Genomic DNA, 71,159 nt, shown 5'->3' on the forward strand with positions numbered 1-71,159 from the left:
TTGGCATCTCCAAGCACCTGGGGGTCAAGTGGGGGCTCCCCAAGAGATGGGAGGAAGATGCTGTGCTCAATCCTGACACAACCCTGCATCTTTTTGGCACTCCCCATTTCCTGCCCAGCTCTGCAAGGTACTGCTTCGTCCCACACAAACACAGAGAAAATCACTAGTTATATGATATGGGAATTTTAAAAAAATCTGTTTGCTTCTAAGCATAAACCTATGACTGAGGCAATAGTTTGCAAACATGGAATTATGGCCCCAAGTCAACTTTTTTCCCCCTCAGTTTTGGGTACAGTCACGAGCCTGGCAGGAATATGTGTCAGCTAAAATGCATGGCAGCAACTGGCGTCTCCTGGAGTTTGGAGCTGAGTGGGGTCACAACAGGATGGAGTTTGGGAAGGCAGCACTGCAGGGTTAGGAGTAAACATCTCCCTGGGGCAGACTTTCCATAATTGGCCATGACAAGGCCTCTTTCTCCAGAGAGCTGGAGCTGGTCTGTGAGGAAACAGGATGAATCACTGCTCCAGCTCAATTTGGCAAATGCCATGATTTCGTTCTGCTCTGCACAGGGAGGAGATGATGATATAGACTGAAAGACAAGAAGAGAAATCTAGCCAAAGGCTTCTGAGCTGGGAGAGGAGTTTGAGTTCCCACTCATTTTTCACAGGTTTATTCAGGCCCTTAGAAGGAAACCCTGGCAATACCCACTGGTGCAAAAACAATTCCCTTTATCAACAAAGAGAGGGAACAATGGGGACTCCTGAACACAAAGCTCATGCAAATAATAATAGCCCTTTTATTTTTCATTGTTAAACCAGCAGTTGATACTAAATACTTCCTTCCAGCCCCCTACTTTGTTAACTATTTCTGTCACTATTCTGCTCAATTTATGGGAGGGGATCTTAGTGTCTGGAGCTGGTTTTCTGCAACGTGGTGGTGACCACATGGCTGTGCAGCCTTTTGTGAAGAGGAAGGTTGAGCATGGTTTCCCTCATGCCATCCTGTAGCCTTTGAAAAGTTCCACTTTTTTTACAAATATGAAGAAAAAGGGGTGTTGTTTCTGCCAGCCTTTCTCTGGATAGTGGTCATCTGTAAAGCTCCTTGCTATCTCAGCAATCTTACCAAGCCTGGTGACCTAACAGCAGTTCACAGCCTGTTCAGTGTCTGATGATTAATCCCCTCCCTTTCAAAGTATGCACTTAGTGGCAGAACCCCATGAAAATATTGGTGGAGCAGAGCTGTTTTGCCAAGTGGCAGATTTAGACTTGCTCTTCTTGGAAAGCTGGCTTCCTGTCACTGGCTTGGTCTCATGGGCTTTTTTCCAGTGGTTTGGAGAGAAGAGAAAGGGAAAAAGGAATTGTTCCTCCCAAATACCTCTTCTCTTTTACATCCCCTTTCCTCTATGTGTCCTCTCTGCTATTCTATGTTTCAGGAACTCCATCAGCCAAAGTCATCCTAACTCCACTGCTACTCCTCATGCCAAAGGAGAAGAAAGTTCCCTGCAAAATAAGATCCCTTGAAAAAGAAGGTGCAGACAATTTTAATTTCTATCCCGTCTTCTCCTGATTCTTCAGAGGCCAGGCAGATGGAACAAAATTCTTCCCTGCACTGTGGAAGAGTGCTAGCTCAGAAAAGTCAAATCTGTTTCTTGTTGCAATATGAGAGTTCAGATCAAAGCATCAGTCTTCTGCCAATTTCTAATTAGCTGATAGGAACATTAAAATTTTATTTCTTATGAGCTGACTACCACAGCAAACTCAGGCATCTGCTCCTGGGCTGGCTACAAGACTGCAGCTTGGGGCTTCCTATTCTAAACACTGCCACCACTGGAAAGCAAAGCTTGGTCAGCAATGAGCAGCACAGGGCTGTGGCAGGCAGCTGAGTTTGCATGACAGCAAAGATCTTACTTTCCCTGGAGATAGCAGCATCCCCCTTCACTTCTGAAGCCCATACAAGGACAAATCCAACACTGGGTTCTTAGCCAATATCTTTCTCGTATTTCCTCTTGAGATGCTGGGTAAGGCCTCCAGACTGGACTCAGCAGCACCACATGCAATATCAGCCGGGTGAACACAGTGTGAGCAAAGCTCATGGCCTTTCTGGCACAGGGTCTGGGAGGACTAACGCCACTGGTGCCTTCAAGGTCAGGACTTTTGTGACCCTATGAAGATTCCCCATGTGCTCTCTGCAGAGTGAGGTGGGTTCTTTCTGGGAAGAAAAGCACAAAATATCAAGGAAGTACCAAGAGTTGTTTAGAGAAGGTTAGAACAGGGGACACACTGGAGTGTCAGGCACCCATGGTCAAAGAGTTTGTGCGGCAGTTTTCCCTTTGGTGTCCATGTGTCAGTCTCTGGATCATAGCAGTCCAAGGAATCCAGGTCCTTGATAGCATTGTCTGAGGTGAGACATCGTCCTCCTGTGACATACAGCTTGTTCCTGATGACAGTGGCCCCATGATGCATTCGTCTGTCCTTCATGTCTGCACATTTAACAAACTTGTTGCCTTTTGTATCATAAGCAATTATTCTCCGGGTGTACCCTGAATGCAAAGCCAGAGGTGGAAGAGACAGATGGGAATTAAGCACTTATGGCCAGAAGAAGGAACAATAATGATATATTTCATGCTGGTCTTCAATAAAACATATTATAGTAGTACATAATTTGGCAGAATTAAGATATCTAAACTAAGAAGTGATGATGTGTCCCAGGAATGCCTGGCTATCTTCCTTTTCTGTCTGTCCTCATCCTGTCTCGTAGCACCTTGGCAGACAAGGCTTGATGAGCACCATAAAGCCCATCCATCAGGTAACCAATTTGTCAAACACAGTTGGGGCTTGCAGTTACCTGCACATGCCTTCAAACATCTGAAAATATTTCTTTTTACCAAATAGACTCTTAGAGCTTCACTTGGAAATACAGAAACCAGTGGCACATGGGATGAGCCTTGTTGTGTTGGAGTTGTAGCTGTCTGCTGACTGGAGCTGGGTATGCAACAGCATGGTGCTACCAGTGCTCACTCCACCCCTGATGCCCTCAGCACCACATCTGTGCTGCCACCATGCCAGTGACCCACTGGACAGCTCTTCCTCTGAGGGGTGATATAACCTCATATCAGCTGAGAGGCCCGTGCTGGTAAGAGGGCCACTGCCCTGGAGCAGTGGAGGTGTGGAAGCCTGGTACCCAGCAGGACCTTGCCCATGTAGAAAAACATGAGTGTGGTCTGAGGTGAGGGCAATCTGCCTTATAGGATCCTGGTAGTCTTGGGCCTTTGGACTCAGCCCTCCCCTCTTCTCACTGCAAAGGACAGCAGTGGCCTCTCCCTGAGGAGTGACACCACCTTGAAGTCCTGGGCAGTTTGGGTTCAATCCTCTGCTTTGCTAAAGATATTGAAATGAGATATACTCTCATTTTTCCTTAAATAATTCAACACATGCTTTGTCCTGGCAGTCTGTGGTCAGGGAAGAGGCATTAAGGACTGTAGAGGGCCCAGTTATCAATGACATGATACACCTGACTGCCACAGGTAGAGGCTGGTCCTCAGGTTGAAAAATTCACAGAGAAGTTTCCTCTTTCCAAGTGTTTCACAATCCTTTCGGGATATTTCACAATTACCCTCAGGAGGCAGCTAAAAGACCAACCAACACCTCATAGACCTACAGCCCACCCATCCTGACAAGCCATCCATGGCCTTGTGGTAACCCTGCTTTCCATTCTTCCAAGTGGAGCAGACAGGGAGGACCAGGCTGTGATTCAGGAGGGGAGGGTGAGCACCCCCATGCTCCTGGCTTCCTCCCAAGAGCAGTAACTTCCATTGGCTTTTCCTCAGTTTTCTCCACCCAGATACTGTTGCTTGGGGTAAGAAAGTGCCTCATGGAGAACTTATCTCCATTTCAATTGCCATGAGGCTCCAGAAGAGAAGTGTTTGAAGGGTGGGCACACTCCTCCTTTCCTTCCCAAAATCCGAGTGCTTTTTGAGGGAGCACCTCAAACAGGAAGGCTGCAAAAACCCACAGGATCTGGGCAGGGGGAGGGAGAGGGAAGGTGAAACAGAGCCCTTACCACCTACGATGATAATCTGGTCTCCAATCACAACAGCTGGTGCACAGACATTCTTCACTACTCTGGTCTCCATACGAAACCATGTATTCCTGGAGACATGGTAAACCTGGCAAAAAAATAAAGATATTCACACAGCTGTTTATGTTTCATTTTAACTAACATCTGTAATGACAGAGGAATTTCTGGGTTGTATTTTGCTCTAATAAATACAATCCTCTGGCTCAAACTGCTGGAAATCTGAGAATGTACCCACTTTTTTTCCTAATATGTCCCCTTGGAAACCATTCTGGATCCCCAAGATTGTCTGCTGAGGAGATGCTAGCACATGCACTGAAGCAGTGTATCTGCCATATGAAAGCTTCTTGCATGGCTGTTAAATCACTGTAACTAGTTCTCCCAAAGGGCAAGCTGATTCATTTCATTTTCCAGTTATCCTGTGTATTCCTTATTAGCCTTAGCAATTTCCTGGGCAAACAAACCTCAGCTTCAGCTAGCTCTGCTGGCAGCCACTGTGTTTGCCCAGTTGCTATATATATGCTAGTGACTGGTATGCACTGAGACTGGCAAAGGGACTTAGAGTGGTATCTAAGTCATTGATTTGTGTGAGAAAAACAGCTGTTGCCAGATGATGATCATTCAATCATCTGCATCTGGGCAACACAAACTTTTATATAGTGTTATCTGCTTCTTAATATAGCAAATATCACCAGGGCATCTCCCCACTAACTGATAAATACATTTCCTTCCCTCTGATAATGAGGTACTGTTATAAAGCATTACTCATGCCCTTGTTGCCATCTTAGCTTAATGATCCTTCTTAGTTAAAGCACCTTGAACAGTGAGAAACACTCATGGGAAAGAAACATTTCAATGTAGCTAAAGCTTCAAATCAGATAAGTAAAAATGTAATGTATTTTTTTCTCCTGATAGAGTGTAACGGCTGCAAGCAGGCAGAGAGCCAGCAACATGTGGCAGGAGCCCCATTTTTAACACAGCTGTTTATCCCAAATGACTGTCAGTTTAAGTTTTGGCCCTTTGATGAGTGAGTATCTAATCGCTCTAACGATGGCGAGTGTTTGCGTTTGCTGCGAGAGCAGGTGCAGGCTGAGACCCCGCTCAGTGCCAAGTGAAAGCACTGATTTTGGTGAGATTGGCATGGAGCCAGGCAGGGGGAGCTGCTGCTGCCTGCCATGGCATCACCTGGGGCAGCCCTGGCCCTGGGGCCCACCAATGGCAAGGCTGACTGACACCCAAAGCAGCACCTCTGGGGATGCTGCCGGGAAAACTTTCAGAAGGGGAAAATGGAAGAGCTGCAATGCTCCTTGAGGCCATGGATCAACCCATCCTGCCTCTTCCTGCAACACACAGTGACGTGTTTTGAGTGCTTTGATTTCCTCATGAAGGTGATGGACTGCTGAATACCTTAGAAGAAGTTGCCTACAACAAGCAGGACTGACCATTACCTGGATAAGCCGAACAGGGTTTTGCATTATATCTTCTCCCCCAAAGAGGTAAACCCTCTGATCTTTGGCAGCAACAGCAGGGTGAAGGACGGCAACAGGCATGTTTGCCATGCTCTCACAGGTGTTGTAGACACTATCATATCTTTCCACAGAATTCAGGATTTCCTGGTTTTCACCAATTCCACCGAATGATAAAATGTAATTTTTATATGCCAGGCTTCTGTGGGAGTAACGTGGAACTAGCATGTGCTCGATCAACCTCCACTGATTGAGTTTGAGGGAGTAAATGTAAATATTGCCACTGACCAGACTTTTCTTATTGCTAACAGGCATCCCTCCGAGCACAAAAACATTGCTGTGTAAACTCACTGCAGAGGCTTTGTAGAGGCGTATGGGAAGTTTGGCCAGGCTCAGCCATTGGTTTGTCTTGTCATCATACAGCAGGACATCCCTCGTTGTCTGCTGGCTGTCCTTCCTGCCACCGATGATGATGAGGAACTCCTGATTGGAGTACCTGCGAGGAACATGCACCATGGGTTTGATGTCAGGCATGCTGGTGCTGTACAAGGAGAACATCTGTCTCCGGGCTGACTCCAGGATGCTCCTGCAAGTGGGTGAGGCCTGAACGAGGGAGTCGTTAGCAATGAAATGGAAGAGGAAGGTTGGATGGACGTACTGAAGTCGGACCTTCTTGAACAACTCTTGGATGTAGCCTTGTCGTGCCTGGAGGTCGTGCCGGATCCAGACCATCAGTGCCTCAAAGACCTGCTCCTCCTCCCCACAGAGTTCATCATCCCCAAGGTAATCAATGAGCTCCGTGGGACAGAGGTCCTTCAGGTCCTCAGAAGAGGCCACCAGAGGAAAACATTTCAAAGCCATAGCCTTGGCTTTCTTATTCAGGCTTTGGCAGTTCAAGATTTTTGCCAGTCTGATCATGCTCAGACAGTTGTCAGGGGTCAGCTTGTCTTGGAGGTAGGTGGAGCAGGCCTCAAACAGCTTAGTGTACTGCAGCATGGATGCAGTCTCCAAGAGGCACAAGACATTCTCAGTGGATATGAGAATCTCCCCAGTGTAAACATAAAGGATAATCTGATCCAAAATATCAGCGTCGATGCCCTTTAGAATTACTTTAGGCTGGTGACTCTCCCTGAAGTTGTTACAGAACATTGCCTTGAAGTATGGGCTGCTGGAAGCCAGCACATTTCGGTGACAGGGGATTTCAAAGGCCCCGGAGCAGAGGGTAACATCGGTCAGCATCCTGCTCTGCCGCAGAACATTCAGCTGCCTCAGCAGTTCAGAGGAGAAGTCCTGGTCTTTGAAGAGAAACCCTTCAGTGGATCCCTCTTCCATACCAAAATATGAGAGAGATGAATTCTGGACTCGGCAGAAAAAAACCCCAAATTCTTAGCAGCTTTTATTGAAAAATCCAGCTGCAAGGGAACAAATCAGGACTTTGATGTTGCTGTAAATATCCGTTCACTACTACACATAAAAATGGAACATGGTTTAAGCACAGTGGGAAAATAATAAAGAAGCCAAAATGTCGCTAAGACCCTTTAAAACTTTCATAAAGTTATCAGATAGGTTGCAAGTCTGAGGTCAGCACTGCCTGTGTCGTTGGCAAGAAGCAAAAGCACTGAAGTTATCTCACTGATTTTGGATTAAAGCTGGAGGGCTGAAGCAATTGGTTTGTCCATTTCCATCATGTTGAATAAACGCACTTAGACATTTATTCACGATTTTAAAGTATTAGCAGTTTAGTAGCTTGTGCCTCTTTCCTCTAGAGTTAGTCACTCCCAAAGAATGCAAATCTGGCAGAGCTGAACTCTGCAGCAGGACGAACAGAACCCTAGAGGCTGGGAATCTGCATTAAAAGTTATTTATTAACTCTGCTTAGCTGTGGTTTTTTTATATGTTAATCAGACACACAATGACTAAATTAAGTGCCAGGCAGAACAATATGATGAGTATCTACGGTCATGGCTTAACTGCTCAACCTGCAGTGGAACCGAAGGGTAGAAACGTTTACCTTCTGCTGTCCTTCACTGCATGCACTTACTCTCTGTAGTTTATTCTCTGCTGAGTTTTTCCACAGCTAGAGCCTGGGCAAAAGCCTACAAACCCACGGGAGGTTTCTTTCGGTAGGTAGGTGATTCATAGAGGGTGGTTTCTGGCCGTGTTTGTGCCGCTGCCGGTGCGCAGGAGCGGCGGGCGCGGGCATTGTGTACATTCCTGCGCTAAGAATAGCGCGCAGTGCTCCGCGCTCTTATCGCATGTGACGCCGCCGCTGCCTTTTGCAATGACCTGGCTGCTTCTGAGCATGCCCGGCTGGTGTTTTTCTGGCAAATGTTTACATATAATAAATAGACACGGAGAGGAAAGTTCACTTATAAAAGTCCTGGCTGTCCGTTTGGAAACAGTGGCAGGGCGCTGTCCTGAAGTGCCTGGGAACTGGAGAAGCCTGTAAACAGTCTGCAATGCCTCGCACTACGCTGTCACCGGCGTTCCACGGGGAAAGGCGGAGAGGGAAGGGCTTCCAGGGACTCCGTGGCATGGACCGTGTCTCCACCCTATGGAGAGATCTGGGGAGCATCAGCCTGTTGCAGTGTGGTGGGAGATGCTGATGCGCTGGGACCCCTGCATCCAGCACCGCTCCAAGGTGGGCAGGGGAGGCCCAACTACCTTCACCAAGTAGAAAGTGAAGTTCACTCTTGGAGAAGTTTATGATGCTGCTTGATATTTCATATAGAAAACACCAGGTTGTGGCCTTTTGTCTAAGGACTTCAGCTCTCTGGAACCCCTAGCAAAGAACTTCTCAATCAGATGGCTTGAGGAAGCTCAGTGTGACAGATGGGAGGACTGGAGCAGGTTGCTGCAGTGAGTAGCAAGCTGGAAACCAAGATTCCAGAGTGGCAATTCCCAGGGTGGCACAGGGCTCCCCAGGGCACACACCTTGACGGGGTCCCTCACTGCAGATGGCTGCACATGGACAAGCTAAGTTCCTTTTGCAGGCAGTGAGGTCTAGCCAATTCAACTGAGTCTGCCAAGTAATTCAGGTCACCAGTATGTGCAACCTGTACTTGGGCAGGGGAACAGCTCTCCAGGCACTGCTGGGTGTCCACAGGTGCTCAGCTGCCTCAGCCACATGTAGGTGCCCATATTTAACACTCCCATGGTAGGCATCTATGATGATGAGCCTAAATCCATCCTCAGGACTGGGATCATTCAAATGCCTTGTGCCAGGGGAGGATCCTCCAGAACCCCAGCTGGTGCCCTGTCAGGGTCTTCAGCAGGTCAAGTGTGATGTGTCCCAGCTCTATACCAAATTCCTGTGTGCTTCAGGAGAAATCAAATTGGCTGCCCTTGCCTAGGTAACTGAATTGGGCTCCTCATCTCTGCTGAGATTTCTCCCTTTGTTCTAGGGTGGGGTTGAATGCAAAATGCAGTTTCTAAGCATTCCTACAACAGGGAAACACAAGGTTAAAGCAAAAGTCCTTCTCATATTTTCAAGCTTACGGATGAGTCATGCCTGCATTTAGTCACAGCGAGGAAGATGAGCAAAAATCCTTGGGAGCCACAGTGCCCTCATGTCAACTCTTGTGCCAGGCTGGTGTTTGCAGTCCTCCACATATTTCTGCCCCTGTGTCCATGGTGCAGCAGATCACAGAGATGTGGGCAACCTCTTGCTCTAAAAATGGCAGCTTTGCATCATGGGTGTGCTGTACATGGCCCTTCTGACTGGTGAAATACCTGAGGGCAATCAAACCCCTGAAGGCCCAGCCCCATGTTAAAAGCAGGGTGGAGTCAGGCTGGTGTAGATTTTTGGAGGCTGCCCACATGGTCTGGGTGTGTGTTTGCAGAGAGGTGAGGGAGGGCAAGGAGCAGGAGCCACTGGACTTGACTCTTGCAGATGAGTCACTTTGAGGGTAAACATGGCAATCTACAGCCTTTTCCCTCTTCTCAAGTAAAGAAATGGCCCCAGAATGATGTTGGGGTGCTGGGGAAAATGTACCCTCCCTCCCTACTCCCTGCCGCCACTAACTCGCCAGCTGGATATGATCTTGCTATAAATATTTAGAGTGGCATTAAAAACCCAAAGGAGAATTTTTCTCTCTCCTTGTCCAGGGAACATTAGCTACCCAAACAAAACGCCCTCTCGCTTTCTTTCTTGCTCTGTATGCATTTGCTCTTGTTGCAGTCCATTCTGATGATTGATGTAGCTTTATATCTCTCTTCTGGCTCTAACTCCTTGCTGCCTGTTTAGTACTGCCTCTTCCTGGCAGTGGCTGTGGATTACTCTCTTAACCCTTTAAGAAAAAAATAATGCTCTCTGACTTCATTAATGACACTGGTTTATGGGGTTGGGGAAGGCTAGGTGGGATGTTCTTGTGCTTCAGACATTGATAAATGTGACATTTATTTAGAAGATCCCAGGCTCGATGGCTTTGCAGTTACGCAAACTCCTGCTAGCCCAGAGTACAGAGTGTGCTGTTTAAATAGATTATTGCTTTGGGGAGGGTGGTGATGCTCCTTGCTGAATCCCCACACAGGTCCCTGCCAATTTAGAGCCAGGGCTTCTGAGCAATAAAGCTCCTGCTGCCTGCCTTACAACTCTCTTCATTTTTTTTCCCCAGAGATTATGGCTTCAGACACATCTACAACCAAGTGGGCACATCAGCACTGCTTAGTTAGAGTTTTCTTATAAATACACTAGAAATCACTTTTCATGCCAAAGACAATATGTCTTGTATGCCCCCCATTCTATGGTGGGGTGGGAGGGGAGGTGGGTTATGAGCCCTGCTGAGAGGGTAGAGCTGTTTCTGCTGTGGGACAGTTTAAATTGTCAGATAAAATCAGTTTCTAAATGAGCTCTTGAGGCAAATTTTCTGGGCAGGTATGCTATTGAGTGAACCAGTGAGTGGTCTTTCTTTTGGGAAGACAAAATTAGTGCATTACCATGAGAGTGAGATCTTGCACAGATAATGGTCTTGTCTGAACACAAATGGGAAAGTGGCCTCATTCACAGGGTGTGTGACCCAGCAGCACCTTGAGATGTGATGCTTCAGATGCCCCATAGCCCTTGATGGGCTGGAGCTATTGGGGGCTGTTAAAACTGTGACCCTCTACAATTGCTGCTGTACAAACTCCATCTGTGGCCAATTTCTAGAAAATAGAAGTGTCTACCAAAGAACAAATATGTTGTAATGCTGTATACTCATCCTGCTTCTTCTGCTCTTTCTCCTTAAGTGTTTGGCATCATTCAGTTTTGGAATTGTGGTGATTGAACCTTTGATCTGACCCAGAGCATCTCTTCTTATGTTTTAATGCAATGGGATGATGAAATGTCATGCACTAAGCAACAGAGCGGAAAAAAAGGCTGTAATCTGACCAGCCAGCAGACAGGTGCACAGAGACTGGTGATGTCAGACAACTTCTAAAACTCATATACTGATCCTATTACAATTCAGGTGAAAATGAACAAATATGGATAAAGAAAAAGGACTGCTCAAGACAGAGACTTCACTGAGCTTATTCAGCATTATGTGCAGGGTCTCAATGACCACAGCCCTCACAGTAATCAAGAGACAGAGCATCCCTTTACCCAAATTTTCAGTCTAAACTGACAGGGGACAAGCAAAAATATTCCTTATTATGGTCTTAATAAAGCTGGGAGAGGGAAGAAAACCCAGGATTAACATTTCTCATTGTATAAAGAGACAATTACAGGGATCATAATTAATCAGATGCCATGGAGAGGATGGGAAGATACCTCAAGCAGCAGTGGTGGCTGGCTGGGGTGACAGCTCAGCCTAGACTGGGAGAATATCAGATTGCTCAGGGACTTGCTCAGATGAACTTTTGAAATCTTGAAGGATGCAAATTTCACAACCTCTCTGGACAACCTGCTTCCATATGTCTAATAGGAATTTCTTTTGCTGCAATTTCTTTTGCTTGCAATTTGCAATTTGCTGTCTCTTGCCCACAGAAAAATCTGCTAACTTTCTGCTGCTGCTGCTACTTGCCAGCTATCTAATCTTCTTCCTATTCTTTTAAGTCCAGATATCCTTATGGTCTTTCTCTCTTATTCTTCTGTAACTATTATGTGATTAATTTTCTATTTAGCAGCTCAGCAAACATGTTTTCCATGAGTCCTATTGCCACAGCTGCCATTCACATTGATATGATACTTAATGCTGAATTAAGGCTTATTTGAAGAATCTGGGCTTGGTTCTGATTTTGTAGGCAAGGGCAACAGGCTACATCTATAGATACTGGCCTTGAACCCCTGACCTAAACTTATAAAGGCATGGGGACAAGTTTTACAGCATTGGAGTCACAGAGCAACTTCCCAAGAGTCACTGTTTGCATTGTGTACAGATAGAGAGATACAGCATGTAATTCAATAATGACTTTGGCCCAGTATACGTGGGTGTAAAGATGTGTGGGCTCCTGGCTTGGTTTCAGGCCAATCTCTAATTAAAGAGTGAAAGATTAAGATGAAAGCAATTGCACTCTTCTTTAGTCAGAATGACCTACTAGTGTTAATTAAAACAGTCTTCAGGCAAAAATAAATTTGGCTGCCAAAGTTATGTGCTGCACATTAAATAAGGACGTAGCTGGTTTAAAGAGTGCTGAGCTTCTAGAGGTTTCACAGAAACCACTCACACAGCTTTGGGCACTTTTGTTGGAATATTTTAAAACAAATCCTTTGCCTAAACCAGCTACTTCATGTGTATTTCAGACACCCACTGGCTTTTTCTTCAAACTACATCATTTGAGAATGGGTACCTTATCTTGGTGTGAGCATACAGTGTTCTGGAGGATAAAATATCACCCTATCATTGGACACCAAAGTATCTTCATCTATCTTTTCTATAGTCTCTGGTTACAGACCCATGGCAACAGCAACAAGAAGATACTTAGATCCTACATTGCTCTGTTCTTGCTGGGTCTGAACATTAAAATGCCTGTGATAAAGGCATTCAGGTATTCAGGATCTGCCCTTGATATTTTTAGGTAGCTAGAAATGTTCCCAAAGAAGGATCAGGCCTTTAAAATGCCACAACATCCTATTACACCTGTGTGAGACACCAATCATTGTTCTTAAAAGCCACACATCTTTCCCATCTCATTTATACTGCCCCGTGTTATAACCAGATGGCCAGGTGCTGCTGCTGTGACATTGATCCAAGAGGGGAGAAACAGGCCCAGTGCTTCAGAAATACTGTTTTCAATGGGAATAGGATGGCAGCAGTCATCCCACCTCAGAGGGCCTGAAAGACCCTTCATCATGCAGAGTGGTGGTACACTTCAGAGGCAAAAGGGGCCAGACAAAGAGAAACACTCATGAACCCATCTCCTTGAACTAAATTCTTCACTCTCTTCTTCTGTTATATTTTTTTCATGTACATCTTCTCTCATATGATTATAAGATCTTAGGGTAATTCAGGGAGGAGGGGAACTCCAGTGGTCTCTAATTCAAGCTCTTGCTTAAAGCAGGGTGAGCCATGAGATCAGACCAGGAAATATCCCAGGATGAAGACCATGCAGCTGTCCAGAGGCCAATGTCTTCCTCTTTGGGAACAGCATTTCCTGCCTGACATCTACCTCACAAAGGACCCTCCTCTTCCCCTGTGATGCTCCTGCATCATATCCCAGGATGTGGTGCTGGTGAGGACTGTAAGCCTTTCTCTCCTTCATGGGATAATTTAGGGGGTGACTGCTGAGAGGGCAACTCAAAGATAGGGAAATCACTCTGGCCTTCCCTGTTGACAGCAGGACTTTAATCAGGGTCTGACTTAAATCATTAATTCACAGCCCTCCGGTTTTTTAAAGAGCTGTGATAATGAGCTGAGAAGAAATTACTATTCATTGTCTCTTGGCAGGACTGTAATGGCATGACATGACAGTCATTGAATTAGGAAAGGGCAGAGATAATCTTCAGAATGAGAGAAAATCTACCCAGAAGAAACAATGACAGGAGATTCCTCCACATATGCAAACACAAAGAGGTCAATTTATATCTAGTTTTTTCAACATGTCTTTATTGCTCAAGGGTATTTGGCAAGACAGCCATAACATAAACTTCACGTCCAACATTACTTGGCAACATATTTCCCAGCTGGGAAGAAAATAAATTGGATTTTTTTCTTTGTGCTAATGCCACATTTTTGGATGGTTTTTTGGAAGCTAATCAAGAGATGGCTGCTCAGCATGCCTCTTCATTCTTGATGGGCTTTTAGTGCAAAATTGCCAGCAGCAACTTTCTGAAGTCCCCAGAGGTGTCAGAGTGGACAGCTTCAGCTAACGGCTTCTTGTACATCTGCTGGAACTTCTCCTTTATTGCTGGCAGGTCGCTCTGAGGAGACACCAAAAGCCTCTTTAGAAGAGTGGTGAATGCTTTGAGTAACCTGCCCTGCCCCTGCCCCTGCCAGCACCCCTGGGGTCTGATTCAAGGCCCACCACACCGAGTGGGAGTAGGAGAGGAGAATGCAGGAGGTCTAAAACTCTTGGAGGACTTTGAGCTTAACATTTGAATTCGAGGTAAGTCCATGTCAGATGGTGGTGAGGGGATGCTAACTGTGAAGAAGGCCTGCATGGAAAGTTATGCCAAGGCTGGGACAATCTCTGCCCAATGGTGCTGTGCCAGCACAGCCTTGGTACTGGAGAAACTCACACAGGAATGATGTGAGCTCCTGAGGCCATCCCCTGGTGGCAAACAGGGAAAGAGGGATGTTCCAGGAGTATGGCTAAAAAAGAGTGTTGTTCCACCCAGAGAAGTAATTTTCTGGTTACTGCTGGGGGAGAAACAAACTCCTTATCTGGAGCTGTCCTGTAAAAAGGCACCTATTGCACAGGTCTGATCTTTATCGCAGTGGGTTTTAAATGTTATAATGACTGGACTGTGTCTTAATAGAGACAATATGCTGGAGCCTAATTTTTCTCACTGTGGATCATTGAGAAATATGCTTTCCTCATGCCTGTGAGAGGCTCCTCCTCTGTGTTGATTGAAACAGCCCTGGGGTTACAACCTACACAGCTTAAAAGGAATACTTAAAGATTGTGCTTAAATATCTCAAATGTCTCATGAGGTTTTGTGCTTCTTAAAATGACAGTTAACTCCTTTGGCTTTTTATTTCTCTTCCCTCCTCCCCATCTGTTTTTCCCAGCTGGAATCAGAGAAAATTGGCAACATATGTTTATAAGCAATTCTCAAATTGGAAACTGCTGCTTTATCATTAATTAACTAGGAATTACTTCTACACATCCTACTGGGGCCAGACCTCCCCATGGGCTGGTTTTAACCAGGTACAGTTGACTACACTTGAAATTGCCTACATGCTTCCTGGTTTAGTTCCTTTGAAAACAGAAATAGATGCAATATCAAAATTAGAGGTGCCTGGGTACAGAAGCAGAGTGTGACCACTGATGTCACTGGGCTGAAAAGGGTTTGCTGAGCACATGATCTACCAGGACTCACTCCATACCCTCTACATTTGTGTTCTCCTAGAGCTGATGTGAGCAGTTACAGGACACAGGGTACCCTACCTCAGCCCTGGTCACAAGGATGCGAATCAAGGTCTCTTCATCAGTCCCAGCTCCTTTCATCGACTTGTGCAAAAGTGTGGCAAAGTAACCTGGGCAGTCTTTGGCACAGCTGACTAAAGAAAACAGTAAGAGGCCTCATTATACTTGTACATTTACAGTTTGTGATACAACTTCAAGCAGAATTAAATAAGTAAGAAAAGGAAACTCTAGTGTTTAAGCATAGACACATGAGCTGGCAGGGCTTTTATTCTGAGACTGATCCCCTATCAGTATGCAAGGAGAAATCTTGGAGTATGAATGGAGATGTCCATTTTTCCACAAGAGATTACTAGCACTGAGTACTCAGACATTCCACAGTGAAAATTACATAAATGAGAAACCCCATGCCCTCATGAGGTTCCTCTTGCCCACCCATTCTTGGGGTAGCTGCCTGTTGTATTGCACTAAATAGTTTATTTAGCTATTTACACCTGCTCACTCTGCAGATCACAGGAGGAAATCTGTGAGAGCCTTAATCCAGATGGGTAACAGCAATACAGTGGGACAGGGCACAGGTTTAAATACTGGTCAACTCTAGTGCTAACTTGCTGTCTAGGACCCTGTACATTTTTGTGGTGGCTGGCTAGTGCACTTCTCATGGTGCCCAAGCATCTGCTGGAAGTTATCACCAGCCATTGTCCCAGGGGCAGCTTGGAGGTGGCTACCCTGTGTTAGAGGGAAAAAAATTCAGCTTTTCCTGTGGAAAGGAGCTGTGTCTGGCAAGTTTTAGTTTTAAAACCAAAGAGTCCCAATCACTACTGGAAATTGTCTATTTTTTCCCTGGCAGATATGTTAGCTCAGTTTAGGGGTAGCTCAATGGCTGTTGCCAGGCTGTACACAGACCCCCAACAATCAATGTCAGGTGACAGCAAGAACTAGAAAAGAAAGGTCTTGAAACTCTTGCTTTTTACCTAGAGTCAGATAAGCCTTCTTCAGATCTCCAGAGGTTTCACTTTTAATGGATTCTTCTATGTCCTTCCCACACACCTATGAGAAGAAAAAGGAGCCATAAGAGCTTCTGTCTGTACATTTCTTCCCACTGTCAAAACAGCATCAGATTCAGGACCCAAATGGCAAAAGGTCATTCCAGATCCTTTAGAGCCTTTCCAAAGGAGTAATTCGAGGTAGATGAAGTTCTCCTCTGGCATAAATTCTCACAGATCCATTGTGATCCACAAGAGAAGGTCTGTGCAGCCAGGTAAGGCCCAGTGGTTAAGGGATGGATCATCTCCATCAGGCAGTCCCAGGTATCTGACAGCCTCTGGGACAAAGAAGCTGCAGCTTCTTCTTGAGTGACCCCTGGTCAGCAGAAACTGTTCAAGCTTTCTCTAGACCCTCTCTCAAAGGCTCTGGATGGCTCCCACATAAATAAGATAATTTTTGGAGCTTTACCAACTCTCTGAAGTTCTGTTACTTATTGTCTTTGGCTTCCCAGGCTAAGTTTACAAGCACCACTGTTGTCTCAGAGTTTTTGTATTATTCTGTAGGGAATTGGACAAGCAGACTGTCTCTTCAAAACAGAGTTTACCCTGACTTTTGTGAACTTCAGGAACGTCAAAGACTTTTATTTTGCTCTTTGCACTTTTACTTTGAGCATCAGGATGTCCCTGCAAGTTTCAAGACTCTGACTTTTAGGTCAGAGCTGGGAGATTGTGTGTGCAAGGCAGCAAGGGCACCACATGAGGCTTTATGGCTTAAGCTCTGCAGAGCACCAACCTGGTTTAGATCTTACCCTATGTATCTCTCCAGCTGAAGAGAAGGGCATGTTTGCAAGATTTTGGCTCTAATCTTGGCCTACTTTGAGTGCAGCCAGGCAGGATGTGGTGGATTGGTTTGAGCAAACAGATCTGCTTGGCTTAAGGAATCAAAGGCCAAGGTAGTTTGGCTATTGAGCATTTAACTGAATCCCCAGGGTTTGGGCCACTCCAAGGGAGAGAGTATCAGTTTGTGACTGGGTTTGTTCTTCTGCCAGCAGCAGCCCCAAACTTGGATTAAGCTGCAAACGTTTTTGTAGCTATTGGTTCCTTATTATGTTGACATTGAAACATGGCTTTGACTTGAGCTCTTTCCATCTTCAGTGCCTGAGGCTACAGTTTTCTGATGAACTCAGAGTCTTCCCAGGGAAGTTCAGGACTGTGAGCCAGAGGCTGGAGGGAGACTCTTTCCTGAGATATCACTGCTGAGCTTCCACCTTGCTGCTAGGAGAAGGATCTTGGATCTCCCATTGCTTTGACTTTCAGAGGTAATTTCCTAGCAAGATATCTCCATATCAGGTCAGGTTCAGGCCCAGGCATGAGTAAAATGTCCCTGCTGGGTGACACAGGGAAAAGTACTAAATAGCCAGGATCCTGCTGCCTCCTTTGCCTTATGCTTGGAGACAGGGGAAAGCACAGCAAAGCACCTGCACAGGCCATCTGTCCAGTGTGGGCAGAGAGGAAAAGGCTGGAGATAAACTTCTCCTCAGCCAATATGAGTGTGTTGAAGTGGTAGAACAGGAGGAGACACCATGCCAGGCTCTGTTTAGGAGAAGGAGAAGAAAACACCAGAAAAGCAAATCTTTCCTTCAAGGCAGGAGTTTGTGAACCTGTCCTTTTGCTGCAGGAGCAGGGGGTACACTGTCCTGCAGCTGTGGGAAGGAGCAGACATTGGTGACATTTATTTGGCTGAGTATTGTGTAGGTTATGAAGGGGAATGGGATCTTCACTGGCAGAAGATAAAGCTTCTCCTGTAAATCACCTATTTCTGTATGCTCAGGACACAGTTGTATAAATATGTTTTCCAACATTCTTAAAGCATTCAAGAAGTTACAAAATGGCAGATAAAGGATTGTCCACTCTACATAGAATCATTTAGGTTGGAAAAGGCTCTTCAGATCATTACATGTCATTGTAGGGTCTGCACCTATATGTCACGGCCTATGCAACCCCCATTGCAGAAGATAAACTCACCTTTTCATAGGCTTGAAAAGTAGCTCTCAGCTGGCTATAGCTTCTCTTTGCTAGGACCTCATTGAAAGCCAGCTCCTCTGTTCCCCAGCGGCCTTCTCCTGCCTTCAAAAGCACATGTTATTTTCTGGAAGCAGTTGTTCATACACAGTAGAGACATGAAGTCAGCCACAACCCTGGATCCTCCAGCCCATGCTCCCCTTGCTCCTCTCTTTGTGTTGCCATTGCCCGTGTGCTTGGTTTGTTCAGTCCCCCTGAGGTAGCCCTTGCTGTGCAGCACGGGATAAAAAGGGATTTTTGCACAACTGCACTTACTTTGTACAGATCTGAGGCATCTTGCTCAGCAAGCTCTGCATTGACCTGCTGGGTCTCATCTCGGGTTGCCTGCAGAAAAGGAGATAACTGTAAAAAAACACCCAACCAAGAGCTGGTTTCCTTTCAGCTCACAGATATTTGTGTATCTCTGGCCCTGACAGATTTTTGGGTTGGGGTTTTGCTGCCATCTGCTGACACGAGCCCGGGGATGGGCACGGTGGGACCCCCGGGTTTGCTGAACCCTTCGTGTGGGGTTTGTCCCCAGCTTTATGTGCTGTGTGCTGAGCCCTAACGAGATGGCAACGCTGCTGCCCCTGGAGCAGGAAGGTGCCCAGTACCTGCAGTGAAGTGCTGATGCTTTTCACAGGGCTGGATATGCCCTGGTGACTGTGAAATGTTTTCCTGACTGACCTATGTACTCTGAGCATTCACCAGCACTGCCATCCCTGGGAGAAATTATCGATGAAAAACAAAAAAAAGCAATAAATGTATTTGCCACTCCTGAAAGTATACAGGATGTTGGAAAGAGCTACACCAATGCTTCCCAGAATGAGAATCTAAACTGTGGTGTATTTAGTGATGTGACTGTTATGTCTTTAAAGCTTCTTTTATTTATTCAGTCTTTTCATTTCCCAGGGCTGTCAGATCAGACTGACCACCACATTGCATTTCTCAATGTGCTCCTATTTTTCTTAGTTATAATGTGTCTTTATGAAGGTGTTGATTTTTCGCTTTATTTCATGAAAAGGGTTTAAAATAAAATGTATTCTAATGGAAAATAAGCTTTTTTTTTGATGAATGAAAAACTAACAGAACAGCAATCTCTTTCTTAGTTGTTCTGTCTCTGAATTCTGGAATCCTTAGCTGAGATGGAAATAAGATTTAGTGGTCTAAGGCAAAAATTCAGAATAATGGGGCCATGACCTCAAAGTATGAGTATTCTAGCCTCAAAATGAGTATTCTAGCCTTTACCATGGTATAAATAACAGTAAAACAATCCTGTTATTTTCAAAGTATCAATATTGATAAAATTATCTGTGGTTTCATAAACAAAAATGGTACATATTAAAAAGCCATAGATATGAAAGGCTCTTATACTGAAGAATGCCTTTGTTTACTGTAATTACCTCATTCATATATTACATATCATAACTGCATTATTATAACTGCCAGACAATACTTCTTATGGTTACTCAGGGAAAAAAGGGAATATCTCTGTCAGGCAGCTGCATAAGAGGAAAGTCCCCAGCCTCACCTCTAGCACCATGACTAATATCTTCTGTAGGGAGCCACTGGTGTCACTTTTAACATCAGACTCCAGATCCCTGTCAAACACTGGGAAGAAACAAAATCTATGAGAGTTAAACCAGTGAGAAAGGTTTTAAATGAAGGCGTTTGAAAGATAAAACTACTTACAACGCTTGTAGGCCTCCTTTATGTTTACAATTTCCTAGGAAAACAAAAAAATAAAGTAAAAATTAAATAAATAAATAAATAAATAAATAAATAATAAGTAAATGAGCAAACAAAACACCAGCAAGTCAGCACCATGCCTGTAGTGTGTGATGTCACTGTCACATTTTCTGAAAAATCCCCTTACCCAGGACTCTTCTCCTGGGAAGCTGAGAAGTCTCACAGAAAAAGGAAAACAATATTATTTCATTTACTTCTCCTGTGTTTTGCTGCTTTGGAATGTAGTTGGAGAGTCTTTATCCAGTATGTGAATTGTTTTAACTTAATGACCAATCACAGTCAAGCTGTGTCAGTACTCTGGAAGGAGTCACAAGTTTTTTATTATTATCTTTTAGCCTTCTGTCTGTATCTTTTCTCTATTCTTTAGCATAGTTTTAATATAGTGTTTTTTGATATAAAATCATAATATAGTAAATTAGCCTTCTAAGAACATAGAGTCAGATTCATCATTTCCTTCCTGCCCTAAGGGACCCAGAAAATACCAGAGTGAGAAGTGCAGCAGCCACAGGGGAGGGAGAAGCTGTGAATTCCCAGTCCTCGTTGAGGACAGTGCTTTGAGAGGTGCCTGATTCATGCAGGTGTCCCTCTGGTTTTCCCTGCATTTAGGCAAGAGTTAACTATTTCTTTTTTTCACAAGGATCATGTTCCTGTGCCTCTGAACCACCAGAGCAGTGCCAAGGCTGCCCTTGAACATGTATCCAGGGATTATTCTCACCAGTGCTGCCCCCGTGCCATCCAAGGCAGGTAGGAGTAGGATAAAGGAAGGAATGTGAATTTTATTGGTCTTAGCTCCTGTTGGAGTTTCAGCTCTAGTATGGCAATCTTACTGCTGCAAACACTGGCAAGAGCCACAGGAGCTGGACTGATCCCCATTGCAGGAATGCTGTTGGTGAGCTCCTTGCCCTGCTGCCCAAGGCAGGTCCCACAAGGTGGTGCCCTGACCTTGTTGCTCCGAGTGCAGAGGATCTCAATCAGCAGCGACTCGTCCGTCCCCGCTCCCTTCATCGCCCTCCGAAGCTCTCGGGCCTCGTACTCGCAGGGCAAGTCCAGCAAAGCCAGCACAGCCTTCTCAAAATTCCCACTCAGGTCTGCTTTCAGGTCCTCTTCCATCTCCTGTGGGGACGTCAGGAGGGTTAGTGCAAAAGCTGAGGTGAGATTAGAGGATTTCTTAATTTGTTTCAGGGAATCTAATGACTTAAAAGCTCCTTCTCTGCCAAAAAGGGACAAAACAATTTTTTAAGGGCCTTAAAATACAGACTTTTTTTTTTTTTACAAAGTAAAATACCTAAAGATTTGGCTTCAGATTGACTGAAATGATTGTCCCATCTTCAAATACCAGCCAATATCAGCCCAGTTATGACTCTTACTTGTGTAAATAAATGCAAAATAGTGTTTTGAAAACTTAACAGTTTACTCCCAAATAAAATACAGAAGCTTCCTCCTTTGAAAGAGCTGCCACACAGGGGATCAAACTAAAAACCTTTCTGTCAGTTTTGGTTAAAACTGACTTACTGGAAAAAGCAGCAGGTTTCTGCAAGGTGCTTTTGTGCCAAGCAAGAGCATTTTTACACACACATACCCACATCAACCTTAAATCAAAATTCAGTAGGACCCTGGAGGAGAGCTGGCTAGTGCATGCTGAGGATGCCAGCTGAGGGTGCATTGGAACTCCTGTCTGCAGTTATCTCCTGCACTAGGGAAGCTTGACAAGGTCAGAACACTGAATGAGAAATCCAGCTCTATAATTCTCAAGTTCCTGCTTGCACAACTGCACATGAACACTCAACTGCTCAAGTCAGAGGCTGCCATCTGTGCTGGAGCAGTTTCAGCACACACCCCACAAATGCTGCAAGTTCCTGGAGCAGCAGGAGGGAGATGGTACCACTTGTGCCTCCTTCCCAGGAGATTCAGGCTGCCCAGGAGAGCAGAAGGGTTGCTATGAGCTGATGCCACTGTGATGTTTCATGGCATTTGATAATTTCTAATGCCTATATGTATTAACTCTCATTCTAGAACAACATCTATAGTATTTATGTAACCAAAATCTGTATCATGCTTTCTGTAAATTTTACATATAGAAGGCTTTCATTCATCTTCTGTGCTGACTCTCTTATTGACAGTTATTAATGAGCAAGCAGACACTAAGAAAATACCAGTTTAATAAAAAAGTCTGCAGGATTCAGGTGTTTACTGAAACAATATTTTAGAAGCTTTATTTTTCATACACACAAAATCATTAAGGCAGTTTATGCCTCCTGCAGAAATCAAGTGCCCAATGAAATTTCTTAGTTTTGCAACATGTTCTACTTCATGATTGGAAGAAATCAATTAAACTTCTATTAAATTCTTCTATTAAACTCAATAAATATAAAGTTGTGTGAAATCAAATAGTTTGTATGAATTTGCATCTGGTCTAAGTGGGACTCTGACTTATAATTTCCCTTTTACATTAACTTATTTTTCTGAATGTGCTGAAGATGAACACAAGCTGAAATATTTTCTATTTCAGTTATGAATTATTTTCTAGCTCTCCCAGCTTTGATTAAAATGCTCTGATCTGGTTAAGGCTGACTTCAAGAAGATTCTGAGGCCTAAAATTAGAAGTATAATCAGTATTTTAGGAGATAAAATAAATTGCTGAATCAGAAAGTAACTGGTGTCCTCCTTAAATGCACTATGCCCTTGATATTTTCAAAAGCAGAGGCCTGTAGGCTGTATTTTCAGAGGTAGTGGTTTCAAACAGAGAGGCCCCTTTTTTCAAAATACCTTGCTATACAAATCCTTGTACTTCTGCTTTATTTGTTGTCTCTGCTCCGATGTTCGACTTGATAAGACTTCAATAATTTTTTTTTCATTGGTTCCTGAAAAAGAAGTTGTGCATAGGGATTTTATAATCAGCAATCTAATACAGAGGAAAGAAAATGTGGCCTCTAAAGAGAAAAAATTCCTGTACATATATCCCCAGCGGTTCCACCTTTAGGATTTGTAGCATTTAAGATTCTTTTGAGGATAATTTAAACTGTAGTCTACAATGTTCAATAAAATAAAATTTCACCATCTCATGCAGTTAATAGCAAAGAAATTGAGTCTTCTGTTTGAGAAGGGCAGACACTGCTCCTACAATCAGGGTTATGTCAGTGCCCACAGGCTGACATGCATGTTTTTGGTGACAATGCTTGTTTGAGCAGTCCCAAGGGATCAGCCACAGATCCAGTTTGTTATGGCATGAATGCTGTGCTGGCACAACAGAGTGAGGGCAGTGGGGCAAGAGGCCAGGCAGGCAAGGATGTGTTTGAATCAGCTCATTAACCTGAAGCCTGGATGTACAGCCTGTAAAAAATTGGTTTTAATTTTGCTGAATGGAGTCAGGAAAAAGGACCTGGAACCAGCCTGAATGGTCTCAGTCTCTGCCAATGCTGTTTTGCTTGGCAAAAATCAGAGTGAAGTGGGAGTGTGGGATGCCCAAAGAGATGCAGCTGCTGTGCTGCCCATCACAGAGGGGAGCTGGACATGCAGCTCCCTTCCAGGGGAAAAGCCCTCACTCAGCTTTGAGCTCTGACTTATGCAATGGATTGAAAAAGCTTCCTAAAGGCAGTAACCTTGCTCTTGCACTTCTGCTGCCCTCTGCCATATAAATAGATGTTTGCACTAAACAGAGCTGCTGGAAGGCATTTGTTACAGCTAAAAAGAGACAGGACCACAGTGATGATACCTGGATGAACAAAGGACACAACAGGGCAGCTGTGGCACTAGCACAGGGATCCTGGTGTTACCTGGATGTACAAAGGACACAACAGGGCAGCTGTGACACTAGGACAGGGCTCCTGGTGTTACCTGGATGTACAAAGGACACAACAGGGCAGCTGTGACACTAGCACAGGGCTCCTGGTGTTACCTGGATGTACAAAGGACACAACAGGGCAGCTGTGGCACTAGCACAGGGATCCTGTGCACTTCCATCTGAGGGCCAGCAGATGGACTCGGGCATTATTTCTTCATGACGAGAAATGGAGAATGTGAGCCAGGACAGACACATGACCCAGCTTGTGATGGGAACTGCCCAGATGCCCACAGGATGGCAGACCAAAGGCATCAAGACATTTGCCAGGTCTGCTGATGCCCACACATCCTGCGGTGGTCACTGCCCCACGCTCTCCTTGAGCTCTGCCATCTGATGCCTTTGTGTGGCCATCTCTGGGCTTTGTGCTGTGCCTCATCTCAGGCTTTTAGGAGCAGGAACCGACAAGGGTTTCTGAGTAGCAACCAGCACAAAGGATAAAGACACAAATTATACTGGTATTCAGCAACAGCTGATATGTTTTCATGCCTCTATTACCACCAGGTACATGGAGGACAACTTTAGGGCATCTTGCCCAGTTCTTCCTGCTTAGATCCAAGGCAGAAGGCATGGTCCAATTTTAGAAGGAATTGTATTCCTATTTGATAACATTGGGTTAAACTCTCAGTTAGGAGAGTCCTCTGGCAATTGTCATGAGAGGGCTCACTTGGTAAGACAGGAACAGTTCCTAAAACTCAACACTTCACTAGCTGATTCTGCATGTCAGTGCTATACCAGGAAGAAATGCTTAAATACATATTAACTGTGCAAATAACTGGAGTGAATTAATAACTTATTGATCTTGTGTGCTGCCTGGATGTTCTTCCTTTACTGAACATTGTCACCTCCATGGACCTTAGGATCCCGTGAAACACTATGCATTCCTCATTCACATCAATGCAGTCAGGCTTACTTCAAACTGCCTCAGAAGATGGTGAGGGACAGTTATTTTCAGTTAAAAATCACTGGTGAAGGTTGAAATCACTGTAAATTCCTTTCAGCTGATGGAGCTGCAGTGGGCTCTGATGAAATATGGAGGTGATGATGTTCTTTGCTGGTCCCTGGAGGCCTGAGAAAGGATATCTAACCATGACCTTAATCTAACCTGACTAGCTAGACCCTGTGACTATCAAATTAATCTTGGCAGCTTGATGTTCCTGCCACAGGGAACAAATACCATGTTTACCCTAATGCTCTGAAGACATGCAATTATCAAGCTAGATCTTACCAGTCTTTGAGGAGCAGGCTGGCTTCCCTTCCCATTTATCTTCATGGGTGTGAATGTTCTTTGAGTCAGTATTTGACAGAGAGCATAAAGATTACCTAAAACTGGCTGGAACAGTTGGTTTGCCTAAGTTCATGTATATGCTTTCTATAATATTGATCTGCCCTTGGCACAAAGTCCAAAAATCTACAAAAGTCTTTCTTACCTGCTCCTTTGCAGGCACTGTGAATTTTCTTGGCATCTTTCTCTGCATCAGAGCCGTGATGGTGGTGCTTGTGGGCTGACTGGGAAGAGACAGAGACACAGCAGAAACATGGGAAACACATGGGAAAAACATGGGAAACAATTCTGCATTAGAATGACAGCAGCTGGGGCCAGGTCCTTGCTTAATCTTTGTTCACACCATCAAAACCTTGAAGTTCAGGCTGGGCTTTGCTGAAATACTGTATCTATCCCTAAGGTTCCTGGAATGGATCCACAAATTGCTGTCACCACATAAAAACCACAGTGGTCTATATAACTTTGTCACCATATAAATATAAATAAATAAATAAATAAATAAATAAATAAATATATATATATGTATGTATGCATGTGTATGTACCCTACATAACATGTCACCATATGACACACATGACCTATAGAACTTTGTTCTGCCAGTTATGGCTTATTCAAAGAATTTAAGGATAATAACTTCATACTAGCATCTTTATGCCAGATCAAATATTATTGGTTTGTACCACTTTAACAGCAGGCCAATACAAACACCTTAGCAGAATCAGGAACTATCTCTGTAGTACATTTTTAAGTACTGTGAACACTCCCAACCATCTGGATAAAAACTGCTCCTGAAAACCTTTCTTGTATTGATACATTCATGCAAACAAGATAATTGGAGATACATACTGTGATAAAGCTGGGGTTTTTCGTTGTTGCTGAGAAAGTGATTTTTGTTTATTTTTTTTATTTTGGCAAAATAATACATGTGGCTACCTCAAGCTAAATTTACAGGGACAGATAATAACTCAAAGTCCACAGCCATTGCAGCAGTTTACAGCCTGACATATCAATGTAAACAGAAAACCATGCCTGCTCCTTGTGATCTGAGTTAGCTGTAATCTCCCAAGCTGTGAGTCACAGGGGCTGCAATGCTGGTACACCCTCCACTCTGCTGTTTCTCAGAAAAGAGTAGAATTATCTGAGACTATAATGACAACAACAATTTCAGCTCCTCTAACACGATTACTCAAATATTTTAAATGCCCAAACTAAAACAGTAGTAGAACAGAGGTTCTGGGCCCCTAAGTCAAGCAGCACAAGCCAGTATGCACACCACAGGGTCTAGGTGGGCACTGGCAGTGCTTTGGCATTTCCATTTAAAGAGCAACATGTGGATCTGGCTGCTGGCTTTGCAGGGCTGCCAGCCACTGGCACACCACTGTTAATTAAGAGTTGTGATACTGCAGGGCATGGCAGTCTGCTTTTAAGCCCTTCTGAAAATGCCACCAGCCTGCTGAGGAGCAGAAGAGGTTAAATGGCTGATTAACCTCCATGTCTCTGGGGATAGCACAGGGCAGAGGCCATTCCTGAAAGACATTTGGCACAACATCATTCTGCTTGTGGAATAAAGGTAATTTAGGCACATGGCTGTGGGCCATGCTCTGCCACATGCCCATCAGGCCAGAGAACAACAAGTTTTATTTACAAGTATAGATACAGTCTGGAAGTCTGTTTGTTAGTATGCTTCAAAAGTTTCAGGCTGTCATCTACTAGTTCTGGTGAAAGAGCTACCACTCTGGCTGAAGGGGTCCTCTATCAAAAGGCAAAGGGTCAGCTCTCAAGGAGGAAAGCTCAAATCCAGTCCCTACACTGCTTTACCAATGTGCCTTTGTGATTGACTGAAGCCATTTAGGTACCTGGCTTTTCCAATGCAGTTAGAAGCAAGGATAGGACCTACTGCTAATGGTAGGTGAAACACAAAGTTATTTTTGCAACTATAACAATTAGTGAGGTACAATAACAATGTAATAATTTCATCCTACAGCACAAGGTAACACTTTGATTGTCCCATCATTATGACAAATGTGGCTTTTAAAGATGTATCCTACTGTATGCTCACACAAATTTTCCTAAACCTTTCAAACAAGATGGAAATAGTTGCATATACATAACTAATATTTTCTAGTGGAGATTTTATTTAATGATCTTCAAATTTCCCAGGAGTTTGGGTCAAAATGGAAAGGGAAAACCACAAAGTTAGAAAGCAGATGCACTGATAACTATTCAAAATGAATTCCAGTCACAGTTTTCTATTCTGGCAGAGTGTAGGTGCTTCTTCAATGGCATCATGCACAAAGGAAATGCACTGATGGGCTGAGAGAGCTGGGCTTGTTCAGCATGGAGAAGAGAAGGCTCCAGGGAAATACCCTTTGGCTCTGTAGTGTTAGTGTGCTTATGGTAGATCTTGCTGCCTGTGTTAGGCAGCCAGTACTGAAGTTGCTCTAGAGTTGTTTGCAAAGCAAACCAAAAGGACTAAAGAAGCAGCTGAAAACACAGAAAAAAGGAGAAATTTCTGTAGCACAAAATACAGAGAAAAGTGCTAACATATCAAATGTAGATATTTTACTACTTTGTAGTTATCCAAGTGCTATTCTAATTTATAGACTCTCAGATTCCCTGCAACAATAGGAGTTGAGAACTATTGCTTCACATTCACTGCCTTGTGACCTGGGACAGAAGGTGCAGTGGTGAGAAGAAAAAGGCTTCATCTGGGATTGTCTCCCACTTCTCAGACATTAAGCCTGCACAGAAACACCTGCACAACCACACAAAGGCAGGAGCTGGTTTGTCCTGTGCCTTGCCTTGCCTTGCCCACCAGAAGTGCTGGGCTGTGGGAATTGCCCTTCTCCTGCTGGTGCTGCCTCTGCAGCTCCCACTGCCCTAACCCACTGCAGGTACACCTGGTCATGGCCAGCTCATGAGTTTTTCCACCCATTTTTTTCTTCTTCATATATATTTAGGTTGGCTCTCTCGTGCCTTGATGGCTGGTCAGTTATCCTCAGGTTTAGTGAGCCCCTCACTCCTAGGTACAACTGGTACTGTAGGTGTTGTGTTTGTGTGGAGCACAGGTGCAGCAGGCAGGAAAATGGCACCACCAGAAACTGAAATAACATTGTAGGTTTATGATTATTCATAAAGACATAAACACAGAAACATTTCTTTTCAAGGCAAAAATAATGCAGGAAGGAAGGCCTGTTTCAATGTTCAGGACATGTTTGTTTTAAAGCACCAGAGGAATTTATTGAGTCTGCTAAAGCCTCTGTCTTTAAAAAAGTCACTGCAAATCATTAAATGATGCACCTGGGGGACAGAATTCTGTTAGTACTGTGTGAAATACCAGCATCATCTTTATAGAGGGAAATCTGACATTGGTGACTGTCAAAGCCAGCTCCTGGGTCAGCTGAGAAGCACTGGCTAAAATTCACTACTTGCTGAGTCCCATCCTTGACCTTCCCACTGACACAGCTTCCCAATGCAGGAGAGGGAGAGCTGTTTCAGAGCTGTACTCCTAACCCTGTGGATTTTCACAGGTGGGTTTTCCTGTAAGGGATACATGGCAAAATCAATTGATGTTTAATACCATTTGTAACCTGTAGTAATTTTTCTTCTAAAAATATGGGCAGAACCACTTTAATGCAGTTATTTTTTAGAGTTAGAACACTAGATTAGATTAGATTAGATTAGATTAGTCACTGATTTAGAAGTATTCTAGCAAATTTGGTAGGAGCATGATGTGGAGTCTGATATTTCAGGTGGACAGACTGCAAACAACTTTGAAGCTAGGGTGTAAGGGAACTTGCTTTCACAAACTGGTCCAGCTCCATCCACTCATTTATTTAATTTTCTTCTCATTCCTCTCCTATAGTTCTATATTAATTAATGTGACCAGAGTTCTGATGGTAAAAAATATTCTTTTCACTTCCAGCATAGCTGTATTTATGGCCTGTGTCAACTTGTTTTCTCTTATCCTGAATAGTTTTATGTCTCACTCAAGCATGTTTTAGACAATAACCTGTTTCCCTGCAGCTTTGGCTAAAATTGCCACAGATTTATTTATATTAAACTGGACAGTTTATAAAAGATCTAAAACTAACTTGCTTTGTTCTAACTTGTTTTAAAGCACAACAAGTAGTTTTTGCTACTATAATTTACATCTGACTTTAGGGAGCTGTAAGATGAGTTTATAGTTGAAGATGATCTGCAATGCTTAGAGAAGCTTTGTAGATTTTTCTTTGATGTTTCAGCATGTGGAGCCCTTATGGAGCACAAATAAACAGTTTAGCAAAGGTCAGCAAACCCAGTGGGGGTGGAGGAACAAGAGCTCTGATGGATTCAAGGCATCAGGAGAGGCACTGGTAGGTTGCTGCAATACATTGCAGACACTCCTAAAATCTAGAGCTTTCCTTGGGTTACAGACAATTAAGTTTGCAATAGGTACAAAGTGCTCATCTGTCAGTAGAAAAGAACAGAAGTGCTGCCATGAACATGTCAGGTAGTTTCCTGTATTGCAAAAGAGAGCAACAACAGCTCTCTGAAAACAGTTGATAATACAGCTTGAGCAATCACAGCTATTTTTCCATTTCCATGATCTCATGCAGATGCCACAAGGCTGCTCAGGAACAGGTTTAGGGAGGAGTTCTGTCAGAACAAAGAAAGGAGCAGCTGCTCGGGGTGCTGGTCACCTGCTGCAGCTCTAAGAGATTGATGCTGATGATGTTCATGGATAAATGCAGGCACAGACCCTTAAAAAAGATCACTGGGAAGAACCAGGAGGAGCATGGTTGCTGATCAGAGCAGATGAGATCAGCTCCAGTAGCTGTAGACAAAGCTCTAAAAAGAGCTGGATTGATGCAGTTATGCTGAGTGCCTGCCCTAGTCTTCATTTTTGCCAGGTACAATTTATGTGTTTTATTTAGTAGATGTCTAACTTCAAGCTTCTCTTTGGCTGCTATTTAAAAGAAATAAAAATTAAATCTAAAAGTGGCCGCAGACAGAAAGGGCAGACTGACCCAGCCATGGTCTTTAGAGCATTAACTCATACACTTGAGTGGGATCAGGAATAAAATTTAGGGCAGTATTTAGTTGTCTAACATAGGTCTCTGATGCTTTTGAGATGTCCCAGGGTGAGCTGCCTGCTGCCTGTCAGACATCAGTGGCCTCCTATGGGTCTGCACCCATCAACCTGGTGTGAATTTTCTCACATACCTGGGAGCATCACCAGTGGGCACTGGGGGTGGGCTACACAAACATGCCAGAGTTTTTCCACCCATCTTTTTCTTCTTCAAACATATTTAATTATGTTCAAAAAATGCATTGGAGAAAAATGAGGTTTTAGAAAGAATGGCATAAACTAGTTCCATGTGCATCAACCTGAGCTTTCCTTTCTATCAAGCACGTGAGCACCCACAACCTCTCTGCCTGATTTCCCAGAGATTTAGAGCTCCTGTTTGCCTGATTTTGGTTCAGCTGCTCACTGCAGCTGAAACAATTCCTGTGATGGGCACAAGCACAATGGCCCAACACTGTGTGGATTCTCTGGTCTCTTAGAAGGGTTGAGTTCATGCCTCAGTCTTTTGTTCAGGGGATTTCTAATACAGTTGCTCTGTTCTTAAGATTTACAAGACACATAACAGGCACTACTAATTTTGAGATTAGCACCTTGCTAGTAAATTAATCTAAGGTTGTCTGGTGGGTTCCAATGTTTTTAGCTAGGATAACAGATATATCCATATTGCAGCATCTTGGATCCTCTTCCATCCTGTTTCTTTGGGAAGCCAAGTCCCAAACAAGCCATAATGTCCTAAAGGTGAGGACAGGAATACCAGAAAAACAAGTCAAAACAATTGGAAACCCAGCCTAGATTGGAAGCTAGAGAAACTGTGGAGGTTTCTCAGTTCTCACCATGCACAAACACTGAGCCACCAGTTCAAAGAGCTCTGGGGAGTCTCCAGCTAATGAACCATCTCTCCAGCTCAGTGCTGTGAGAGCTGCTAGGACTGGTCTGGGCAGAGCTTCTTATTCTTCACAGACATTTAATTATTGCTCTAGGCAATGGTTAAGTGAGTTGACATCTCAAGATGCCTTCCAGTTCTGTGATTCCTGTCTTTATCTTTTGTGTGGAGAAGGAAATTTATTTTCTCTATGTACAAGGAAATATTCCAAACCATGTAGTCACCCTGTTAGTGTAACAAACACCAGGACCAGGGTGTGCATCTCATTGGTTAAACTGTATCTAATACACTTGGGTCACAGAAGACAGCTTTTGGCAAATCAGCACCTACATGATTAATTTTTTATAAACACACATATACTTAAGATTAATTATTTATCTTGGCAGAAGTCTTTAATGAGCTATAATGCAGCTGGAATCCAGGTTTAACTAGACTAACAATAATGACTAGGGAAAAAAGAAAAGGATATGTGTTCTTAGATCTTGTGGTTAAACCCTTCTAGTGCATCACATGTTATCAGGATAACATCCTGTTATCAGAAGAAACTCTGAACTCCCACCCAGAAGAGTCTTTAAGACAACCCAAGCCTCATCACTCATCTCAAGCATTTCCATCCTTGGAGAAAAATAAAACACAAGAACAAACACAGAAGTAGGCTGCTGCATTTTGATCCTGATCTACTTCCAAAGACAGACTGAAAACATGATGCTACATTTGTACTTCTTCCATAGTCTGATTTACTAAAACATTCCCAGTCACAAAAGGTTGACCTGCTGAGAAGGCTCAAGACCACCAATCAGAAAGGGCAAAAAAGCAGATAAAGCCCATTTCACTGCAGTGTGTGAGTACTCCCATGAGAAAAACTTCCAAATATTACAGCTCTTTAATATAATAGCTAAGCAAAAGAAACAAAGACCAATTACTGGTAGGCAAGGTCAAGTCTCATCTAACTGGGAAAGGTCACTCAGATATCTCATCATTAGCAGATGATGTGTTCACTATCTCCTATCATCCTCCCACCAAAGTAAGGAATTCTTCTGCAAGCTCTTCTTCAGTAAAGTTCAAGTTCTGAGGCTCAATCATTCAGGTAGAAACTTCTCTGAAATGTAAAGCTAAAACAGGCACTAACATCTAAAGGCAAACAGCTATGGTGTGTTGGCAGCAGGGCTGTATCAGCAAGCACTGGGGTTTGTGCTGTGGTCATAAAGAGGTGGGGTTGACAAACACATTTTTGACAAATGAATTGGCAAAGTTCAACCTTAAGAAGTGTCCTTTTGTCTGCAAGGTTCCTTCTTCACCTGTTTTGTAAAATGTACCTCTCATTTTTATTTGTTTGAGCATTTTTCTCTGTCAACCACAATATGCAGCTGAAAATTTGCCAACTGCCTCCTTGCCGGCTCAGAGAATGGTATCAGTGTCTCCAAATGCCATCTGCTATCTGCCAGCCAGGCTGTCATTCTCCCAAATCCTTGTGGCTGTTCTGTGTCTAACAGCTGCATGACAGCCACACACACTGTCAGCTTGCTTGTTCCTGATGGTTTGGTGCTATCAGGATCAAAACAATTTCTATATGAATTCTATACTGGATAATAAAATATGTGTAACTTTTATGAATTAGTCAACAGCCTTTGCCATGACTCTGTTACTCTTTCCAAACTGAGAGGTGCAAACCTTATTTTCTACATCTGGGACTAAACCTGCAGTGACAACAAGATCCTAATAGAAACAGTCACAGTTACTTTCTCCTATTACAAACAAGTGGCAATAGTGAAGATAATTTCCCTGACAGTTATTTAAACTGCAAAATTAAAACCCTCATTCTCCTACAAAATCCCTACTGTTTCTAGTAGCTGTTAATATATCATCTATGATTGCTTTTTTATCCAATTTATTCATGCTCGTCACCATGACAGAGAAACCCACAATTAAGAGAAAAATTTAAGTTTGGGGTGGTTCTCTCATGGCTGAATTTGATAGTGTCCAGTTTTAATGTTTTCAAAACTTTTTGTGGCTGATGGAACATGCTAACAGAGTACTTTTAAAATCTATTAACTACCAGGGCAGCATGCAGTGGGAATGCCAAAGCTGAAAAACTGCAGCTTTTATTTTTAGAAGGCTCAATCCAGATGCTTAAATAGAGACACCTGTGAGATGTGTGAGAGCCCCAGCACCTGCATGGGGCTGGCAGAGGGGGCATGGGGCTGACAAGGACCTGACTCACCTGGTGGGGCTGCTGAAGCCAAGGCAGGAAAGGATGCAGGAAATCTTCAGACACCATGCCTGTGGTTAGACATGAGTCATGCCTCACATCACTTCCCTTGATTACTTATCTTGCAAATAGAAGCCATACAAAATGCAAACAAATGGCTTCATTCACCACAGATAAATCAAGTTTTTCAAGTTGGCAATAATTCTTTGTTATGATGGGGGTAGACTCCTTTTATTTTATTGACCATATTTTACTGACTTGGATAACACTATATTTTGCCTCTTTTTTCAGCTGAGATACCAGATTTTTAACTCAAGTGTTCTTATGTCTTATTAAAAATTTGACACCTCATTTATGATGACTTATGATGAGCTAACCTTGATGGAACTGAAGTAAATTCTTGTGTATAACAGCATGAAAGTGAACATGACTTAAGAACATCTACACAGGCCTGAAATCCATGGGCACAATCCTTGGGAACATCATGCTCACCCTTCCATGTATTTTAAAGCTCAGTTATTTAAAGGGAAAAGAACTTGAAGGATGTTGCAGCCCAGCAGGGAAGCCCCAAGAGGACATGCTTCACCCTTTGGCCCCTTCATTGCTTCTAAAATACATCTCTGCAAGACACTCTATCTAAACACCATCTGTACATTCACAGACACACAGAAGTGCTGTTACTGTACAGACATGCATGTTTAGTGTCCAACAAACCAACTGTGCCTACAGAACTTGGAGGTCTGTGTGTCTAACACCTTTCTACCTCACAGGAAGGAGGTGGAGGAAGTTTCAAGATACTCCCAGATCAGCTGAGTCACCTAAAGCAGCAGTTCATACACCACAATCAATGGGCTGTCCATTGCTTCAGCCACTAGTCATAGTCAACAATAAAGACAGAGTCATTTTCTGGATAGCAACTGTTGAAAATTTTATATTATTTGAAAGTAGCAAATTTCTTGCTTGACATAATAGTTAGAGTTGTGGAGCTACAAACTGAACTTTATCTGAACCATATGGCTATGTTGTGTAAGTCAACGATGGATTACAGAGAAATCCAGAGCTAATAATCTCATATTAAGAACAGTACAGATTGATTGTAGTGAAATGTGAACAACCAGAACATTAGTAATAGAATAGACATAGAATAGACAAAGTTAGCAGCTTAAATATTACTTAAAAATCAGTGGCTAGAGTGAACAGCCCATTGATTGTGGTAATGAACTGTGACAACCATACCCCAAAGTGGGATACAGAACTTACCAAAACCCCCACCAAACTGACCTCAGGGCATGTGAAGATGACCACATAGCAACCACCTGGTAACAAAACAGTGAACCAATACTGAGGGAGAAGACCCCTAATATTATCCTTGGTCTGGAGTGTTGCATGAGGAATGGGGAGTTTGGATTGAGAGGGTTTAGTTGCCAAGGGGTTTCTTTGTTCAGGGCCCCTCTTTTGAGGCACCTAAGCTTGAGCTACCAGATATCATAACTGATTTGTGCCAATACCCCACCTAATGGAGATGACAGTCTAGTGAAAAAAACTTCTTTAATAGTAACAACAGAACTTAGTAGGGTATATAAAAACTAGAGAGCTAAACTCTAAAACTCTAAACTCTAAAATTAGAGTCCAGATACTTTGGATTTTTTTAATGTTTTTGTAAAACATAACTACTTGACCTATTTACATAATGTAAAACATAAATGTAGCAACTCTGATATTTCAGATGGGTTTTATTTTTTTTGCCACAAATGCATAGTAATTTTTTCATGGGTAGCCACTTGTTAACATCTACTACAGCAGCACTCACAGGACAGTCTCAGATGTAAAAGGAACAGCAAATCTCCTGGATAATAAGAGACCATGGAAATGAAAAGAATCTGCCACACATCTCCCGCAGTGGGGGGTAGCTAAACAAGAAGTTATTTCTGTCTTCTGCTGACTGTGGGCTAATGGCCAGGGCTGAACAAGAATCGCCTGTCCCTGAGCACTGCTCTGCCAGGGGAAGCAACAAAGAGAAATTGTGGAGCTTTGTGATGAGATAATAAAATTATGCTATGGTAATACTTGTACTAGGGAAACATTTCTACAAGGACAGTAATGTTTATAGGCAACAGAGAAGTCCTTGTGAGTTTTGTGAGCTTATGCCCCAGAGGGCTCCTGGGGCAGATATGTTCTCCAGGTAATATTTACTTTTTTGACCTTCAAGTTGCCAAACCATATGGCCCACAACAACCTGCCATCCCCTTACACTATAGAGTCCTCCCTGGAAGAAGGTTTCATCTGCTTTGCAATGACAAGATGAAAGCCAAGGCTGTTGCAGAGAATCTCAACAAATTTGAATTCAAACCAAAGAACTCACCCAACCCCAAGGTTAATTAAACTCACAAACACCATGGAATTGTGCATATGCAGTCTTCATGGATTTTTGAGAGACAGAAGATTTAAAAAAATTTACACAATTTTACATAAGTAAAAATCAATCAAACTTCTCAAATCATAGAATGAAAAGCATTGTTGCTATTCCCAAATTGTCCCCAAAGCATCTTCCTTATAGCAGAGCAGCTATCTAGATTTCCAGGTGGATTGACTCTATTTGTTAATATTAAGGACATCAGATGCACAGATAAGCTTGATATAAGACTGCAAACACAGAAAATAATTAAGAGACTTTAAATTGCAAAGGATGTGCATCAAAAAACATTGATTGGAGGAAAAAAGTTCTGGATCGAATTTAGAGAGTAAAAAGCAGATGAAAATATGCAGATTTGGAGCTGTAATGTTCATCAGGTGCAGCTCAGTTTCTGAGAGAAAGGTACACTTTGGGGTTAGTTGGAAAATTTTTCTGAAAGCATTTTTTTCAGTAACATTTGATACTTTTATTCAAAGTAACATGTTCAGGAAGACATGAATTTTGATGAAAGCTCCATTTTAAAATGAGACATTCTGACAGAGCTGAAAAGTTCAATTTTAACATCTACATAATGGAAGCTTTTCACTGAAGAATGGTTAGCTTTCAATGAGAACTCAATTTAAAAATTATAGTTTAAAAAAAGTTTTAAAACCTAAACTCATTTAGCCAAATAAAATACCTCATTTGACACAGATGATTCATTTTATATTTCTCCCAGCAGAAGCTATTAAATAAAAATTTAACTTCTGAAATTTCAAAGTGGATAAAATTCTGTTGTTTTATTATTCAACAGAATGAAAAAAAGCCATTTTTACCCAGCTTTCTAGCACCAGTATTGACCACAAAAGAGAAGCTGCCTCTGTGCATTGCAGAGCCTCCCAAAGCCACCATAAACCACAGCAGCAGGTGCTGCAGCACCACAGTGCCCCTTCCATCCTCCACAAAAGAAGTTCTTACTGGCTCATCTGCTGACAAACTGGCAGCCCCTACGGCTGGTTTCCGTCTATCCTCTGCGAGTTTGTAAGTCTGGCTCTGGAGGTTTAGAAAACACAATGTATGAGACACTCATGAGCCTCTGGTTACAAAACATGACATTAGGAGAAACAGCAAACTGCAGCTGGAAAGCTCGGGCAAGAACTTCTATTTTATTTTCTGCTCTTCCAGAAGCAGTTCTCTGACACAGATGCAGCCATTTCTCCAAGATTACTTGTAACTTTCTAGGAGCAACAAAGAGATGCAATTCCCAGATGAGTCTGGACTGAATGACAGGATTCTCTTCCAGCATGGGATCCCTGTTCCCACTGTAGCCTGCAGCACAACTGTGGTGTCCTGCACCCACATCCAAACCACCTAATCCAGCATGGAGCTCCCACACCTGCTGAAGCTGCCTGAGCTGCAGTCTGTGATCACCCCTGCCATGGATACACCATGGATACACCCCCTCTGGACAGTTTAAATGTGAATGGAATATGTTTGCTCTGCACTGCATTCCATGTGCTGTCCACTGAAAGGCCCTCCAGGACCCTCAGGAGATGCCTGCTGACAGCCTATGGCATGTGTGTGTCCTGTGCAGCAGGAGCCTCCTTGGCTGTGTCTCCTGGGCACAGGTGGAACTGCAGGGCACAGGCAGTGCTGCTGATCTGCTCACTCCTCTCCCCTTAGCAAACAGCCAGACTGCAAAAAGATGGTGTGGAGATGGGACCATCATCCCACTCACAGGGAGACAAAAAGCTCCTTGGATCTGGAGCTGGAGCTTTATGCAAATGGGGTGTATGGGTGGTATGGGGTGTCTTGCTCACTCTGCCAAAGAAAACGTCCTGGGGAGCTGGTCCAAAAGGATCAGAACCTTGGCATGTCTCCAGGCCTTGCTGGATTTGGATTTAAAAAATAGTTACAGGATAATATAAACTTTACAGAAACTCACTTTAGCCTGTATCAGCAAGCAGGTTGCCTTCTGTTGATATCTACTGCAAAACTGCATGAATTCTGCATTCAAGGAGAAAATGCATTGCTGAATAAACACTGCTTTTATCCACTAGTTTCAAAATTGGAGCTAAGACCCCCATCTTCCTCAGCACAAGCTACTTAACTTGCAGAGGAACTAATTATTCAGAGCTGTCACACAGAAGTTTTGGACAATCAGGTCATTTTGATGGTAAATATCTTCATGCAGACAAATGTTACCAAAAATTGTCCCAGTCAAACCTCATACAGTAATTTGATGCCTGACACCTGGATTTTAATGGGGACCTTCTGTAAATACTACACTTTAAGACTACTCCTGTCCCTATTGTTCTGTGAGAAACACCCAAATTTTGAAAGTATTGGCCTTTGAGACAGGAAGTTTTTCATATTTCTTTAGGGAATTATTTTAGTGTGCAGAATGTTCCAACACAAATTCGCTAAACTAGCTAAAATTAGTTTTTCCATGACATCCTGTGCATCATTTCTTTTTCTCAAATGAAAGTGCTGCCCTGTTCAAGACACAAGGAGCTTTAAAGCACTCAGGACTTGTGTGTGGCAGTAATAATTTCATTATTCATGTACTGTTATGAAGCAATGTTACCAGCTGCATACAAGTTTCCCCCACAAAGTAGATTTTGAGTTTAAATCTTCACTTGCAGCTGTATTAATGCCATATAAAGTGAAAATTGACAAAAATAAAACCAGGAAATCATTGCATTCTTGACAATCCAAATTAAGTAACTACTTACATGTGAACTGCCCATTTTTGCTTAGCCTGAATGTGGAAGGTGCAACTCCTCTGCTCTTCAATAAAACAAGCATGCAGTTGGAAAAGATAAATACTACTTAAACCTGGGTTAATCAATAACTTCAGACATTATTTAAATTCTAGTCATTGCAAGGTGGGGTGTACTCATCATTACATGGTGGCTTTATTATCCCTCCTATCTAATATTACATCCTGTTGTGTCATGGAGCTGACTGCTTTCTCTAAGGAAAATCAGGATTTCACAATGTAAGCCTCAATATTATACATACTGATTTATCTAATTGTTATTACAATGATTTAAAACATAAAAATTTTCTAGCACCCAACATGAACTTTCCAAACAGAGAGAAAGATGCCTCCTTTGAAGAGTTTATATCAGATCTTATGGAATTTAATAGTATTCAATATGCCACTGAGCACCCTCAGCTCCTACAAAACATTTTGAACAGAATCTCACTGCTTTAATTTGGTTTATGTGATCAGGTTTTGGTAGTCAGGGGATTTCAGGAGTGTCCTTTGTGAAAAGAGACCAGGGGTTGCCCCATGCTGGACAGAGCCAGGGCCAGTTGACTCTAAAATGAACCTTCCCCAGACCAACATTGAGCCCCACCAATGATGCTGCTGGTGCCTCTGTGATAATATTTAACAAGTGGCAAAAATTACTGGGCAGAAGCTGTGAGAGTGGAATGAGAAAACTGAGAAGGAAACAGCCCTGCAGACACCCAGGTCAGTGGAGAAGGAGGAGCAGGAGGTGCTCCAGGTGCTCTTGCAGAGATTCCCCTGCAGCCCATGGTGCAGCCCATGGTGAGGCAGCTGTGCCCCTGAGAGCACGGAGGTCATGGGAGATGCTCCTGCAGCCTGTGGAGGTTATGGAGGAGCAGAGATGCTCCTGCAGCCTGTGGAGGTCATGGAGGAGCAGAGATGCTCCTGCAGCCCGTGGAGGTCATGGGGGAGCAGAGATGCTCCTGCAGCCCGTGGAGGTCATGGGGGAGCAGAGATGCTCCTGCAGCCCATGGAGGTCATGGGGGAGCAGAGATGCTCCTGCAGCCCATGGAGGTCCACGGGGGAGCAGAGATGCTCCTGCAGCCCATGGAGGTCAGGGGGGAGCAGAGATGCTCCTGCAGCCCATGGAGGTCCACGGGGGATCAGAGATGCTCCTGCAGCCCATGGAGGTCCACGGGGGAGCAGAGATGCTCCTGCACCCCATGGAGGTCATGGAGGAGCAGAGATGCTCCTGCAGCCCATAGAGGTCCATGGAGGAGCAGAGATGCTCCTGCAGCCTGTGGAGGCCCATGGGGGAGCAGAGATGCTCCTGCAGCCCATGGAGGTCATGGAGGAGCAGAGATGCTCCTGCAGCCTGTGGAGGTCCATGAGGGAGCAGAGATGCTCCTGCAGCCCATGGAGGTCCATGAGGGAGCAGAGATGCTCCTGCAGCCCATGGAGGTCCACGAGGGAGCAGAGATGCTCCTGCAGCCCATGGAGGTCCATGGGGGAGCAGAGATGCTCTTGCAGCCCATGGAGGTCATGGGGGAGCAGAGATGCTCCTGCAGCCCATGGAGGTCCATGAGGGAGCAGAGATGCTCCTGCAGCCCGTGGGGACCCCACATGGGAGCAGGTGGATGTGCCCTGGGGGAAACTGCAATTAGGGAGCTGGAGCAGGCTCCTGGCAGGAATGACAGCCTGTGGAGTGGAGCCCATGCAGACACAGGTTTCCTGCAGGACCTGAGATCCTGAGGAGGAAGGAGCAGCAGAAACAAAGGATTATGGACTCACTGAAACCACCACTGCTCATTCCCTGCACCACTCAGGGAAAGGAGTTCACCAGCTGGGAGTGAAGGAGTGAGGTTGAGCCTAAGAAGAAGGGTGGGGTCAAGAAGATGTTTTTAGTTTTGTGTTTGCTTCTCACTATCCTACTCTATTTTAGATTGGCAATAAAGTAAACTAATTTCCCAAAGTTAAGCCCGTTTTGCCCATGACAGTAATTGGTGAATATGCCACTGTCTTCATCTCAACCCCCGAGCTTTTTTTGCCCTATTCTTTCCCCTTGTTCTTTTGAGAAGGGGAGTGGGAGGGTAGCTTGGTGAACCTCTGACAGCTAGCCAAGGTCATCCTTTATACCTTAGGCAAGATACCCAGAGAAAAATAAGAAACCAAACCAAATATATTTGGATTTATAGCCGTTCAAGGGGGAAAAAATCTATGTCATTCTGTAAAAGGCATAAGAAAATCACTGTTACTGAAAATGCAGTAATGATTCTAGACTTTAAGTATATTGATAAGTGCAAAGACTGTACTACCATTCAAACACACTGAAAAAAAAATCAGCTTTGATCATGGTGCTCAAACACATGTAACGCAAAAATCAAATGTGAGTATGAAAAAACTTATCCAGAATTCAATGACTTATGGTAACATACCATCTCAAATGCATCATCAAGGCCTTTAGTGATTTGGGAACTACCCACTTCTTTCAGAATATTTATGGGAATAAAGGCATCCCAACTGATAGGAAAGAAAATACTATAGTTAGAGGGAAAGCAGCTGCAGAGTTTGTCTGGAAACTGAGCATGAGGTCAGGGGGCACTCATAAGCTCAAACACAGACTGGCATTCCTACTGCTTTCACTGATTGTGAGTAAAATACAGTGCAGAAGGTGCAACTAATGAAGGATTTAGAACAGGCAGCTGATTGAGCCCTACTATGCCATGCTGTGCAGGCAAATGCTCTATCTGAACATGTAAATAGGTTATCAGTAGCAAAACTATGTTACTCTCACTGATCAATTTGGTTGATTTAGCTTATGTTATGGGGGTTTAAAAGTTTGTGCAGTTAAAAAGAATTAAGGATTGTATGGTACTTCTTAGCTTTGTTAGTAACAGGACTGACTCCCTGCAGAAGACCAGAGGACCATACTCTGTGGATGACACACCCCAGGCTATGACACAGGGGCACTGAGAATTCAGAAAGGTGAACAGGAGATGAAATATTATTCCAGGCAGGAAACACCACATTGCAGTGTGGAACTGGACTGGTAACACTGCTACTCTGGAGATCATTGCTGGAGACCCCCAAGCTAGTCTTTGCTCTAAAGGTAACCACAGAACTGTTTACAGCTGATGGGTCTTAACTGAGGCTAAATGGAAGAGGAGAGTGTGCCCTCATGGATGGCAGTGGGTGCTTTGTCTGCAAGAAGATGCAGAAATTTCCCTGGAGAAGGTACCTGGATTTCTGTGTGACAGAGAAACACAGCTTGTGGACTACACCAACAGAATGGAAACCTTCACCAGCCTTGACCACAGTGTTGGTATGAGCTGTGAAATGGCTTTTCACCAGTGGTACTGGTGCCTGGAACTCCTGTTCAACTCTGCAGAACTCTGGGGAACCTGGGTGAGACTGAGAATTTTCAGAAAGAAAGACATGCACAAGAATTCTGAACAGTATTTAGAGATTTATTCAGGTAAGTCAAAATGGGCACAGGGTTGACCAGAGACTGATCATGCACTATTAGGGACAAAGAGATTCTCAAATGCTTACCAAGACATTCAGTAAAAGGGAGAAGCTGCTGAGAGAACGGATGCTTTCATATGTTCCCTCTGAAGAGGTATTTAAGGGCTTGAAAACTGCAGTCGAAGTCCTAAATAAAAAATTCAGACAAATCAACAAATTTGGCTAAAACTAGACATTTCCAATGAAATTGTCTCCAGTGTCCTTAAAGGAAGTCACTAGATAGACATTTCCAAGGGAAAATTCTCTGTGAACTATTTAATCTTAAGATCTGATCAACAGTTGCCAATTTGAGTAAGTGGATCAGGGGTACTGCACAAATCACTCATGAGAAAGAGACAGAAATCATCCTGGACAGCAAATGTTCTTCACATGTTGGTGAAGGTTCACATGTTGACCATGAGCTGGTCAGGCCAGCCAGGACCAGAAGGAATGTGAGCAGGAGATCTCAGAGCAGCTGCTCAGTTCAGAGAGAGCTGCACTGATGCAGCTCAGCTCCCTCATTTTACTGGCAGGTCCCCACCAGCCCATCAAGTTTGCTGAGCACACTGGAAATCAATTTCTGTCTCAGGAAAAACAGGAAGTGACTAGAGGATGCCAAAATGTTACTTCTGTTTTTAAACAAGGAAGAAGTGGTTGAAAATCCAGAAAGTGAAATGGAGTTATCTTGTTGCAAGAAAAAAGAATGAAAAACTTGCAATAAGGCAAAAAGCAGACTTTAGAATAGTCAGTGAACAAAAAGGTAATGTCTTTTGAGATGGTAATCTTGAGAATGAAGGCTGCTGACAATAACTGGAAGCAAATGTATTAAATCTCAAAAAGCAAATTTTCTCTATAGGAAGAAAAGAGAAGAGGTATAGTATGAAAAATGCTTATCAATAAGATTATTCCTACCAGAAATGAATGCCTTTAAGTAAGCAGTTGTGTGCACCAATCTGACTAGGAGTAAAAAAACCAAAAAAGAGAATAGTTGTTATATACAGTCAGTGAGAGAGGTCTATTAAGATCAAACTAGGTGCAGAAATCTCTGAACCAGGGTTGATTTCATATGAGCACTAATTCAGGTCAAGGAAACATAGGTCATAAATAACTGGAGAAGGCTACACATAGTGCCCATGTTCCAGGATAAATCTGCTCATTGTTGCAATGAGCAGAACTGCCTGAAGAGTCAGCTGGAGAAACTGTAAACTGCAAAACATCCTACACTATCTAACACAACATCTTATCTATCTATCTATCTATCTATCTATCTATCTATCTATCTATCTATCATCTCCATCCTGAGAAGCAGAGCTGGAAGGGAGTGCATGTGGTTGCAATGATAGGCTAGGGTTTGAAAAAAATGATCAGCAGTGTGATCCTCAATGCTCACTTTATTTTACATACATGATTTACACCAATGTGATTATAACTTCGATGACCTCCACTGAAGTTGCAGGAGTTCAGACTTTTATCTATGACCTTCATTTATAAAGTGAATTTGAATCAATGGTCAGCAAATTCTCAAACTCATTAATAAACACAGAACAATTTTGCTGTATGGTACCCTTTCTGGTACTAAATTAAAATCCTGTTAAAAGTCAAGTACTTTCACTGTTCACTTCTAATCACAGGTCTGCTCAGTTATGCTGCCCTTTTGAAGATCTACTCTGTGTCAATAATTTCTTTGTAATTGTCTTGCTTTTTCTTCTCTTTTGCCAGTCCTGTAACTGAAAAGTCTGAGGCAGATGATAGCAATATTATTATATAATATTAATTCTATTAATAGACTAGGAATACTTCCTAAATTACTGTTATTTTGAGCATCTGAATTTTTAGCTTGTGGATTCTCACATCTGTGTCTTACTGAAAATATTATTCAGGTGCTGGTGTCTCTAACAAGAAAATTTACCTGAGAACCATCCAAGAAAAAAATTGCCCTGCCCTACTTAGAGGTGTATCTTACCTGCTGGTATCAAAAGCAAACAGACAGTACCAGCCAAGGACTTGTACCATCTGGTTTATGTGGCAATGGCCAAGGTAAACCACATTTTTTATTAATGTCTTTTCACAGCTTATTTATAAACCATTGTGGGGTGTGACAGAGAAGGGCTCTTAAGAAACCCAACAACTGGCGTTACAAAGAATTGAGGGATGAGGTCAGATTTGCAGGCTGTGGCTGTTCCTGGACTGAGTCCCATCAGTGACATGAGCAGGGAGGCCTTATTGTAGATTCTGGAGGTTGTGTGAGCTGCTCCTCACTGCAGGGAACCCTGTGCTGGCACGTGGGGCACGTCCATGGGCTGAGGCCTTGTGTCTCTGCAGTTACATGCCAGTGGGATCCTGAAACTGCCAGTGATGCTGAAGAAGGAGATCTGGGTCTGTAGTTCTCCATGGATTTACTCAAACTTAACTTAATATACTCATAACATAATTTACTCAAACATAACAGAGAACTGAGTTTCCTTCTGCTGCTACTGGTCCCTTTTCAGCTGTCACCACTGCTCCAAGGTCATTACTGAGAATGCAGCAAACAGCCTTGAAAAATTAACAGCACCAGGGATCAGGGCCTCACATGCCTTTTTTTTTTTTTTTTTCTTCTTATACACATAATTATTCACTAAAATGTTGCATAGTGTTAAAAATAGAGACCCCTTCCCACATCAGTAATTCTCCAACAGTAAGAAAATGGCACTGATTGGCACTGATTTTGACACAGGTAAAATTCTGAATGACTCAGAAGCACCCAGATCCTAAGATCAGGAGGGGCACCTGCTGCTGTTTTATTTGAAGCAGTGTCTTTGGTGACACTCCACCTGCTCGGGGTCCCGCACAGGGGCACACACTGTGTACACATCCCGGGTACACACAGGATGGGATACTCCGGGCACTCAGGGCTGCACGCTGCAGCCCCTGCTGCGCACCGCTGCGGGAGCCCAGGGCCATGGCTCAACGCAGACATCTCCTTCATCCATCCCATTCCATCCCATCCCATCCCATCCCGGGACAGTCTGCCCAAGGGAGGTGGTGGAGTCACCGTCCCTGGAGGCGTTTAAAGACTGGATGCGGTACTCAGTGCCATGATCTATTTGACATCGTGTTGTTCGGTCACAGGTTGGACTCGATGATCCTGGCGGTCTTTTCCAACCGAGCTGATCCTGTCATTCCCCGCCGGGGAATGAATGCTCGCTTGCGCCGCTGCAGCCGCCCCGCACTGAGCGGCCCCTCGCGTCTGCCCGGGCGCATCCCGAGCGGCACTAGGCGGACGCTGTTGTTAAACCCAACCACGCAGGCGGCAGAGGCATTTCGGGCTTGGCTCCGTTCCCGGTTAGTGCCAGCCCGCGGTCGGGGGTCGCAAGAAGGTGAGCGATCGCCTTCCCCAGGCTCCCGTCCCGTCCCGGCCGCGGGGAGCGCCCGCCCCGCCCGCGGAACTGCGTGCGCGGCGCTTCCGGGGCGGTTCGGGGCAGCGGCGCCGGGCGGGAGGCGGCGGGCGGAGGGCAGGGCAGGGCAGGGCAGCGCAGGGCGGCCCCGGCCGCAGCGGCTCCTTCCCGGGCCGGGAGCGGCTCCTTCCCGGGTCGCAGCGCCTCCCGGCGGCGGGGCCCACGGCCCGGCCTGCTCGCCATGAACATCGACGTGGAGTTCCACATCCGCCACAACTACCCCTGGGCCCGGCTGCCCGCCAGCGTCAGGCAGGTGCGGGTGCCCGGCTGCCGGCCCGGGGAGCGGCGGGGGGACACGGGGCACTCGGCCCTGCCTGCCCCGGGACAGGGCGGGCGGGCCCGCGGGGCGTGTGGAGCTCTATGGGGCCAGGGGGTTTGGGCTGTGCACGGTCCCTCTGTGGGGAAAGGGGGCTCTGAGTGTGTGCGAGATGTCTGTGGGGAAAAGGGGGTGAGACAACGGTGAGTGCTGTGTGTGAGAGGCGGGGAGTGTGTGTGTGTGTGTGTGTGTGTGTGTGTGGCCTCAGTGAGGAGAGGGGTACATCGGGGTGCCGTGGGCTCCCAGAGGGAGATGTGGGGTCCGCGCTTGGCTTGTGCAGGTGTCAAACAGCCGGGTCAGGTGTCCCTTATGTCACCCCCGAGTTGGGCAGCCGGACCAGGACAGGCGCCCTCGGAGCCTTGTGCAGCCCCGCGTTTCAGTAGGCAGAGAATTGTTTGCTGCAAGTGGCTCATGGAAAAGAAAACCTCATGAAATTTTGATGGCCTGGATTTAATGGGCCTCTGATAGCAAAGAGGAGGTATTGTTTCGAGTTGAGAGGAGGTTCTCGTTCCAAAGTCTTACACTGCTTTAAAGCAGATGCTGTTGAACAATCCCTGCTCTTGCACAGAGGAAGGGTGGAGAGGATGAGTAGTTGCTGCAGGCCACGAGTAATGCAGTTTCTTGAGTTTGAGATTCCAGGAGCCGTAAGAGGAGAATAAATGATGATTTTCTTTACCTGTCCAGCTGAGTGCCATATTGTTGGCTTTGTGATCCAGGATAGAAAATATACTAGTATTTATTGCATTATTTACTTTAATGTACCTTCTGGAATACTGTTTTGTCTGCTTTATTGTTAGTATAGTCCTTAATATTTTTGTCCTTTGAGGAAACACTTGGCTCCCTCTTTGGATATTTAATCAATTCCAGACCTTGTCTCTGATATCAGGTGTTGCTTTTCTAATACCTGATTCTGCAGTTTGTGTGCAGCTTTCTTGTTTATCCCACATGTGCAGTAAAGTACCTTTTTGTTAAAGGATCTCTTTTAATATAAGCACCAATGAAGGAATCAGGAGAGGCAAGAAAAAAACCAAACAACCCAGATCACTTGTTGCAGATGCAGAGTAGAAGAGTAATTTGGGGAATATTAAGGGGATAGTTCTTGAAATAAGGCATCTGAAGCATGAACCAAAGTTCTCTTTTTATCTTCTTTCATGATAGTCAAGTAACGTGCTGTGCTTGTTCCTTAATCTCGTGACCCAGGATCACTTGATAGTTTAACTTCCGCAAAGCTGCAACTTGAGCTGTTTCACGGTGTGGTTTTTTTTGGTGTTAAAAGTTTTTTAGGTGCAGTAAATAAAGCTTCACATCATTCACCATGCTTGTTTGTGCTACACTAGTTCTGGCTAATTTCTCAAGGCTGAATGACACTGACTGCTTGGTAAATGTTTGATGCATCATGTCTGATATGAAAATCAGATGCTCGCTTTTTATCAGAGTGGTACTAGGAAAAAAATGATTGCTTAAATATGCATCCTGTGTAGAGACTTATTTAAAGGTGTTTTTGAACTCATAGAGAGACTAAACATACTGTCGTGTTGAACTGGGGGGCTCCCTGAGCAATGGCAACTGCCTGCATATGTTTCCTCATAAGACACTTTGCAGTGGTTTAACTGCAAGGTGGGGGTTGTGCAAGTCAGTTAAAAGGCCTTTATGTTTTCAAGGGTCTTGGGAACTCCCAGAGGGAATATGAGAGGCAAGTTGTGCTCTACAGCATCCGCAATCAGCTGCGCTACCGGAATAACTTAGGTGAGTAAAGAAGCCAAGTAACTTCTGAGTCCTGCCCCACTCTTCTGTGTGGAAGCTTGTCTCTGCTGTAAAACTGCAAGAGCAAATCCAGTTCAAAGGTCCTTCCTTCCCTGAAAACAAATGCTTCTAAATAATAAAAGCATGAAAAATCCTGACTTTTGAGTCCATTTGACAACTTCTCTAGCTAAGCACTCTTGAAGGCTACAGTGTTGGCAGGTGGAACTGAATTCCTGCTGTAGTTCTGCTGCTGTTTTCCCAGAAATTAAGAGAGGGTTTGTCTAGTTAAGCCTGTCACTAGGTTAGGTGCAGACAGTTATCCTGACTCACAGGAGCTTTTGGCTATGACTTGTTTGCAGACTTTCAATTTAGTTCACATTGACTGAATCCGTTTTTCTTCCCAAAGCAGATAATAATTTCAATAATTAAAAGATAATTTTTGACAAGCTGCATGAGTTCTATCTCAATGGGCCACTTCCTGGTGACCTTTTAAATAAATCTGCTCCTTAAAGTCTCTGAGGCTACTTGTATCATGTGTAGAAATCCTTGAATGCTGAATTCCTTGCACCACTACTTTATTTTACTTGTAGTTTTCTGTCCATTGCCATTATGCTATTTTAACCCTTTGTTGTAACACTGCTTTAAAAAGTTGAACATCATAGAACATTGTAACTTTTTTTCCCCCTGTAGTTAAGCATGTCAAGAAAGATGAACGTAAATATTATGAAGATCTGTTAAAATACAGTCGAGATCATCTCATGTTGTACCCGTATCATTTGTCTGACATCATGGTGAAAGGTCTGAGGGTAACACCGTTTTCCTATTACACAGGGATAATGGAGGTGAGTGCAGTGGGAGGGTGTTGTTCTCCATCTGAAGGTGTTGATAATGGCCCAGTAATGCATACGAGGCAGTGTCAGGTAGTTTTTTTGGTTTTGTTTATGTCTGCCAAGAAGTAAAGAAACAGTAAGGAAAGTTTGTAGGGAACTGCTTTTACCTGCAGTGTTTTCCCTTCTGCCCCATTAGCCTTTCAAGAGCTGGACTTTTGTCATATTGAGCTGGGGTGGGACTCATTCTGAGACCAGACTTTCTCTTTTGATGTCTGAGATTTGTGAGTCTTCACTTAAAACTGTAAATTAAATACCTCATTTCAACCCTATTGGAAACTTTTTGAGAAGCCTGAAGCAGATCTGTTTTTATGAGAACAAGGATGGTTCTGTTTTCTGTCAGCACTCTGGCAACCATTTATTTTTGTTGGATATTTGAAGTGCTTTTATTTTATTTTGTATATAATGATTGCAGACGTAATGGATTAGTTGTTTGTTTATTCTGTTATTACTGTTGGCAATTCTGTGTGCTGGTTTGTTTTTGTGTAAAGAGATACAGGATTTTGTTTGTTAGTCTTTCAAGCCAACATTTTTCTTTGCAAAGCTTACATTAAACAGGAATCTCACATTTAATGTATTCAGCTTACTGTGTAATGATTAATCAAGTAATTGTCAAGTTTGATAAGGTAGCTGACTTCAATAGATCTGTTTAAATTTTATTTCATTCTTAAAGTAAAAATGACAGGCAGAATTTTGGACCTACTTCTCTGAAATGATGACTTTCTTCTTGCAACTTAGATGTTTTATTTTCTTTTTAAGGATATAATGAACAGTGAAAAAAGCTATGATTCTTTACCCAACTTCACTGCTGCTGACTGTAAGTATTACCCAGATGAATTACTGCTTTCAGTGAGTTAGAAATAAGGAGCTTCTGAAGATGGATTTGCAGGCATCTGTTTGCTTAAATATGAGCATGTGAATGAAGGTGTAAAAACATTTAAATAGTGATATTAAGTGTGCCCTTCATATAAAATCTGTCAGTACAGGCAGGACTGGAATTGGGCTGGTTTGAATGCAGATAGGCATGGTGCAAAACCTTGCCTGTGTCCTTGCTTGTCCATTCCTACTTGCCTGCATTTCCTGTTAATGTATATCAGTAAACTGAGCTGCTGGTCCTTTCCTAGTGTGCTTTTCTTGGCACGTGTTGGGCTGAAGGCTTTAGCAGGACACTGAGAGGTGACACTCCTGTGAATTGGCATCAGTGTGGATTGAGGGATGATGTACCAGAAAAGAGAGGCAAGAGGATCTGGTGTTTTATGACACTCTGGATGTGCCAGATATTTTATCTATTACATCTGGGTATGGGATGAGTAGCTTAGGAAAGCAAAAACCTTGAACCTCTGGAGGAGAACAGTGTAAGATCAATAGCATACTCAGAAGTCTTACAGAGCAAAATGTAAACTGATGGCACAGGGATGTTATTAACCTGCCACTGAAATGGTTTCTATAGTTAACACATAATTCCTTGCCTTTGGTATGTATTCATCAAGTTTTTTTTAAGTAAGTAGTCAGGTGAGGAGTAGCCTGCAGATTTTGGAAACAGTTTTAGTTTTAGAAGGATATTCTCAGTTAACTGCTGGTTAGCCTTTGTGTAATGTTCACAGCAGGGAAACAGATGAAGAACTTTCCTCAGCACCATTTTGCTTGTTGGGAATCTAGTGTTAGTCAGGAGTTTGAAGAAAGAGAAGGTTTTCCTGTTTTTGTTTGATTTCTGCTGCCCCCAACAATTCTATTATCTTAGCACAGCTGCAGATTAGTGACTGCAGTGTAATTGACTTAAACTTCCTTAATTAGATTTTTTCATAAATGCTAGTGTTGAACTAGAAGTTGGAGTCAAAGCTGAGACAGAATATGGCTTAAAACTAATGAATAGATTTTTTCTATCTGTTCATGGTTCCTTAATGATCGAAGGCTAGAGATTATGGAATTAAATTTTGATTCAGTTTAACTGAACTATATCTTAATCATATTCCTTAGAAGATTAAATGGCCTTTTGTGTCTCTAGTTCTTGGAGTTCTAATCCAGTGCATGGCATGGGCTTTGTTAAAGGAAAGAAAAACTATTGCTATTAATCTGAAGTTGTTGGTGGGAGTATAGGAGGAAAGGAGTTGTGTTGTTACCTGCTACCCTGTGACTTAAGTGATAGGGTATCTCTTTTTTTCTCCCCCTTAACCTGTACACAGTGAAAGAATGAGGATGGACTATGGAATGAATTTAGCTCCTATAACTGTCCTTTTATTTTGGATAAGAGTAAATAAAAAAGTAATTTAAGAAGAAGGTCTGATTCTTTGAAGAATGTTTAATATATCTTCAGCTTAAACCTGTCTTAAGATAGATAAAACCTTACTTATTTTTCAGGTCTAAGACTTCTTGGCATAGGAAGAAACCAGTATATTGATCTAATGAACCAATGCAGATCTTCAAAAGTAAGTTTGTCTTTAATTTTCCCTCCCTTTTCTTTACCCTTCTGTCCCTCTACCCCATGTTTTTTCATAGGAAATGAAGAATGGAATAATTTTCTGGCCCTGGTCAGTTTAATAGTGTGGCTAATTGAATGTGATGTAGTGTATTGTTATTTTTATTATGTTTCCTTGAGTTAATAAAGAGCTTTTTGGTTTAAAATTAAAGTGCAGTAAAGGAAAAGGTATTAATTACTACTTTTTAATTTTTGTTAATCTTACAGTTTTGGAGCTGTACTTTATAGTACCAGATAACTAATGTCTCCTGGCCACTATAAGCAGGGACAGCTACTGGTTCTGAAAGAATTATTCCATGTTTCTATGTGTGTCATTGAGATCCCAGTTTATTTTGGAACAGTGATCCATCCAGGTGTGAATTCTTACAGTGTGTTTTTCTCTAAGGCAATGTAATGAGTGCACAGACATCCTTGGATATGAACAGCACAGGTGGAAAGCACTCTGATGGTTGATAGAAGTAGAGCCTTTAGTTTGCAACAGTTCCTTCCTTTTTTCAGGGAACTCAGAAGTGCTCTTGCAGTAGCTCCATAGTCCTTTAACTGAAAGTGAGCTTACCAAAATATGCAGCTGATAGTGAACCAAAAAGTAATGACTGTGCAATGAAAGAGAAGCTATTTAGCTCTATAAATAAACTCTATCCTGCAGTTTTTTTTCTTTCATGGATTGCCATTCGCTGTATTTTTTTTAGTTCTGTGCTTATTAAGAATGTTGTGCTTTGTTCCTTAAAGTAAATTAAATATATTCCTAAAATGTGTTTTTTGGAATCACTGAACTTCTTTGAAATAGCCTGTTTCTATACTTGTGCTCTCTTAACTGTTCAAATTAGAAATGTCACAAAGAGTTTAAATTTGTACTTGATCCTACTACGATGGAATAATGTGGATTTTAATTAGCAATACCTACAGTATGGATGAGCTTATGGGAAGATTTAACAATATCAGATGGAATTTTTTTTTCCTTTCTATTTCCATGTGATCTGAGAGAAGAGAGAAACTTTTACTAAGTGACAGCGCTAATAGCATGTGTGTCCAGTCTGTGAATATATTGTACTTAAAAATGGATGTTTATACAGATCAGTTGTTATAAAGGTAAATAAATGTCTTTGCATGTGAAGTGCTCTTTATTACTCTCTCAAATGGACTGTACCACTGCAGAAATTTTTCAGAAGGAAAACTGCCCACGATCTGTTGCCTGTGAAGCCAGTGGAGATCGCTATAGAAGCGTGGTGGGTTGTGCAGGCTGGGTACATCACTGAGGATGACATCAAGGTAGTGTAGGATGGATTGCATCTCTAAATCTGGGTGAATACTGATAGTCCCCCTGAAAGCAGGGGCTTGCCTTCATGTGAAATACACGATTGTGTTACAAATTTGTAGCAACTCTCTTATGAGTATCTTTGAGATTGTAACTAATGGAAATTGTTATGTTTCCTTTGACATGTTCTGCTGTCTCTCCCCTTTGTACTTTCTGCACTATGTACAGTGTAGAGGTGATTTTGTATCAACCAGTCTGTTGTAACTTACGTGCATGATCATATGATTTGTAGGGAACAAGCAACAAAGTATGTTTTGTTAGATTTCATGTTGAAGCCCTGACAGGTCAGCTTTGACTGAATCTTCAGCTTCACTGTATTAAGTATCAGAATGGCAGTGGATTTGATACATATTTTCTTTGTTTCTGTTCTTTGTGTCTGCTTAGTTTTTCATTGTTTGCCCGTAAAAATCTTGTGAGATGAGTTACTGTTTCATTCTCATTCTGCTTTCATTTCTCACAGGTGGTTTTTTTACAGTCATTTCATCTGGATTTATTCTCTTCTCTATAAGTTTTTTATTCTCTTCTATTATTTATTCTCTAGAAGTTTTTTGTTTAGATTAGAACATATTTAAAGCATTGATGGAATCTCTTTTTTGAAATATCTTAGGCTACTCATATTCAGACATCCCAGCAGCCCAGGGTAGTTTTTGAAGCCAATTACTTTGATATTGTAATGGGCCTCTTTTTAGAATGATTCCAATTGTGTGGCTGAACACTGTTTGGAAGTTTTAAAGAGCAAATCTTTTATACTGTGGAGTTTACTTGCCAAATTCTTGTGCAATTAATTTCCTTTCCTAGAGCATACATAAGTTTGTGTGGGAACAAGCTAAAAAATGTAGACACTTTGAACAGGAACTGCAGTAAATTCTTCAGTGCAAATATTTTGGCTAGGAATGTGGGTTACTCCCTGTACTCTTACATTACTTGTGACTGGTTTGAGCCTTAAGTGTTTGGGAGTATTTTGAGTGGCATTAAGTTGCATAGACTCATTCCTACAAGAAACTAATATGATGTTTTTTAACCTAGATTTGTACTACATCAGAGAAGTCTGCTATTGATAAGATAATTGATTCAGGTCCTCAACTTGCTGGTTCCTTAGACTTCAATGTTGTTCACAGTAAGTTTTAATGAACATTTCTGATTTTAGATCTTGCTTAGTAAATTCTAGTAGTGTCTGGAAAATAGGAGAATTGATGTGTTTTAATTTGTATCCTTGCTACCAGGTGTGTGACTTCTGGTCTGAGTAGCCAAACAAAGCCAGCATCTTCAGCTGGCAAAACTAATTGAATATAAAAACCCCACTTCTTGACAATACAGTGATGATGGTGAAAACTAAGTTAACATTTAGGCAGAGATTTGCTTATGATTTTTAAATTGAACTTCTTTAATCTGTGGTCATTTTGCTGTGCTGTCCTGGAAGTACTTGCAGAGTTCCAAGTGTGCTGCATCAGGCTGCAAGTGAGGAACTCTGGTTTAGGGTGACACCTGGTTGGTATTAGGTGTGGTTTATTGATCTGTGCATTGCAAATAAATATTCTACTGGGGAGGCTAATAGGAAAAATTACTTTAAAATTGGAATTGGCTGGTGGGGAAGTCTGCTTTATATCTTCAGTATTTTGAAAAATGCTTTTTTCTTTTTTTCTAATATCTTGTCCTTTTATTTAAAAAGGTTTGTATAACAAAGGATTTATTTACCTTGATGTACCAATATCTGATGACAGCTGTATTGCAGGTAAGTAAATATTTCATGTTATTATACCTATGTTTTCTCAGTTCCTTTCAATCATTCTGTAATTCTCTGTCATTTATTTCAACTTGAATTCTTAGGTTGTATTGAATGCATATTTAGGTAAGATGAGATTCTTTTATGGGAGTCATGGAATGAATTAATAAGTATCCTCCTATAAGTTTGTGATAAAAAGGAAGAATAGCATAGAGAATGGTAGTTACCTTACCAAACATGCATGGGTTTTTGACTTCTTTCCAGACAGATGTAAGGTTTAAGAGATCCCAGTTCTATTATTCATGGGTATTGTCACCTCAATTAGTCACAGACTGTGCCTGGGGACTGTGTAGGAGTTCAGACTAGCACAGCATGTGGGCTGCCCTTTGAGCAGCTTGTTGTGCTGTGAGAGGTCTCAGGGGTTTCTGAATTCACTATAATCTGCAAAGGCATAAGTTGTTTGGAGCTTGGTCATGCACGAGTACCTGACATTTCTGTATAGAGATCATTTAAGTGAAAGTCCTCTAAATACAAGAGACTTACTGCTTAAATAATTGCTCTGGAAGTCTCAGTTCTGGAGTATGTGGGTGGTGGTGTGGGATTTTTCAGAAAAAACCCCACACCTACTTTTTGTCCTACTCCAATCACAGTTGTGATTTAATCTCCATCCACATTATAAAATAATTTTATGGGCTGGACACTGGAAATTATCTGTAGTTGATGAGCTGGAAAGTGCAAGGCTATGATGGAAAGTAGTGTGGCCTTAGTTTCTGTAAGAAAACATGTTGACAAGCATTACTTTCTTAAGGAGTGGGGGAATTTTAAATACCTCATATGCTATCTTCAGATTTTTGTTCTTTGTGCCTGAGAAATTCTCAAAATTGCAAATGCCATGAAAACTAAAGCGTAAACTAATTTTTCTCTTTTAGTACAGTTTCAGTTCAATAAACTGAGTTACAAGTTTGTAATTTTGATGATAAATCTTATTTCAGTGCCACCACTCGAAGGTTTTGTGATGAACAGAGTGCAAGGTGATTACTTTGAAACACTACTGTACAAGATATTTGTTTCAATAGATGAACATACTAATGTGGCAGAGGTAAGTAAAACTTGACCTGTGTCTGGCAGATAGGAATACTTGACAATGGCCCAAAACACGCTGCTAAAAATACTGAGAGATACTGGTTGATATACAGTGGTTTCATTTACACATACTGCCAGGCTTAAGATGCACCCTGTAGCTTCTATAGTGCTTTGATCTTGAAGGAGTACCTTCAGTTCAGTGAAACAATTGCATTAGCTGGAATGAATTTATTCAGAGTTGACTAAAGTAGGCTTTTATGTAAGTTAGAACTGGAACAAAGTCTGTTTTGCTAATGTGAGAAAAGTTCAAGTAATTTTTTCTTTGGCAGTGAAAGCACACAGGGTGTTGGCTTAAAATAGGAATGTAGCTTTTGCATAAGCATAGTTTGAGTATGAGAAATATGTTTCCATAAGATCTTCTCAAAACTTGCTGAATACATATCTGAAAAATACCCATTAAATATATCCAGGATTTGTTTTCCTCATTGCCTGTCTTCTGACATACGTGACTAACCTAAAATGATATATACAAGGTTAGCCTAGAAATTACTAAGTGGAAGATAGCCTCATATTTCTTCTGTATGCTTTCAAGTGGGACAGTTATGAGGCTTCATGCTCTTTTTTTATAATCTTTGATGCAGACAAAATTGTTTCTACCAGTATAGGCTGGGTTTAGAAGTAAGACCAATAAAAAGATGCTAAATCTCACAAATAGTGATTTCCTGCCCTGTCAATACTGTATTGCTGACTGGTCTTCTTGTCTTTTTATATTTTTAAGTTGGCAAACGTGTTAGAGATTGACTTATCTTTAGTAAAGGTATGTATGTACAATGCATTTGTTTAACTGGATACAGAAAGTTCACTGTCTTGCAGCCTTGGTTTCCTAGAGCAGCTCCTTATTCTGTGTGTGTGTGTTCTGCAGAATGCTGTGTCCATGTATTGTCGGTTAGGCTTTGCTCATAAAAAAGGCCAAGTAATAAACCTGGATAATCTTCATCCATCATGGAAGAATGTTCCTTCTGTAAACAGACTGAAGTAAGTGTCTTTACTTTTTCTTAGGCTTATTTTCTCATTGAAGGGAAAACTTAGAACATCTGTTTTTAAAGCTGTTGGTTGCTTTCTAAGACTTCTGGAATAACAAGTCTCACTTGGCTTTCTAATGTGTATAAAGACAAGAATACATGATCCTCATGTTCATCTGAGGATGAGGAATGGCAATTCAGCCTGTAAGTTCAGAGTGCTCCATTTGGTGCTGTTACTTAGTGCTGGCTTTTTGACCTTTAGGTACCTAGCTACTCAGATGCCAGCAGATGAATGTATTTGTTTTAGACTCCTGGGACCAGAAATAACAGCTGTCAGTGTGCTATTATAGAGGCTGTGGCTCTTGGCACTGCTGGCAGTAAATATTTGCATAGAGTTTGCTTGTTTGCTTCAGGACCCATTGCAATTCTGTCAGTGACACTCTCACCTAAGTGTGCATCTATATCACTTCCCAGGAAAGTGCTGTTAGTACCAGTCAACAGAGTTCTCCAAGTTGAAATGCCAAGTTGCATTCATTAAGAATTGTTAGGTGCTTTTAGTTCAATATCTGCTAAGCCATTTGAAATTACTGCTATGCACGTTTTTAATGCTTTTTCAGACTGTGAGAACTGAGTGGATGAGATTTTTTTCCATTGGATTTTTCAATGATGGTGGTTTGATTTTTAAGATTTTTTCACAGTCTGATATTTCCAGCTCCCCAAATAAACCTTTGTGCTGAAGCTAAAGCAGGACCTGGAGGGACACTAAACTTGACTGATTTAGGGCTTGGACATTGAAAGGCATGTGTTGGGTATGCCTGTGCATGGACTACTAGCACTGGAAGGCAGAGATACTTCTCTGGTGCTGCAGTGACCGATAGATGTGGATTTTAATTCACATTAATAGGAGTACTTTGGATCCTCAAAAGATGCTGCTTTCATGGGACAGTGGGGAAAACAGAAGTCCTATACAGGAAGCTGGGTCATCAGCCACAGATACAGATACCAACAGTCAAGATGATCCAGGTTAGCACTAACAGTAAATTTTAATAAATTAGGATCAATTATTTTTGCGTTTATAGAGTGGTGTAGGCTGTAAAGAGGTCTAGAAACAAGAGAAACACAGATTATGTAGATCCTTTTGTCACATGGACTGCTCAGTGGGGGAGGTGGTGTCTACTTCTTGGTTTAAGAGTTTTCAGCTAAATAACTTCTTTTTGAAGATGAGACTGATCTGTATTGTGGATATAAACTTGACACAAAGATACCAACTTCTGAATTAAGCTAATCAGTAGTTTAGTAGTAATAAGGGAATTTTCGTTTACTTTGTATATTTTTCCTTTTTTTTTCCTTAATGGTGCTATTTTTAAATAAAACAAGTGTAATAATCTACTTCCTTTTTGTTTTCTATTAGCTGAAACAGCCAGTGTGAGCAGCCTGAACCTGTCCAGTGGACACACAAAGCGCATTGCCTTCCTGTTTGATTCTACTCTCACTGCCTTTTTAATGATGGGAAATCTCTCACCAGTATGTCCAAATTATTTGATGTATTATGCCAAGAATAAATATGCAAAGCTTTAAATTACTTTGACATCAATATAATACTGCTTTATTTTAAAAAATAAATACTAAAAAAATCTTCTGTATTATTTGTCAAGGGGTGATTTTGTTTAGCACAACTTCTACTTGCCCATTCTGTTCTCAAAGAAGACAGTTTTGTTTTGTTGTTTCAGAACTTGAAAAGTCATGCAGTCACTATGTTTGAAGTTGGAAAACTATCAGATGAGAGTCTTGACAGCTTCTTGGTGGAGCTAGAAAAGGTAAATTGTTACATGTTTGACAAAATGCTTTTTCAGCACTTAAAGTGTTAAAGGGGCCAACTTCACCTTCTAAAGATAATTCTAGAAGGACAACTATAGAATCATGTAGAAGTGCTATTAATTGCTGTATCATTTCATACCAGTCAGGATGACTGGATACTTCTGTCCTTTACCTAAAGAGTGAGTCATGGTTCTGATCTGTCTTTGTGTACTTTTTGACTATTCCACTAGCATGGCCAAGACCTGCTTTTCATTTAATACTTGCTGTAGATCACCTTTGCATAAAACCTGCAGGGTTATTACTCAGTTACAAAAATGTAGAATGCTAATTTGTTCATCTTTCTTTCCGTGTGATTGGTTCTTTTGTGAACAACCTGCCAGCTGCATTTGTTTTGTTTCTTGTTCAGGTTCAGAGCACAGGGGAGGGGGAAGCACAGCGATACTTTGACCACGCCCTTACACTGAGGAACACGATCCTGTTCCTGCGGCACAATAAAGACCTGGGCGCGCAGGCTGTGCAGCCTGATCAGCCAAACAATGGTACTGTCAGCACATCTGCAAATCCTACATTGGTTTACTTACCTGCTATGGACACAGCTTTCTGCCCTTGCTGCTCTTGTAGCAGTCAGTATCCTACTTGTTTAAGTATTTTGGAATATTTTTCGTCATCCTTTGAGCCTGTGTTACTGGGTTTGACAGTATTGAATGACAGATTTGATTGCCAGGGCTTGCACTGAAGATCCAGAGCAACAGATTAAAGCATAATAAAGGCAAGACAAGCTGAACTTGAAAGAGAGATTGTTTCAAATCACATGCTTCTGAAAGCCATATAGAAGAGTCAGGTGTTCTGTCAAATAAACATTTTTCAAGCCATGAAAAGGAATGTATTCTTCTAACAGGAACAATTTTTTTAGGTTTTTCTTTTAAAACTAAGTTAATTTTTTCAGTATCTCTGTGTTTATTTCCTGTGTTCAGTTAGTTGGTGAGGAATTAGTTCAGTGTCAGCCCTCATACCTAGAATTGCTAAAATTTTGTACAGATTTATTAAAATTAGCCCAATTGTTTAAAACTTCATTGTGGGAAATGCTGTATTCATGGCTTAGCAGAGGATAGAAAATCTGAAATCATAGTTTCTGTTTGTGTGTTCCATTTTAAATTATAATTTAAGAATCTTGTGTTTGAACATAGGGTTCCCCTTGGACCTGTTACGATGTGAGAGTTTGCTTGGTTTGGATCCAGCTACCTGCAGCAGAGTTCTCAACAAAAATTACACTCTGCTGGTTTCCATGGCACCACTCACCAATGAAATTCGACCTATTAGCAGCTGTACACCCCAGGTGAAAAAATCTGTCAGATGTACCTTTTAAAGTGACAAAATCATTAATATGTAGTATATCACTGTAATGAATCTAATAAAAGAAAAATTGAGTTGAGGAAAAATGTGAATATTTAGTAAATTAACTCTGTTTAACTTACTAAGAGTTTTTCTGTTCAAGTTAGAGCCAGTGACAGATATTTTGTTCTTGAATTTAGAATCACAGAAAATACATTACAGTCAGTGAAGACTCTTGTGTCACTGGACTGAGTACCTAGAATATAGTTAGTGGAGAGTAATACATTTGTATTTCAGTGCTCAAAAACTAGATTTGTATTTCTTTTAAACTGTTTCTTCTTAAATTAAATCTGTATGAGTGATGGTTGCAATCTGAAGTTATTTATAAATTCTTGAATGATCTCTCTTCAGCATATTGGGCCTGCAATACCAGAAGTCAGTTCAGTTTGGTTCAAGCTGTATATATACCATATAACTGGACAAGGACCACCCTCCCTGTTGCTCTCTAAAGGAACACGTCTTCGAAAACTCCCAGACGTTTTTCAGGTAGTCTGTGTGTGGATTTACTCTCCCTTCCTTCTCCAAGTGTTTCAAAGATATCCTGTATGCTATTTAGAGAAAACAGGTGAAGTCAGAGGTACAGTTCATTGTAGATGTTCCTTTTCTAGAAGCAAGTTTTGTGCAGCATCTTGATTTGTTTTCTTTTGAAGTTCTGATAAAGGAATGCTGCTTCTATCTCTCCCTTTGTTAGAGTGTGACTCCAGTATATTTAATGCCACCCCTTTCAAGTTAAGTGTAAAATGTGGCACTGCTGTCTTAATAATTGAGGTTTGTTAGCCCATCCATAGAGGGTGTTAGAAAAATGTAGAAGAGCTGTGTGGAAAGATGGAGACCTAGCATATTGTGCTTTTTTCCTAGCATTGTGCAAGAAACATCACTTCTACATACAATTCTTCCTGGTTTAGAAGATGGCTAACATGATCACTTCCAGTTTGTCCAAATCTGTGCTGGAGACTTTGGAGTTATTGGGTGTAATTGTTCCTACAATTTTAATGACAGAATAATTTAATAAACGTTGCGTTAGGTTGGAAAAAAAGGCTTCCTAGCCCCATAGCCTGACTTGTAGCAGTGTCTGGCAGCAGGGAGAAGCAGCACATTATGTAATACTTCCTTTTAAGACATTTCCACTCTCCTGCATGTTCTGGTCTTGATCTCCCTGGCTGCATGTGATTCTCTGTACACAGAGATTGTGACTGGAATTGTTGGCTCTGCACTGATGTGTTGATTTCCTCAATTCCTTCCAGCCTGGAATCTACCTAACTTTTTATCATCCATAGAGTGCTTTGGCAAGGAGTCCCACAAAACAGCACAGGTGATCAACTTCTGCCTGAAAGATCTCAGATGCTGCCTTCTTTCATTCTGAGACACTAGTAAAGACAAATGTAGCACAAAGGAGCACTGCTGGGTATTCTCTATACTAGACAAATGTAGGTGGAAGTGGCCATGACAGCTTCTAATCTTGCCTGAACCAAAAAATCTTTGCATCTATTGACTTTGCTTTGGAATGCTGTGGGCATTTAGCAGTGTTTGGGTATTGCTGTTCACAGTGGAATTTGTAAAATAGTATTGTTTAATTTTATAAGTGCAGAGAGGCCTCTGAAGTTTTCATCTCACTTTTTTCATCCTGTAGATACATGAGGAACTAAATGTTTTAGAAAGGTTTGGAGACATTCAGAGAGGGAGTGCATTCTTTGGTGTACCCATATCAGCAGTCCTCTCTAGCATTAGGATTTGTAGATTGCACTCAAACCTTTCATGTGTCCCTTCCCTTTATGATTTCAAAAGTTTTGTAGATTACCTGTATTTCTAAGATTTACTGTAGGATCACATAGGATTAAGTGAATCGAGTCTTCTAGAGCAGAAAGCATTTTCTAAGGCCATTGGTGATGACCTTGATTCAAACCCTGGTTTGTCATTAGTTTAAACCACTTGTACATGTATGGACTGTGCACTTTTGTTAGTAAAGAAGCATTCAGCGTGGTAGCCTTGGAAAACTTCAAAATACTGCATGAATTTCAGTGTGCTGACAGGACAGATTTTCTTCATCTAAATGATCTCCCAGTCTGGATATTTTTTTCCTCTATGGGAATATGAGTGCTTCTCTCCTGCTGCTGTTCTGTAACCTCATTTTCTTAGGGAATTGTCAAGATTTCTGGAAATCTTATGGAGATGCAGTGGAACTCAATCCTGAAAACTGAGAAACTAGGAAGTTATTTGTGGTTTTGTCTTCCTGTTCCCAACCCTGTCCTTGATAGATATTTTGGGGATTGATTTATCTTTGTTCTTTGCTGATAGTGTTAGTTTATCCAGCTTATATTTTGCTTTTAAATTTATATGGGATTATATTCATCTCCTGTTTGCTAGAAGGCTGCTGCAATGGCCACATACATTTACAGGATTTGGTGACAGATACTTCCTGTCCAAAAGAGCATTTTAACTTTGAGGTTGGAAAACCTCAAGATCTCAAAGGTCTTTACCAAGAATACAAACATGAGTGATTATTGGTTACAAGTAGAGCACTGTAGAGCTGTAATTACCTATAACAACCTCCTAGTTGTAATGATATGCTAATGCCTAGCTCTAATATTTCACTTTATATGCTTGGATAATTCATTACTACTACACACACTCTTAATTTCTCTCTTCCAGGGTTATGATCGCTTACTAATAACGTCTTGGGGTCACGACCCAGGAGTAGTTCCTACTTCAAATGTGCTCACAATGTTGAATGATGCTTTAACTCATTCTGCTGTTCTAATTCAGGTACAGAGTGCTCTGTATAAATGATGAAAACCTGCATAATTTTTTGAGTTAATCTGTTCTGTGGTAGAGGATATTTACAATGTAGAAGAGCTACACTTTTGCCAAGAGCCAAAAAATACATTTAACTTTGTAGGCAGTGCTGCTGTGATTCAGTGGTGGTTAAGACACAGGTTTTGAACTGAATTCACAATATGTATGTGTTATTGTATTATGGGCAAGCATAATCAGTTTTGGTAGCTAAAGTAGGGGAGATAGTAAACTGGGATGAAAGTGAAGAGTCCACAAGGGTTTTAGAGAGCAGTGACTGGTATTATGAACTGTTATTTAACAAATACAGCTTTTCAGACTGCTTGGTATTTGGCTCTTACAGTAAATTATGAACAAAACATGCTGTTTATCACAAGCAGAATAAGTTGGGTTTTTCTGTTTGGAAGAATTAAAATTGTTTCCTTATCAATTTCTTTGGTTCAGCTGAACTCTCAGAATTAATAATTTAAATAAATAGATGTTTAATATTGTAGCAAACATAAAATTACATGTTCTCAAAGGCCAGCTTGTAAGCAGCCTGTGACTGCTGAAAAATGTTCTGTATGCAGGAGTGGGAAGTCCCCTTTGCTCCAGAAGTGCTCAGCCTTTTGAAAATATTTTTATAGCCAGTAATTGGAGAGAAAAATTATTCCTCTTCAATGAAACTTTACCTCACTGTGTTTACCACATGCATTTTAAGAGCAAAGGTGGGGTACTTCAATTATTTCAGCTGAGCAAGATGTTTAATGCAAAAATACCTCTATTAGTTTGTTTCATGAGCTTGGGTGCTACTCCTTAAAAGGGAGCACAATTAGGACTGAGCTAAGCTGATGAGTAATTTTTCTGTTCCTAATTTAATTTCTTGATGTTCAGGGTCATGGCATGCATGGAATGGGAGAAACAATGCACATACCTTTCCCTTTTGATGAAGCTGAGCAACAGGGAGGTAATGGATCATCTTCTGTGTAATTTCTGCATTACATTGCACATCTGTTGCACATCACCTTCTTTCAATAAGGTTGCAATAATCCTTTTCAAACAATTTTGTTGATCTTATGAGTCATATGAGAAAACGGAAAGTTTTAAATGGTTGACAAGTCTGTTCTGATCTTAGACATAGGACCTTCCCCTTTCTATCTTCTCTGACTTCATTAGAATGTGTTTTCTGGCCTCACTTATTTCCTAACACAGATGTAAAGAATTATTAACTAGCATATTTATTAACTGCATAAGTAATTCTTTTATAGGTAATATTATATTGAGCATTTCTTAACTGTAAGACAGGTGAGGCCAAAACTGAACAAACTTACCTTGATTATTAGCACCAGAAACCTACTATGGTGGTTTTTTCCTCAGAAAAAGTTTTGCTAGCAAAATCTATTCCTTCAAAGTCTGCCTAGCTCAACTGATTTTGAAAGGCAGGAATTAATAAGTTCTTACTACTCCTTGGTGAAAAGGAGAGAAGCTTTTCATAGTTGAGGCAATAACCTCTCCAAGTGAGGGCAGTCATAAAATATGAATTTCCAGGTACAAAATCTAAAATTATTTAGGCCACCACTTAGAAAAGTCTGGGCCAAGTAGAAGTAAAACTAACTTCCTAATTTAGTTTTTACTAGGTTCAAAATTTGTTACTATTATATATGCTGTCTCTGATATGTCTGGTTTTTCATCTAGTATGAAGTTGGAAGAAACCCCGAAGTTAGAATCTCTCAAGTTTTGACATGAACAACTCGGTGTTGAAATTTCTTGTTAAGCTCTAATGCTGTATTCTGATTCTTCAGAATTCCAGCTATGTGAGGCATGTATCATGCATTGCATCTGCCATAAAAGACTCTGGCACTGAAAGAGCTGGACCCCTGATTCCTAGCTGAACCTTGCCATTTCTGCTGTCTGTGTAGGAGAGAGATTATCTTTGTTTGTATTTTTTTCTCCTTGGCTCTCTTACTATACTATAAAATACCACCTCATGCTTGGTGTTATCCATATCTAACAATGTGATCACTAAGATGGAGCAGGAAAAAGCAGGAAAACAAGCAGGAAAAATCCAAATAAAAAACTTACCCTGGCCTAGAGAAGAACCACATGGTTGTGGGGAGGCCTCTTCTAAAGTACACTGGAATATGTTTTGTTTCCTCCTTAGACTTCTCTCGTGTGAACATGGGCATTCATACAGCTTTAAAAATACTGAGAAACAAAGTGGACTTGCAGCATTTTTGTGGCTATGTCACAATGTTGAATCCTTCAAGTCAACATGCTAACAGAAAGCTGAGTGATGCTTCTGATGGAAGAGGTTGGTTACCAGTAATTGTCTTTTTTGTCTGTGTCCCCTTAATTTCACATACAGTCACTTGAGCAAAGGATTAAATTCTTTGATTTGTAACTTTACAATATACTATCCAACACAGATAGGAACTAATTTTGAGTGTAAATCTATTGGCAGCAGGCTTACTTCCTAATTCTTCTTTAAGACTGGCTCAGAAATACCAAATACAGATTGGTAAATGACTGAACTATAACAGTCAATAAAGGGAAGAAATACTTTTTTTAATTATAAAAAAATAAATTGTAACATTTTTATATGCCAGAGTTTAAACTTTCATAAGTGCTGAGGATCCCTAAATAACTCTTCAGTCCCAAAATGAGTCCATCCCTATGTTTCTCCCTATACCTTCTTCCAGTTTTATAGCTTTATAGGCCTTGGGTAAAGGTAACTAAGCTTCTATTCATGTGCATGTTTATGTGAGAATGACTTTGCCTTTAGGAGAGACTGAACTGGCATCAGGATCTGATGTAAATGGGAGCACAGAATCATTTGAGATGGTAATAGAAGAACCCTCGATGGATTCTGCAGTCAGGCAAAGCCTTGAAGGTAAAAACATGACAAATGGCTTGTACTAAATATTACCTTGTTTTTAAGGATGTGAATTCATTGTTTGATTATTCTCTGGGACAAGTCCAATGCAAAATTTCTCCTCAGATTCCCTTAAATATTTGAGCAGTTCAGTAAATGAGCTGTCTTTAAAAAGCATGAGCTGTCTAGGGAACCAGACATTTTTGACCCCAGAATGAGCTTTCTTGCTTTCTTTTTCTTACTCTTTGGTTATCTCTTGTTCTTTTTGTAGTACCCACAACTGAACTGGAATGGGTTCCCCTGGAATTATGCTTTGGCATTCCACTTTTCAGTTCTGAATTGAATCAGAAAGTCTGCAGAAAAATTGCCACTCACGGATTATGTAGAAAAGAAAGGTGAGCTGTAATTTATTGGTTGCAGGTTTAACAGATGGTGTGTCTGGAGCTTCTGCAAAAAGAGATATCTACAACTCAATGACTATAAACCAGAACTGAGCTATGTTTATAGAGTAGCTAATTCTGATGTGTAAGGGAGGTTTTTTTGGCTCATAGATGTGTACAACTAGTCTTCACTTGTGGTAAGACTAAGATTAGGCTTTTTTTTAATAGTTTCTGTAAAGCAAAAATTAATTCTTTGTTGCAAACTGTCTGTAGGCAGATCAGGAAAAGAGTAAATAGGGGTGCCTTCCTACTCATATTCCTCTCCTAGCCTAGCACAGGCTTTTTTTCCTCCTCCTAACTGTTCTAGAATGGGGGAGGAGAGCTTGCTGGTAATGCTTTGATATAAAATGCATTTAGCTCTTAGGGAAATTTTCTTTACAGTTGGTATCATGGCTTAGTCATTGCTTAGCATCCAGCTATCTAATGCTTTTTACTGCAGCTTTTCTTTATGAAAGATTATTCTTTCAACAATGGGATTTTGGGGTTTGTTTGTTTTGTGAAGGATTTGGTGGGGCTTTTTGTGGATTTTTGTGGCTTTTTTTTTCCCTAAGGCACAGTTCTGGAAATCAAAAGTAAGGCCGCTTGAAAAGAAGGCTTAAGGCTGTTATTATAGTGGTTGACCTGCTTTTAGCAGGGTGTCACTAATAAACTTCTTAAAAGTCATGTTAGCAGACTCTCCTGGATAGGAATGAGTCTATTATATTACTTATTTTACATAAAATAATATTTTTCAATTGCAGTAGTTTCATTTTATTCAGTGTAAATGGTATGGAAAATAGCTTTTACCTGACTATATGTGAGAAAGCTTTTGTCACATGATGTTAGATACTGCTGGAGTTATTTGTGAGCAAGTTATTACAGGGGTATTTCACTGGTAAAAAATTGTGTACCTTGACCATAGCTTATTTTCTTTTGTTTTTTACAGCCTTCAAAAACTCCTACATTCCAGTAGAAAGCTGTCTCTTCAGGTCCTTAATTTTGTTCATTCATTCCAGGTAAGGAGCAATAATCCAGATGTTAATTGTTCTGTATGACCTATCACCCTTTCTGCCCTCTTACTTGCCTTTCTTGGGTGTATGAAAACATACATGGTTTGTTTTATTTGCCTTTTCTTTAAATTATGACTGTATTAAGCACTCAAGAACTATTTGAAAGACAAAAGAAGTACTTCCCTATCCCTTTTTTAGCCTCATTTAAAACTTGACTCAACTCTATGGTTGCTTCCACTGCATAATTATTTTAATTGTTTTTTATGGCACTTGCTCAGCAAAGTTGTCCTTCACTCCTCTGTTGTAACAGAGCCTACTCTGGTGGTTATGTGGTGGCTGCTTGGATATTTGGAGAGATTTACTGAAAAGCAGGGAGATGCTAAATGTATCTGCCTCTCAAATCAATGTTTCCATATTAAAAAACAAAATATATTAACATGGATTTCGTGCCAGTTACTTTTGTACTTGTCCTAAGATCCTCTAGACCTTAGTGTTCAATGAGTGTAAATATGTAAAACTACAGACTGTGGAAGGATATTTTAGGAGTGTAGGTAGGAAATAGGGATCTTCTGTAGTAAGCAAAGAGGAATGTCAGGTCTGCAGCCTGCTCTAATTCTGCATGGAAGCAAGCCATGTGTAACATGGAATCTGCTTAGGTGCTCTGTATTATGATACTTTTTCTCTAAAACTCTGTTTTCAATAAGATAATGAATTTGCAGGTTACTTAACCAGTTAGTGTTATGGATGGTGTCACCCTGAGACTGTTTCCTGATGAGAATGTTAGAGATTCCCAGTAAGTTTGAAGCCCTGAAACCAACTGTCAGTCTCAAGTGGCTCCTGTCCTAATGTGTTAGATGTTATCTCTGAGATACACTTTCTAGATGATGTCCATAGAAAGGGAAAAAAAAGGTGCTGCTGTGAGTTTTAGGATGAGAAAACCAAACTTCTGGGAAATGATACCCCTCAGCATAAGCTCAAGTAATTTCCTCCCAATATGTGTATCCATCTTAGCATGGTACAGGATAAATAGCAGTCTGATAGATGTCCTGAAGATTTTAGAGCTTTCCATTCATTTTTTCTAGGTCTTCAGTTTTAAGTCTCAAGCTTCTCTGAAGGTTTCTTGAAAACCAAATCTTGCACGGAAAGATGCAGCTGAGGCATCTGTATACTTACTTTATTTTGTTTATTCTGTTTTTACTTTCATAATTATTTGGTATTCACTGAATTATAGTAACACACTTTGGAAACTCAGAGTGTATTTGCAGATTAGATTAACCTGTCATATTCTGTTTTTAAGACACAGTTTTTTGTTTTGCTTTTAGGAAGGAATCTCAACGCTGGATCAGCTCCATGATGCTGGTTCTTCAAGTTCACTTCTGCAGCCAATTTCTGCAGACATGGGTGTTCCTCTTCCTGCCAAGAATCTCATGTTCAAGGAAGGTGTTTTATCTGAATGGAATGGATGGGCCCCTTCCTCAGTTCTTTTCAACCACACCTAGGGAACAGGTCAAATAGAGGTTCTTGTGTATTGATCACTAAATGCCTTTCTTCTATTATGGTTAATTCCTAGTGCCAACCACTAAGAAGTGTATGCTGCTGCTGCAGCATAACCCGTGTAAAAATAGTGTTACAAAATGTGTTGTGTTGCAGTACTGGAGAAGTACTTAAACTGTCTAGAACTTGTTACTCATTACTGCATATCTTGCTGCAACAGAGAGCTTTTTAGCTGTCAGCACTATTTTTATCTTGAGACAATCTTTCTTTTATAACTAAACATGCCCTTTCTAGGCTTTCTGATGATTGTTAAATTTCTATGCTGTCACCACAAAATTGCAATAGTAGTTTTCTATGTTCGTTACTCAGACATAAATTCTGTTTAGTTTTGTACTGTATTACTGAAATTTTTTCTGTAAAAAGGTAAGAGATTTGGCTCTTCCTCTGAGAGCTCAGTGATACCAACTGATTAAATAAAAATATCATGATGATATGGGGCATTAAGGATTGTTGAATTCTGTAGTTCAGCCTAATGGTGGGGCCTTGACAAATCATACAGTGGAAGGAAGAGGCTGAGTTAGTGCAGACTCAGTGTCCTGCTGATGACCTAAGGCCACTTTGAAGATGAGTGGTGCACTTCCATCTCTGTCAGTATTTGGTGGAGGTATGGAATTGTGGAAGATCTGAGGTGGTTATCTCTGCAGAGTTCTCAAAGATAGTGGATTCATCCTCCTCTTGGTGTGAAACCAGGAGTGTCTGAAATTTGATCCCACTGGGAGACTTTGGCTGTAATTTGAAGCTGGTGATGATTCCTGTGGGAAATTCCTGTTGTCATAAAGTGAGTTTAAAGTAGATAACTAGTTCTGTCCTGTTGATTAATGTTTGAAAGAACAGAGCTCTTGATTTTTCACATCAGTTGTTAGCAAAGGAAGATAAGAGCAGAGGATGTGAAGACAGAAAATCCAGTGAATCTGTGTTCCTTGAACTATTAGCTGTTGATCATGAAAAAAAATTAACAGTAAGCTTTTTCATCTAAAATCATGTTCTGGCTCTGTTTGTAGGGGATGACTTTATGTAGCATGACTTTGTTTATATTAGGTATTAACAACTTTTTGCCAGCTTAAAAAATTCTGTTCCATCAAGCACACAAGGAGGACAAGCAATGTAGTTTGTGAAGACTTCTCTGCTAGCTCCCTTCTTTACTAGAACTGCCTTGTTTTAAATAGTCATAACTAAAAATGAGACTTAATCATCCTGTCATTACTGTCCTGCAATACAGAGTGGGTCAAGGATCTGTGGCACAGATGGTGCTGAACAGCAGCAAGGTGAAAAGGGCAACATTTGGGTTTGTATCCTGTTCTGCATTAAAAAAGCATGTCAAAAGCTTGAAGAGGACAAATGTACAAATGTATAGGATAATGCAGTGACTTAATTTACAACTGTGAAGATCCCATTCTTTTTCACTGGCTTTGTGTACATTCCTGAAGTGTAAGCATAGGACTTGTGCTCTAAGAAACTGGAAAACTGTAGTGCTTCAGTTTGCTCAGTGCTGCTTTCTTACATCAGTTTTGTTCTGGAATTTTACCAGCAATAGCTGAACTTAGCATTCTGCATATATCACAGTTACATCACCCATATAAAGTTGATAATTTACACTACTGTGACTTTTTGTACTGGACATACATACTCTCTATAGCGGTTTTTAAGTTGCCTTATTTCCTCCAAAGTAAATTGAAGAGGAATTGGATGTCAATCTGCTATAAATGGCTGAGAAAACCTTTACTGTGAGAACTGTTACATGGAGATGAAGCCAAGACCTGGCACTGTAGAGGAATTCAGCAGTAGTGATGGCTTACACTTCCAGGGCTATAGGTGTTACTTTAAGTGCGACTGTGAGCTGCAGTAGGTGAGCTAGTTTGCTGTATTGTATTAAATTTTGCCATGCACTATCCATGTATGTAAAGTGAAGATAGTGCAAGTTGTATGAAAGTTTGAAAATAGATGAAAACTTACTGTTCTCACTGCATATTCTTCAGTGTTGCTAAGTGAAGGATATTATCCTTTGTTACTAGGTTGTCTAAAGTAAAGTTTCTCAATAAAAGTAGTCTGCTCCTCAGAGTTGGTTAATACCCATAAATCTTACAGTTAATGGTGAGAATTCCAGATGTGTTGCAGTTTGTTAGAACTCAAGCCACTCTTACTTAGGGGCTTCAACACTAGTTTAGGAGCTTAAATATTCAAATCTGCATATCTGAAGTTTACTGAATAAATTGTAACCAAAGAAGTCTATTGAAATTCCTGAAACTCTATTACAGCAACAGTGATTGGGATGGTCAAGAGGCTTCAAACTTATGTGACTTTTGTTTTAAATATGGTGTAAAAACCCAACAGGTCTCAAAGATCTTCATACCAAAAGAATCTATTTTATATTGTATTGCAAATAAAGACAAATTAAATCAATTTCTTTTCTTCAGGTAGTTTTATTGACTGGGGGAAAAAAATCACATGCATTACACATTGTAGAGCTGTTTTAAGTTTCTGTTTCAGCAAGATTTTTAGCTTGAAGAAGACAGTTTGGCTTTGTGCTCTGGCACAACCCAAGTAGTATTGAAGCTAGATGGATATACCTGAAGATGTTCAGGAGCCAGCTAAGAAGTGTGTTACGTTTGTTTTCAGGTTTTTTTGATCATGATTTATTGCACTTTTTTCCTTCATTGTTTTCAGATTTTCCCTTACTTTCTTGTTCAGTGTTTCAAATGGTTTGTATTTTGGAAGTTTTAAGTACAACTGTAACTGAATACAGTTGTGCTCTTCTAGTGTGACATTGTTAATATTATACATTGAATTGTACAAAGTCTGTGTTCAATTAAATTATTGACACATGTAACAAATGTTTACAAATAAACTGTGGTGTAGGTCAAACCATGTGCAGAATCCTTCTCATGCAGCAGTTTTATTCTTGGGCACAGTCATGTCCCTCTGTCACTGCAGTGCTCAGGCCCACCAAATGTCATTTAGCATCCTTCCCCAGTACACCTGCAGTTCTGCAGAGATGCAGTTTCCCCAGTGCAAAGCCTCTGTTCTGGGGTCATCTTTCCCAGCCAGGTACTTGTCCTTCCCCTTCTCCTCAGAGGCTGAGAGCATTGTGCATGCTGCCCTCAGCCAAACCTAAACCTGTAGTTTTGGATTTTTGGGTATTTGAAGGCACTTGTGCACGTGGTGCCTTACCTGTTTGCATTGGCTAAAGACATTTTTGACTAGGAACTTGAAAAAAATGAGACAAAAATTGTTTATGTGAGGTAATGCAGGCCAAGGATTAATTTTAGCAGTATAATTGCAATGAATCTGATGTCAGTGTGAAAAATACAGACATAGATGATGAAAGAAATCAAATAATCTCCTCCTGTGTTTAAACCTTCCTTTATTCTAGCCTGGATTTTCTTGAGAATGTGTATGTAACTACCTTTTTATGTTTTTCCTCTTCACCATTTGTTCCACTTGATCACTCCCAATGTGTGTCTCTAGCTTTGTCTTTGTGATAGACCTCAAGGCTCCTTTTGGACCACAAAGAAATGCATCTGGTTTTATTGTGCAGCACTTGAAGCTAACGTTAATCCTTCCCTC

The 71,159-nt window shown here is 41.7% G+C and overlaps 3 protein-coding genes across 3 annotated transcripts; 1 reads left to right on the forward strand and 2 right to left on the reverse strand.

Annotated features, from left to right (window-relative positions):
- Nucleotides 1–800: 800 nt before the first annotated feature.
- KLHL38 (kelch like family member 38) lies at nt 801–6,881 on the reverse strand. The gene is made up of 3 exons (XM_054647553.2): nt 5,523–6,881; nt 4,060–4,165; nt 801–2,539 (listed from the first exon to the last, which is right to left on the reverse strand). Exons 1-3 carry the CDS (start codon nt 6,870–6,872, stop codon nt 2,253–2,255), a joined length of 1,743 nt encoding a protein of 580 aa, XP_054503528.2. The 5' UTR covers nt 6,873–6,881; the 3' UTR covers nt 801–2,252.
- A 6,880-nt stretch (nt 6,882–13,761) lies between these two features.
- Nucleotides 13,762–38,268, reverse strand: ANXA13 (annexin A13). The gene is made up of 12 exons (XM_054643575.2): nt 38,254–38,268; nt 36,497–36,571; nt 25,112–25,190; nt 22,610–22,704; nt 20,786–20,956; nt 19,787–19,820; nt 19,626–19,705; nt 18,371–18,439; nt 18,059–18,160; nt 16,022–16,097; nt 15,072–15,184; nt 13,762–13,881 (listed from the first exon to the last, which is right to left on the reverse strand). Exons 1-12 carry the CDS (start codon nt 38,266–38,268, stop codon nt 13,762–13,764), a joined length of 1,029 nt encoding a protein of 342 aa, XP_054499550.2.
- A 6,947-nt stretch (nt 38,269–45,215) lies between these two features.
- On the forward strand, nt 45,216–70,457 carry FAM91A1 (family with sequence similarity 91 member A1). Its single transcript, XM_054641109.2, has 24 exons — nt 45,216–45,449; nt 47,174–47,258; nt 47,946–48,097; nt 48,902–48,959; nt 50,501–50,568; nt 51,774–51,887; nt 52,960–53,050; nt 53,603–53,665; nt 54,649–54,755; nt 55,518–55,556; nt 55,662–55,774; nt 56,666–56,784; nt 57,173–57,285; nt 57,492–57,578; nt 57,986–58,118; nt 58,767–58,915; nt 59,323–59,457; nt 61,621–61,734; nt 62,635–62,707; nt 63,902–64,051; nt 64,523–64,630; nt 64,884–65,007; nt 65,978–66,047; nt 67,364–70,457. The coding sequence occupies exons 1-24, from the start codon at nt 45,378–45,380 to the stop codon at nt 67,538–67,540; spliced, it is 2,514 nt and encodes an 837-aa protein (XP_054497084.1). The 5' UTR covers nt 45,216–45,377; the 3' UTR covers nt 67,541–70,457.
- The last annotated feature ends 702 nt before the right edge of the window (nt 70,458–71,159 follow it).

Source organism: Agelaius phoeniceus, chromosome 1, assembly GCF_051311805.1.
Source record: "Agelaius phoeniceus isolate bAgePho1 chromosome 1, bAgePho1.hap1, whole genome shotgun sequence".
Lineage (NCBI taxonomy): Eukaryota > Metazoa > Chordata > Aves > Passeriformes > Icteridae > Agelaius > Agelaius phoeniceus.

Coding starts and splice junctions, on each gene's coding strand:
- FAM91A1 (XM_054641109.2), top strand. CDS start 45,378: ATGAACATCGACGTGGAGTTCCACATCCGCCACAACTACCCCTGGGCC. Junction 48,960..50,500: donor CAACTTCACTGCTGCTGACT/GTAAGTATTACC, acceptor CTTATTTTTCAG/GTCTAAGACTTCTTGGCATA. Junction 57,579..57,985: donor TCTTGGTGGAGCTAGAAAAG/GTAAATTGTTAC, acceptor TTTCTTGTTCAG/GTTCAGAGCACAGGGGAGGG.
- ANXA13 (XM_054643575.2), bottom strand. Junction 19,706..19,786: donor AAAGGAGGCCTACAAGCGTT/GTAAGTAGTTTT, acceptor GTTTCTTCCCAG/TGTTTGACAGGGATCTGGAG. Junction 18,161..18,370: donor ATGCCTCAGATCTGTACAAA/GTAAGTGCAGTT, acceptor GTGCTTTTGAAG/GCAGGAGAAGGCCGCTGGGG.
- KLHL38 (XM_054647553.2), bottom strand. CDS start 6,872: ATGGAAGAGGGATCCACTGAAGGGTTTCTCTTCAAAGACCAGGACTTC. Junction 4,166..5,522: donor ACCCTGTTCGGCTTATCCAG/GTAATGGTCAGT, acceptor TTTTTTTGCCAG/GTTTACCATGTCTCCAGGAA. Junction 2,540..4,059: donor CCAGATTATCATCGTAGGTG/GTAAGGGCTCTG, acceptor CTTTGCATTCAG/GGTACACCCGGAGAATAATT.